This window comes from Nuphar pumila, chromosome 12 (genome assembly GCF_984573655.1).
Source record: "Nuphar pumila chromosome 12, dmNupPumi1.hap1.1, whole genome shotgun sequence".
NCBI lineage: Eukaryota > Viridiplantae > Streptophyta > Magnoliopsida > Nymphaeales > Nymphaeaceae > Nuphar > Nuphar pumila.
This window is the reverse complement of record NC_143260.1, coordinates 4934952-4997687: the sequence shown is the minus strand read 5'-3', so window position 1 is coordinate 4997687 and position 62736 is coordinate 4934952. Positions and strand designations below refer to the sequence as shown.

The window sequence follows — 62736 nt, the reverse complement described above, 5'->3', positions numbered from 1 at the left end:
AAGGAGGTGCCGATGCTTGTGTTCAACACGCCCGTTTTGCTGGGGAGTATTGACACAAGTACGTTGGTGAAAAATACCATTGTCAGAAAAAAAATGTTGTGTCATGTGAGAAAGAAATTCCGTACCATTATCCGTACGTATTTTTTTGATGACCAAATGGAATTGAGTTTTGATCATTTTGCAAAATTGAACAAGGAAAGAATAAGTTTTAGATTTAAATCTCATCAAATAAACCCATGTGCAGCGAGAAAAATCATCGACTATGGTGAGGAAGTAACGTGCACCGGTGTGTGATGGTGTATGGTAGCCACCCCAAATGTCCACATGAATGAGATCAAAAGGAAAATCACTCTTAGAATTATTATCAGAAGAAGGTAAACGTGATAGTTTTGCTCGATGACATGCATCACAAATATGTAAGGGACAATTGGTTATAAAATCGTGATTGCGAGCTAATTGAGCAAGTCGTTCCTTGGATGGGTGACTGAGTCGTTCATGCCAAATAGTATATTTATTTGGGGATGCAGCAGACATGGCTTGAGAAGGGATGGTAGGAATGTGAAGGTGGTACAATCCGTCATGCAAACTACCCGCTCCAATCAGCGTCTTCTTGGTTGGCTCCTGGAAAATGCAAAATGTTGGGAAGAATATGGCAACACAATTAAGAGAGTCAGTGAGTTTATGGACGGAAAGAAGATTAAATTGGAAATTAGGAACATAAAGGACATTGTATAAAATGAAATTTTTGGAAATGTGACTTGTGCCATAATGTGTAACATGTATGGTTTGACCATTAGGTAATCTAACTGGTTTAGAACTAGGAAAAGTTTGGACGTCACAAAGCAGTGATAGGTCAGATGTCATGTGATCGGATGCTCCAGTATCTATAATCCAAAGAGCAGAATAGTGATGATTACCAGCCATGTTAGCGGTTGCTGTGTTGGGATCCAGAGAGATGAGCGACAATAGTTGTTTTATTTGTTCCTTGGTCAACATGGATGTGGCATCACTTTGGGTATCACTTGCTGCAGTGGAAAGGCATGCCTTGGGGCCCGTGACTGTATCATGAGGCTCCTTTGATCCAAATGGCTTTATATTGTTTTTTCTTGCAGAAGATGTGGGGGGATAGCCGTGAAGTACATAACATCGTGCTTTTATGTGGCCGAGCATGCCACAATGATCGCATTTGGGTCGTCCACGGCCTCGCCCTTGTCCTGCTGATCGAACTTGTGGCCGATTGACACGGACACTTAGTGCACTAGAGTCGACTTGATGAACATCCGATTGAAATAAGCGTTGGCTTTCTTCTTGTTGGACCATTGCATATACCCTGCTAATGCTGGGAATAGGATCAATGGCTAAGATTTGACTCCTAATGGTGTTATACGAGTCATTCAAGCCAATGAGGAATTGAAATATTTTTTCCTTTTGATGAAATGAACTATGTTCCCTCAATGCCCCACAAGTACAGTTTGGTATGTCCAGGTAATACTGCAGTTCATCCCATAGGGTTTTCAATCCTGTAAAATACGTAGACAAGGAATTCTGTTCTTGCCGATAATCTGATATGAGTTTTTTAAGGTGAAAAATACGGGCTGAATTGCCTTGAGAGTATCGTTCTTCAAGATCGAGCCAAACTGCTCGAGCTGTATCAGCGTATATAACACTGCTAGCAATTTCTTTGGTGACTGAATTAAGGAGCCACGAAAGAAGCATGTCGTTACATCGATGCCATGCATGATAGCTTGAGGCTGATATAGATGGTTCAGAGATGGAACCATCAAGAAATCCGAATTTGTTTTTTGCATTGAGTGCCATTTTCATGGCTCGTTTCCAGGTAGCATAATTATCCCCATTCAAGAGATTAGAAACAAGAATGGCACCTGGGTTATCGGAATGATGGAGATAAAATAGAGAACCGTCAATATCAGAGGTCCGATCTGATCGTGCTCCAGATAAATCGTTGGATGGTCCTTCATTTGCCATGGAAAAACTTGATGAAGGTCCTTAACAGACAATGCTCTGCCGACTGTGAGAAGCTGCTCCTCCAGATGGCTGCAGCAACCAAAAAAAATTGCTGGATAGCTCTTGGGCAACTATCCTGTGATGGAAATATCTCACGGTTCCAGAGAAAGGCCACTAAAGAAGGTGAAACGAAACAGTGGAAAAAAGAGGAACGGTACTACTGCTCTGATACCATGTGAAGAAGAAATGGAAGAAAAATGATTTCTATATGTTGTATCGGTTACATGAGGTAGTATTTATAACTTACAACAAAGTAAAAAGTTACAAAAACAAAAGAAAGAAATCTTTATGAGTATAGAAGTTATCGTAGAATCCCAATTGACGCTAACCAATTCCTTGATTAGCGTCAATTGGTTGATCCACCAATATCTTATCTGATTCCGTGATTTCCTCTTGACACTATTTTTATGTGTAAAGTTGACACCAATACGATGATTCGAGCTATTTTTAAACCATATTTATCTTCACGGATTCTGATCGTTGATTTTTCATCAACTTGGAAATTGAATCTTATGGCATATTGGATACGATTAAACCATGATAAAACAGTTTAATTATATGGTTACAGAACTAACAATTTGTGGGTTAACCACCATATGGTATTTTGGTTCTCTCTCTCTCTCTCTCTCTCTATATATATATATATATATATATATATATATATATATATATATATAGAGAGAGAGAGAGAGAGAGAGAGAGAGAGAGAGAGAGAAAGAGAGAGAGAGAGAGAGAGAGAGAGATTCAACATTACCACTGCGCATGAAGATCAACAAAATGTTGAACCCATGAACTGAACAAGAGCAAAAAGCCAAACAAATAAAGAAAGCAGAAGAGAAAAAGAACATCAGACAGACAAAACGAGCTCACGCAGGAGCTGCAGGCCCAGAGGACGGCAAAAGAGGAGCGTCAGTAGGAGGGAGCGGAAGATCACTAAGATGCATATGCAGGATCGCATAAACATCTATCAAGATTTTATGCACCAGGTTATGAATGAGAGATCCTACCGAAAAACATGGTTGCAGATGTTTTTTTTTCCTAATCTGAACCTATAAATATGTTTGTAATTGTTATTTAATAAGAAACATGCTTTGAATTAAATCAATTTAGCAAAAAAATAGAATTTCTATCTTCAAGTTTTGACACAATATGAGCTGTTGATTTTTCACACTTTTAAAAAACACACATATATGCATGAAAGACGCCTAATTTAATGGGCTATATTCTGAGTAAAATATGATAAATGCAGTTATCTATTTAGATCAATCAAAAATTACCTCGAGCCATAAGTTGGGATCATAGGTGCAAGTTGTTTTGACTCAATCTGACATTGCAGATGTGTTCAGCATAGTCAATTTGTTAGAGATCAACCTTTGAATCAAGGTTTTCTTTAACAAAAAAAACCTTGTTTAAGTTGTAAAAAATGGACACATTTATAGCTCTTGATTTTAGAATCACAAAAAAAAAACATGTACACAAATCAGATTCCCATGATTCAAAAGTCAATCCCCACCAAACAGAATATCTATAAGGTTAGATTCACTTAAAAGAACACAAGTAATAAGATATTAATTATTTCAACTCATTCATATTGTATGCACATCTGCATTAGACTTATATATATATATATATATAAGAGAAAGAGTGATGAGTAGCTCTTAAACTGTTTATGTCCAACTGTTCATAACACTTATAAGACATAGTTGCACATGTTTTTTGCTTAATCTTAACTTGTAGATGCGTTAATCATTCCTTATTCACTAAAAACCATGAGTTGTATCAATCATCCACGAGAAACCTTGATTTCTATTTACCAAGTTTTGGTGCAATATGAGCTATTGATTTTCAATCACTCTAAAAATATCTCTAAACATGAAAAATGCCTAATCTAATACATTTTTCACTAAGTAAACTTTAAAAAATAAGTCTATGGGTTTGGATTAAGCAAACACTGTTGTTCAAAATTACAACAGTATGAGCATTGCTAAGCTTCTATTGAAAGTCACACTCACCAACATCATCGGTTCCTTCTTTTCATATATTTCAGGATTCTACTTTTATCGAGATATGAGATCAGGTGTTCAAAAAGAGATATGAGATCCACTCATGATTGTGCTCCATTAAATCCTAGATTGATGCCTTCTGTACAAATAGTGTACCACTTACCTTGATTTCCAAATTTGTGCAGCATTTGCTTTGGGATGAACGTCATTTGATTGGTAACATTGGCATCCACACTGTTTTTCACAAGTCTCTGCAAACCTTGCTGTGTATCTATAGCTAACACTATTTAGTTTTTTAGCTGCAGAGTACTTCCCATTTTCTCCATATCAAAATATCTCATTGTCACCACACAGGTTGAGTATTCATTAGCAGGAGAATTAACAAAAGTAATTCAAGAAAAGATTATTGTTTACCAGGATGCACACATAAACCCTCCATGCACATACCCACACGTGTCTATAAAGAGAGTAGAGCGCAACTGCCTACTCTAATCCATGTCTACCCCAGCTTACCAAGCTTCGGAAGAGCTTTTTTCATGTGTCTCTTAAATCTGACCACGTAGATACGTTCTACATACTTGATTTTGTAGAAATAGACTCACAGATCGTCCATTCCAACACATGGGTAGTTTTTATAAGGTTTGAAAATTGACTGTCTACAATTTTTATAACTATTCAAGCTAAAAACTTCACATTTTTCATAAAAAATTGATATCCAAGTATTGTTTTCTAGTAAACTGATCATGCTGAATGCATCTGCGAGGTCTGATTTGTTGAAAACACGCTGAAAACCCCTGTTTGCTCGCAGTCGGCTCCTAACTTTAGTAGGCACTTATTTCTCATTATTCAATCACCCACACACAGTACAAATTTTACGTGGTTTGATCCTGGGAAGAACCTATGGCCAATATATTTTCTTTCTCTCACTTTTTCAGGTTGAGAGAGGTTCCATTAAAATACATAAGCACGATACATAACAATGCCCGTATACATAACCATTATGACTTGGGAAACTCTCTTAGTTTCACCAGGTATGTTATTTGTGTTTACCAATCATGTTAAGTAAGTTGCTATCTTCCTCAAGTTCCTTAGGCTTTCAACTTCTTATGCTAACCTTTCTGTGCTCACACGTCCATGGTGTCCATCTTTGTTGGACACAACTCTCATTAGCAACCTTTCCTTTAGTAAACTCCAAACCGGATTTGGTTTCTGCCTATATATATATATATATATATATATATATATATATATATATATATATATATATATATATATATATATATATATAGAGAGAGAGAGAGAGAGAGAGAGAGAGAGAGAGAGGATACGAATTGTGCGATTACAACATATAAGCAAGTTTTCTCAAGATATGAAAAATCAATGGCTCATAATGTATGCAAATTCTACCGCTCAAAAAAAAAATCTTTATTGAAAAGACATGATCCAAAGTGTCACTAAAAAAAAGTACACCTTTAACAACGCTATCAATAAGTGCACCAAAGTTTCCCATGATAATCAGGATAACTGGTACCTCTATCAATTATATAAAGGCTCTCAATAATGGAACCTACTCAAGTCGCCATATTGAGTAGAGAGTTGACCTGTGGACGTAGGTGTTAATAAAAACCGAACCACGTAAATCGTGTGCACCTTTATACGTTCTTATTTATTTTCATAGTATCAGAGCTCGTTGCCTAATGAGGGACTTTTTGCTTTTATTTTTTTTTCTCATTATCATGGCTGCCATTTTAATTTAGTCGACTTCATCGATGAAATATTCATACCCATTTAACCTAAATGTCACTATTTTTGTGACAATCAAACTTAACCATAACAACTTTCTATTATGGCAAACTCAATTTTTTGGTCATGTTGAAAGCCAAGACATGACAAGCTTTCTTGACGAGGAATACCCCATGCCTCCTCAATATATGCAGACTCCAACGAGTGCTGCTATGAATCCTGAATACATGGCATGGAAGAAATCAGACCGTTTGCTATGAAGATGGATTACTGGTACTCTTGCAGAAGAAGTTCTTAGAATTGTTGTTGGCCTTCAAACTTCTTGAGAATGCTTTGATAACCTCTTTCACCCATGTATCTAAAGAACGAGAGTTCTTGCTTGTTCAAAAGTTATAACTTCATCGAAAGAATGAAATGCCCATAGTCAATTATATCAAAAGCTTAAAAAATAGATGTGATGAGCTTGCGACCACAAGCAAGCCTATTGATGATGACACCAAGGTGTTCTAGTTATTGAATGTACTTGAAGGTGATTATGAATCGTTTGTTACAATCATGCTCAAACCACCAACCCCGTCTTATGAACAAGCCGTTGGGTTGCTTCAAAGTCATCAAACCAGATGTGATTTATATGGAGTAAACAATCACTCAACATTTTTTAGTCAAAAAATTGAGAATAAAAAATATCGATTCTCCAACAAAAAATAACAGTTTTTGTAACACCCTAATAAATTAGACAGAAAATTTTGTATTTTTTTTCTTTTTTTTTTAAATAGCGGAATTGATGAGTCCAAGTGTCGGGCGAGTTACAGGGTAAGACAAAAAAATATTGAAATTATTTCATTCATTAATTAAAGCATTAACTACATCTCATAAATGAAAATACAAATCTAACTATTCAGAGTTTAAACAAGAAACACTGAAAAACTGAGATCTCTTGACTACATCCAAATGCGACGCCACAATGCTCCATTTATTCTCTACCTGAAAACTTTTAAAGTAGAAAGGTCAAACTCCCTGTCTGCGTAAGAAGCATTATATTTATATGTTGTGCTCAGTGTTCTGTGTACAAATATGTGCATCATCTTAATGTTAGAGCTAGCATATAATTTGAGCTATTCTAAGAAAGTAAAAATGTTTTCTACTTCATTATACAATACAAAAGATAACTGGACTATGGCTAAATTTGTTCATACTAGTATGAGCATATTCTATGAATTTCATATCCATAATTTCATGATGTCTCAGGAGTAAGATTCCAACCAATTCAATTCTTTTTTTTTTTGTTTATTTTACTTTTACCCTGTGGGTACGCACCAGTATAGACCTCATAGCGACTAAGACCATACAGGGGTCTATTTTTTTAATAACCCATATGACTAGCCGTACGGATATCCAAAGGAGATGGTCCGTGACTGAGAGAGAACTCTTAGAGGCTAGAACAAAAAAGTTAGGATGCACCCCTTGACACTTCTGTAGAAGACTTGGATCTACCACCTAGGATACATTGATAGTCGTGCCCCCTAACTTCATGGACTGGGGACCCGGTGAGACGCCTAGCTCTCATGAAAAACCAGAATATCCACGAATCTTGTACCACCTACCCTCTCCAAGGTAGACCATGGGTCCATTAACATATACCATCTTTCAGGTATACCCAGAGCGTGGAGAATCCGGTAACATATACCGTCTTCCAGGTATACCCAGAATCTCGAAGGTTTTTTTTTTTATCTTTGTTCTCTTTTAACCTTTTCTTTATCATTACGTGCGAGCTCTCGCACCTCGAGGGGTCTGGTAACATATATCGTCTTTCAGGTATACCCAGAACCTCGCAAACCTTACAGTTATGCATACATTTTTTTTCCAATTATGTTCTTGTGCGAGCCTTCACACCACAGGGATTTCCAAAAATCCTGAACCCGCAACGGGGTTCATACCATAGTATGCACTTTATAGCCCGAGTGCCATAAGCACCACCAAGAAGTAGTATTTTTCAGAACTTGGCTCGACTCAGAGCTCTCCTTTAAACATCCATTTCCGAGGTATGGTGTACGTGTTCGTACCCATAAACTATGCCATCCACGCGGCATTATGTCGCTCAATTTCGGGATGTATACTACTACTTGGTTGATGATAACCCACCGATATGACATACTTAACCCCCGACCCGAAACACGTTGACCACTGGGTCAACGGAGTTCACGGCTAGGGAGTGATCGAAGCCTGGCTAGAGTCAGACTGATTCCGGCCCAAAACCTTGTATGCACTCTGTTGACTATAGCATACCCGCACAGGTTGAATCCCAACATTGGCTTTCAGCCAGACACATCGACAGCAGGCTGATGTTCCAGCCTCCCGCTGGCATTGCCAGTGTCATCACCTGTGGCGAACTACTGCTTGGCTTTTGGCCTACCATCGCCACTCGGCAGCAGAAGCCACCCCTACACCGACCTGCTATCTATGGTGCAGACTTCATCGAGCCATCCTCCTAGCAAGCCCAGTCGGCCTGCAACCAATGCATTTCAACACTGCAGCTTAGAAAGACTAGCACGTCCATGGCATCAACGGTGCATATGCGAAAGTGGGACAGTGCTTGCTGCCCCACGAGATGGTTCATGGCCCTAATCAGGCCTGACGACCCACACTGAACCCACTCAGGTTTGGTTATGATAGGTTGGCAGCAACCCAGCCTCGACTGGAACCAACTCATGTCTAACGTCTTGAGGTTAACTTGAACCATATATATATATATATATACATTTTAGAGGTATATAAATCTTAAACAACAAGTGAGGCTAGAAGGGCCTCGACGACCATGTAGCCGCATCCATACCTATAACGTATGGTCTGATGTTTGGTTATTGTTCTGCATACCTCTAGGTTTTCCAAACAACAAAATATAACAATTTCTAGATTGATGCTAAACATATGGCATGCAATAAACAAAAATAAGGAAAACAATATGAAAGAGATAGTGAGCAAGAAATTTAGATCTACAAATTTGGCAAATCATGCCTTTTTCCTTATTTTTCGCTTGGAATTGATTTCCTGCCAGACCATTAAAAGACTTCTTTTGGATAGAATTATTTCCACGATTTATGGTTTGACCTGCTTGAGTAAACTCATGGCCTTTTAAAGAGAACTGTAAAACCTATAAATTTTAAAGAAACTTTTATGAAACAAAAATGAGCATCTATGTGAAATAATAATATTTTTGTAATATTCAATGCTATTTGGATGCTTGAGGGTTAGTTGAGCGAACCTGGTAACGAATACTAGAAAAGGTACTTGGATCTAGACTTTAGCGAGATCTGATTATTTGACCCGGTTTGCGAGGCCAAATGGGGAAAAATGATGGTTCCAGGATGATAGTGTGAGATCCAAAGCACATTAAACGTAAGAGAGTGTAAAGATGGGATAAGCGTGAGAAAAACCTACGCGGAAATATGAAAAATCCACCATTTAGAGAAACGTCCCAAGAAGACATATAGGGAATTTCCATGCAAAAACAAACAAGTGGTGTTGTGGTTGGACGCATGGTTATGTGGAGCCACAACCCAAGTTCAAAACCCACAGTGTGCCTACGTAGGAAGGAGAAACATTTTTTTTTCATGAAATTCAGAATTGAACCAGGAAAGTTAAATAAAATAAAATCCACACACTTTGCAACGAAAACAAAGATAGCACAAGTGGTGGGGTTTGTTGCCCCTTTGGTGGAAGACCATAGGTCGAAACCCCCTTGTGCGCGGAGTACCTTTTTGCACAAAAAGGGCATGATTCTTACCTTGATATATATATATATATATATATATATATATATATATATATATATATATATATATATATATATATATATATATATATATATATATATATATATATAGCATGCATGGTTCAACATTGGTTAGATATTGTTATCATGGCACATTGGAATTCTTATCATCTATTTACATTCCAATGCAAATGTGAAAAGGGTATCAGATGTGTTTCCAACATGTGGTAATTTTTATCATTCACGTGTTGAGGTATGCCAAAAATAAACAAGGAGCACTTGAGTATTGTGTTAGCGTGAGTTGCGATTGATAGATTGTTACAAAAAAAAAGTTAGTCAATGTATTATTGGTAGTTTTAATTTTTGGATTTGTTATAAAAAAAAAGAGATAGAAACGTGGGTTGCAAAAAGATCCCTAAGTATTAGCCCACCTCCCACTAAAATCGTGGGGAGGGGGGGAGTTGGCTACTTTTTTTCTTTTTCCAAGATTTTGGGGAGACCCCACCACTAGTGGAGGAGGGATACCACCAAAGTGAAAAAAAAAACTTGGAGAGGAAGTCTTTTTGTAGGAAGAGGGGTATGAATGAAAGTGTCATACTCCCACAAGTCGTGGGAATTGGTGGACGGTTTAAGTGAATTTCAAAAAGTTGTTTTTTGAAATTTTTAGAGAGTTAAAATAGGGAAGGGACTTGGAAAAGGGGTTACACAATTTGGATTTCCATATCTCTCTCAACATTTTCTGCCCCTTTCTTTTTCTCTCCCACCGTGGGGTGGGGGGAGGTCGACCTCCATTGCTGGATCTTGTGAACCTTCATTGCCGAAGTGGTGTGCCGCTCCAACGACGGAAAGAAGTTGTAGCCATGCCGTTGTGAGACTCCAAAGAGGTAAGGAGCATTATTTTGTATGTATGTGGTTAATGGCCTGTAGCACAACCATGTTGCAGCATCATCAAAGGTTGATTGGGTGCAGATGCTTTTCATATATTAGAAACTATAACAAGCATAAGTTTGAATCTGGGTCTCTACCATGTGCATTCTTGGGATACAATGAGTTTCATAAAGGATACATGTGTCTCTACCTTCCTACTGGCCGTGTTTTTATATCTAGACATGTGTTTGATGAACATGTTTTTTCATATAGATCTCCTGTCAAACTATTTACATCTATATCCGACAATGAAGAACTAGTAAGTTTTATTGATTCCAACCATTGTCATCAGGATGATATTTCTACTGAGAAAATGGGTGTTGATGATAACTGTCTAACTAGTGCTCTCCAAGATAACATGTGTAGCTTTTCCACTAAGTATCAAAATGATCCTCAAAGTCTTGATAATAATGAGATTCTTGAAAATCTGATTTCTCCTGAGTCTGACATTCAACCAGAAAAAGGTGCTATCCCAACTATAAATTCTAATGTTATTGGGACAGATGTTCAAAACACTCATCCTATGGTTACACAGTCAAAAGAGAGGATAATCAAACCAAATCCTAAATATTTTTGGCTCTAACTATTCCACTAAAACCAAAAATTGTTAATGAAGCCTTGAAAAATCTAGACTGGCGTCAAGCTATGGAAGAAGAGTTGCTTACATTAGAACAGAATGACACAAGAGTTTTAGTTCTTCGTACACCTAATATGAATGTGATCGGGAGCCGGTGGGTATTTAAAACAAAAATTAAAAGTGATGGAAGTGTAGAATGCCTTAAAGCTCGTCTAGTGGCTAAAAGGTTTAGTCAAATACCCAGAGTCGATTTTGTTGAGACTTTCTCTCCTGTCATAAAGCCTCCATCTATTAGAATTGTTCTAATAGTTTCTCTTGCCTATAACTGGGATATCAGACAGTTAGACATCAAGAATGTGTTTTTACATGGGTTTTTGACTCAAGATGTCTATATTGATCAACCCTCTGGGTATCGTGATAAAGATAAACTTGATTTTGTGTATAAATTAAACAAAGTTCTTTATGATTTGAAACAAGCTCCACGAGCCTGATATGACACGTTTGGTATATTCTTGTTCTCTATGAAATTTTATTCTAATGTTGCCGACTCATCCCTGTTTATTTATCAAAGTCATCATGGGACAATGCTTCTTCTACTTTATGTTGATGATATTATTCTCACAGAAAATAATCTCATTATGATAAATAAGTTTGTTGCCAGAGTCATTCATGAGTTTGCCATGAAAGATCTGGGCTATCTTCACTATTTTCTGGGAGTCGAGGTTCATTGCTCCTCTTAAAGCTTATTCCTAAATCAGAAGAGGTATGTGTATGCCTTATTGGATCGTGCTCAGATGCTTGGCATCAAACCTGTCGCCACTCCAATGAGGTCTAATCTTCATCCTAGAAAAGAAAGTGAAAGATTATTCCATGACTGCACTTTATACAAAAGCCAGGTTGGAGGTTTGCAATATTTGACATTCACGAGACCAAATATCTCATATAGCGTAAATTATGTTAGTTAATTCATGCAAAATCCCACTGAGTTTCACTTTCAAATGGTGAAAAGAATTTTGCGATATATTCATGGCACTATTGAGTATGGTACTCTAATTCAGTTGTATGCTTTTTCTAATGCAGATTGGGCAAGTTGTCCTCTTAGCAAAAGGTCCACCATAGGTTTTTGTACTTTTTTTGGTGCCAATTGCATATCCTGGAGTGCTAAGAAACAACACACAGTGGCTCGTTCCAGCACTGAAGCTGAATACAAGGCAATTGTATTGACTGTAGCAGAACTTATATGGTTATCATTTGTTCTTCGGGATATTGGGATATATATGTCTGAACCGCCTATTTAATTTTGTGACAATCTTTCAGCTCTTCACGTTACCATTAAACTGACATTTTACTCTCGCATGAAGTATGTTGATATTGATTTTCACTTTGTTCGAGAAAAGGTAGCTCGTGACAGTCTTATCACTAAGTTTGTACATTCGTCACAACAGGTATCAGACATTTTAACCAAGGCTCTCCTTCGGATATCTTTGATTTGTTTTGTAGCAAACTCAGGTTGTGGTTTCACTCCAACCCGAGTTTGAGGGAAAATGATAATCAAGATAACCGTATACCTCTATCAATTATATAAAAGCTCTCAATAATGAAACCTACTCAAGTCACCATATTGACAGCTCATGCTGGTATAGCCTTTATTGGCGTACTGGTGCAAAACTTTGTCGCGCCAATATAATGCAACTCTTTACTGGCACGAACTAGCACCTTTAAAGAGATAATTTCTTGTAGTGTGTGTCTACCGGCAAACAAAACTTATCAAATGCATTCATATGATACGGCTCCCATCCATTATATATATATATATATATATATATATATATATATATATATAGAGAGAGAGAGAGAGAGAGAGAGAGAGAGAGAGAGAGATTATATGAGTAACCCGTAATGTTAAACACTCAAAGTGTTCGACGTTACATAGGACGAGCTCGTGATCAGCTGTGCACACTAGTGGTAGGTGAAGCAAACTATCCGTTTGCAACGGTTGGCTAAATATGAGCTTGACGTGTGTGTGTATATATAATGTGTGTGTGGAGAGAGAAGCAAACTATCCGTTTGCAACGTTTGGCTAAATATGAGCTAGACGGCTTGGTAGGTGATCTAGTTAAACAACTCAAAGTGGAGACTGGAGGTGACCCACCTGCTCGTCTCCCAATCAAGTGCTAGTGCGCAGTTGTGCGCACACACACACACACGCACACAGAAGAAAGGAAATGGAAAAGATGGAAGCAGAAGCTCTTAATTATGCCTTTTTATTCTATTTTTTTTAGAGAACATCCTGTACCTCATCACCAACATTCAATAAAGATATTTTAAAAGTCCAAAAGTTAGCTTCAGTGCCTTAACTTTTAACTAGCAAAATGATAAACTTTCTGACATTTACTAATGATATTGAAGGGACCAACCATATAGCTATGACCCCACTATAGATTAATGTGGGGTTGGGGAGTTATGGTGATGGTTCATTGCTGCCTCAGGTCACTACCCTTTTTAAGTGGCTTAAATTGTAGCATTGGAGTTGAATTGCTGTCCAGTACATGCAGTATGGCCACCATGGAAACTGAGCACACAAACATGGGGAGAGGACCAAAGATCCAAAGCAACAACGTAGTGGCAAAATAAAGAGCTCTTAGGCCTAGTGACCAGAAATTGCTCCCCCGGATGACTGCCCGCTGAACGTAACAAACCGGAATTTCGGAATCGGGGGTGCTGATGAGGTAGCTAGCATGGACAAATTGCCTAGCAGACTGGATGAAGAAGGTGAATGCCAGGATGAAGCAGGCAAGAAGAGTCACATACTTAACACTTGCTGTAGATGGAGATGTATCGCCATAGATCACATTACCTGTGAATATATTTGGAGGGTGGGAACTGCTTACTATCCAAGTGCCCAAGAGGGAGCTAAGTGCAATTGATAGGGATGCTAAGTATGTTGATGTTGATAGGTTACGTGAGATCACCTCCAACGCGCCCTTTGGTGCAACTGGGCCCTGCTCCAACCAAGAACATGAAAGGGAGACGTATCTTCTTAGCATGGTCACAAAATCCCATTATTGGGATCTTCCCCGCAAAGGAGAATCTGGCAATTAATTTAAAATTTTTGTTTTCCTAAGAAAAAAACAGTATCATAAATTTCAAGAATATATATGAAAATATATAAAAATATATAATTATATAAATATTTCATTAATAACCTTATTATATCACCATAAAAACAGGGTATTGTCAAACTAGGTGATATTTAAAAATTTTCATTTTTTGGATTATATTGGTTTTTGAAAAACATACAATCAAATTGTGAGATTTCAAAAAGTGGCCAATATTTCTGACTATGCTTCTTAGTGAATAACAAGGCCTTGTTTTTTCTAAGTCGTATTGAAAATTCATTCTGTCTAGCTTGAGCTTGTCAATATGTATATTGTGTGGACTTTCCATCTACAAACTAAAATCGCTTACAAATATTTTGTGCTACAAGTATACTATTCAGGATTAAGTATTAACTGTAGTTTGTACAAATTTGTGCTATCTAGGATGACATAGACATAGTTTAATATCAAGGATATAATTGTATTTTTGTATAATTTTTCTATCCAGGATGACATGCAATTGAAACTGAAAGGACTTATAATATTTTGTAAATGTTTCATATCCATGACACAATTGTACTTTGTACAAGTTTAGAGACTCTAGGGTGACATACAATTGAGGACTTTTTAACATCATTGCATCATAGGGGAGATCCAAACTATGGATTTTGTTGTTTCACTAAAACAAGGGTTTTCTGCAAAATAGTCCTCGCCTTATGCATTTTTAGCAAAATCGCCTGTCTTCTTCTAAACCCTTAATTACCAAAGGGTCCCTGAGCTTAACAGCCATCCACCTCCCCTAACGGTCACTGTTAAGAGCATTCAAAATTATAGTTCTGCTCTCATAAGAGGACCAATTTGAATAATAAAAAAAGGGAATAAGATAGAGAGTACTATTTTGCAAGAAAACCCTGAAAGGTGTGAAAGAGCTATTGGAGAAGGTATTGAACATAATGTCACTGAGAGAGTCGATTCTCTATTAGGCTGGGGATGAGACTTGGATAGGGATGGCAGTGGACCGGGGCGGGGGTGGGGGACAAGGTCTCCACCCCCGCCCCGTTTCAAAATCCGAACCTTCATCCCCGCCTCCATCCCTGCACGGGGATGGATTTCAACCTCCACCCCCACTTCATGTCCTCCATCCCCGGTCCAAACGGGAGCAAGGTGGGGCCCGTTTCCCCTTAGTCTATAGTCATCCCTTAAAGGATTGTGGAGAGGGGAGGGGGGGCTAGGTGGGGTTTGGGACGGGGGGACGGGGCGGGGAAAAGCTTAAGTCCATCATAAAAAAGAGTCCTGTAAGTTCGGCAGGCTGAACCAATACGATTAGGTCTCTGATCCTGAGGGTGGTCTTCCTGTCCTTCATAAAAAAAAAAGAGTACGAACGGTTTGCATCCCTAATGGTTAGTCTACAGCCCTTCAATAGAAGGGCTAATCTACATTAGCATCAGAGAAGACAAAGATGTTTTTGCAAGAATAGTAAGGTATGGACTATTTTGCAGTATAGCATACAAGACGGGATATTTGAAAAAAAAAAAACCCCTAAAAAATCACACTTGACATTGTTGGCTACACCAACTGACCAACATGACTGGCGCAGATGATGTTTGAGTATTGATCCCATCATTTGACATAAGATGAGTTCCATCTTACATTTAATCCTAGCCGTCCAACCAGAGGCTAGAATTGTACAACATTTTCACTTGGATGTGGACTGATCCTAATCGTCCAGATGCATCAGCTGGGTAGCTAGGATCCACATAAGATTCATTGTATCCTATGTCAAAGAATGGGATCCTTTTTTATGTTTTCCGGAGTGAAAAAGCTGTTGGCAATGACTGATCATATTCTAAAAATTTCAAAGCTTGAAAAATTGATCAATGAGGTTGCGACTTGGCCCAGGTAGATGTGAACCAACCCAAAATAAGTGAACTCATAACTTGTGTTATGTAAGGTTGCGTTTGGAAAATGTCACCAAGTTCATGAACTTCAGCACTCCTACTAGGAAGCTTCATGTGATGCATAATGATGGCCTTAATTTATACATGAAAGACATGAAGGTCTGCCAAGTGGATTTGATATGCCTACTTTATTTGTCCATTTTTAATCTGAAACATGAACCTGGTTTTGGTTAATACTTCAAACACTGATCCGTGTTTAAGCTGAAACTTCGCCAAGGCTAGGCAAGTTTTTACACATTCATTTGAAGAAAAGAGAAAAGAGAAAAGAGAACACCGGCCCCATTAAGTCTGACTTGGGATCCAGTCTGAGACTCTCATTACTGGACCAGATATAGATTTACCCGGATCCTATCCAAGATTGTGTTAACAGGTAACAATTACCTTGGGAGGAAGGGCATAATATGGTTGTAGCCATTCTTGTCTTTTTTTTTTTTTTGCGGATAAACCACTGTAATAGTTCAGACTTCCCGTTATGGGCCAAGAGGTGCCATGATGACCATGGTGCTGTTTCGACAGAGAAAGCTGGGGTTAGGCAGACCCTTACCAGTTATACAACCATACAATTTGGGGTTCGAACTTGCAACGTCCCAACACAAGATGACGTGTACTAACTCTCCTGCCAAACAAGAGGAGATCCCCGTTGGTTCTTGTGGGCCAAATTAACTAAGCGATCAAACAGACTTTGCTTTCTCTATGAGAGAGAGAGAGAGAGATTGGTTTGTCAAATTTATCATTTATTTCATAAAACTTAGATATGCCAAAACGGAAGATTCAGCAAAGTGGAAGAGACGCATATATTTCAATAAATGAGAGAGAGAGAGAGAGAGATTGGTTTGTCAAATTTTTTCATTTATTTCATAACTTAGATATACCAAAAACGGAAGAGGCAGCAAATTGGAAGGGATGCATATACTTCATTAAATGAGAGAGAGAGAGAGAGAGAGAGAGAGAGAGAGAGAGACCTGCATCATCCTCTCCACCCACGCCATCTTGTTGTGATTCTCATGGCCGATCACCGTAGTTTCTGGGTGCTTCAATATTCTGTAGAGGAGGAAGAGATGGTACCCAAACATCAAAGCCAATCCCAATGGAACCAATACCACATCCAAGAACGCAACCTCCATCACCATCCCTCTTTCTTCCACCCTTCACCCTCCTATGAATAGCTTGCTCTCCTATACCATTGCCTCGATAGTTTAATTACAGAAATGGGTCGTGACAAATTCATGATGTTTGAAGAACTCTGACCTCAAAATATAAAAATGAGCAGCAAGTCTGTAGTTATATGTTGAGAGCTTCTGACTTTTAGTTTTTCTCCTTTTTTCTAATCTTCATCTTTTATACAAGATGGGGAATTAATAAATCTCTTGAATACATGGAGATTGCTATGGGATTTGTAGAGGAATCAAAGTAGATACTCCCAAGGAGTGAGGATGCCCATTGTTGTAATATGCCGTAAAGAGTGGGAAAAGAGAGTTTTAAAAGCAATAATTGGTGAAGATGTCACGCCAAAAATAATGAGGAAACTTACCCCTCATTAATTATTTTATTCATTTTGAAGTGGTTTATATTTAGGTTTGGATCAGCCTGAGAATGCATGATTGAAAACTACTGGTGGGGTCTTAATATTAAGCATGTGATGTCCTCGTCTTTCGTTTTTTAATGTCATGAGGTTGTTAGTGATGCTGTCTGTATACTATAGAGGCTTATTTCATTCATGTTGTTGCTACTGCAATTAATTATTCGTCTGTTGTTTTCCATCTAAACTTCAAACGCAAGGACATGGCAGAGTTCGGCCATACAAGTTAAGAAAAAGATGTGATGCAAGAGGCTAGGGACGGCAGTGGACCGGGGGACAATGGGGGCATGAAACGGGGATGGAGGGCATGAAACGGGGAAGGAGGCGGGGATGAAGGTTAAAATCTATCCCCGTGCAGGGATGGAGGTGGGGATGGACTTACGCTTTTCCCCACCCCGTCCCCATCCCAATCCCCACCCTGCCCCGTCCCCAATCCTTTAAGGGATGACTATAGACTAAGGGGAAACAGGCCCCGCCCTGCCTCTCTCCCGTTTCGACCGGGGATGGAGGACATGAAATGGGGATGGAGGCGGGGGTGGAGGTTAAAATCCATCCCCGTGCAGGGATGGAGGTTCGGATTTTGAAACAGGGCGGGGGTGGAGACCTTGTCCCCCGCCCCAGTCCACTGCCATCCCTACAAGAGGCCGTGTTAATTGATTCATGCGCAACTTTGGTTGTGCGGCTGTTTTTCTTGGAACTTTGGTAGTATTGTTCTTGCCTAACCTGAACGTTTCTGCCACTGATTTTTCAATTGTTTGCCTCTACAGATTCACAAACCTATATGTATTTCCACAGCCTACCAGCCTTTTGAAAGGTTCTTTCCATATTTTTCTCATGATATATCTCATGATATTTTGAACCATTGGAAATATATATATATATATATATATATATATATATATATATATATATATATATATATATATATATATATAGTAGAGGTAGCTGCCCACTCCTACATGTATTTCCACAGCCTACCAGCCTTTTGAAAGGTTCTTTCCATATTTTTCTCAAATCTGACCGCACAGATACATTTTGCATGCTTGATTTAATTTTATAGGAATTGACTCTTGCATTGTCCAATTCCAATGCATGGGTAGGTTTTTGTAAGGTATAAAAATCAGCGGTATAAATTAATTTTTTATAAATATCTAAGACTTAAAAACTCAATTTTTTTATCGAAAAAACATAATCTAAGCATCGTTTCTTGGTAAATCGACCATGCCAATGCCAAATGCATCTGCAACGTTTCAGATTTGTGAAAAACAACCTGGAAACCTGTCATTCGCTCACAATAGGCACAAAATGAAGTAGATAGCTCTCTTTCTCTCTCTATACATATACTGATATACATACATATAGACTGTTGTAACAGTGGACGAGCAAATTGTCCACCGTTAGGGCACGCCCAACGGATTAACCCGTTTGACATTACATGTTTTCCTCTCTCTCTCTCTCATATATATATATATATATATATATATATATAGTGAGCAGTTGTCTATTCCAATCCGTGCCTACTGCTAGGCTACTAAGCTTCTAAAGGGTTTTTTCATGTTTTGTCAATCTAACAGTACAAATATGTTCTAAATATTTGATTTTATAAGAATGGACTCTTGATCCTCTGACATTGGTAGGTTTACATAAGGTTTGAAAATTGACTATCTACAATTTTCAAAACACTTAAACTGAACAGTTATTTTTTTTTTCATCGAAAAAACAACAATTTCCAAGTGTTGTTTTCTAGTAAATCGACCATACTGAACACATCTCCAAAGTCAGATTTGTTAAAAACACCCTGAAACAACACCCCCCGCCCCCCGCCCCAACTTGCTTGCAGTAAGCTCCTAACTCTGTTAGGCACCTATTCCCCGTGTAAAAACTACAAACATATAACAATCTCTATCAAAATGCGTTTTTGTTGCGTTAATGTCATAAAAAGCATGCTACTCTCGACATTGGTAAAATTCTGAAAATATGACATTGTTTTGGCATCATATTGATCTTTGAAAATATCAAATATATTTGCTACTGTCTCTGGACATAGGCATCACACCTGCACGCAACTTTCCATGCTTTGGTCATTTGATTACGAATGGTGGTAGGAGGTTGATGTTACGAAATGATTGTGTTTTGATTGTCATTGGAAAGGATTGATAATATACCTGATTGCATCTCAAGATCAAGCATCCAATGTGTTTGCCATGATGACACGTGCACCAGTATCTTTTCCAAAATGTCCAGCAACTTTCTTTAGAGTTCCCAAACTGCCAATATGACTTCCCAAGGATTGGCACGTCCAGGAGAGCAGTTACAGTCATATGGTATGCACCCAAATTAGTGGTTATATTTCATCAGCATCGCACATCTCACTTGATGGAGCTGTGTATGTGCCTCCCTCTCACATATCCCAAGTGAGATATGCGGTGGGAATTCAATACAACCTACTGTGGTTACAGTAGGTTATATACAATATGACCGTACCTACTGTGGTTACAGCTACATTGTATATAACCATATTAGTGGTCATATTTCATCAGCACTGCACATCTCACTTGATGGAACTGTCACCAAATTCGTCTGGTCAAGGACTGGTCAAGTTATAGCCGTGTCACTGACATGTTTATGGCAATTGTTTCAGTTATTGCTTGGAATCCATGAAGTAGAGTACCAACACAAATTTGGTAGTGTGAGAAACTATTTATTGTTTTTATTCAACATAAACCAACATAATGTTGGAAAATATTGATGAGGGTCTTGCCTAAACACAAATGTTGGAAATATTGATGACTGGAATTGATAAAGCAGTCCACCTGAAATGATCAAGAAACCAAGCCCACCATTTGGCTGGGAACACACATCATCATTAACAGGCAGACTGAGGTATCAGCAACAATGTCTTTTAGTTATGGAAACACGTATTACTAGCAGTCTTTGAGCAGGTATAGTTAAGACACAGCATACATATTTTGTTTGGCCAGCATACCTCATTCTTTGCAGACATGCAGGCTAGCGTATAAGAGCAAACTCCTTGATAAAATACATGCTACAATACTCTTATAAGGATGATATGGAGAGCAATCCAGAGAATCGGCACTAAGACCTTGTTACCGTCAATGATGAATCCATGTGATCTGAAGATGACTTGGATATGTCAACGGTTGCAGGGGCATCTGAGCAACTATGGGCCTCATAGCTTTTCATTCGGGAAGCAAACATTAACACTTCTTCATGTGTAAATATATGAATTTTGGACACAATATCACAAAATTCCCTGAAAAAAAAAGTATTTGAGAGAAGGAAGATATAAATTGAAACATAAAACGATAATCACATGAAAGAGCAAGGGTCAGGCAAAGACACTTACTGCCATGGGTCATCACCCACAAGCATCATGTCATTCTCTTCATCAGTATACACAACTTGCCACCCCTTCTCGGGGTCACGCAACAGTCCTTCCATATCAAAGAGCCTCTCTAATTCACAGATCAGATCATCATACCCATTAAGTTTTGAAAGATCAATGGCCCTCCCCACCAAGCTTCCTTGCTTGTGGACCTGCAACAACTTGTGACGACAGCAGTCAGCTAGGAGAGGGAGTATAAACAAGAAGTAAACATGGCTGTTATATCAAAGGTACAAAAAGTTCTTACTTTAGTACAACTGCGCCCAGATGACTTCAAGGACCGCTGAATGTTCAGAATTAATTGCTTTTCACTTTTTTTCAAACCAGTTGTAGCAGGAAGAGGTTGAAGAGAGGTCTTACTTGCATGTGAGGCTCTAAGTACTGGGTCTTCCAAATTTGATGCAGATTCATCAGTTTTTAAGGAAAAGCCAAAGAGCCTACAACTGTTTTTACTGTAAATTTCTACACTCTGGCATTCATTATGATCTGTTTCATAAGCAAGAACAGAACCATGTTCATCCTCAGGCTGGCTATGCAATCTTGATGAATCTAAAGAACACAAGCTTTCAAGTCCCGGTTGAATACAACCGAATCCATACACATGAGAAATATGTTGCTTATTTGGTATTTCTGAACAATCAACCCAACCACCATGGCCTCCTCGCTCTCCACTTTTTTGTATGTTGTCAACACCACAAGTTACATGAGGATACACGCCCTGATTACCCGCCTGTTGGAACATGAAAACAGATGATGGAGAAGAAACCTTTGTTGAGGTCTTCGGCTGCAACTGAGCAGTATAACCCTGTGTCTGTGAGGGCCATCTTCTTCCTGCATTTGGTATTTGAACCCCTCCTATAACTCCAAACCCAAATTGTTCTAATGGTAGCACATCAACCTGATCAGGTGATTTTGACTGAAAATTTTCTTGACCTTGCAAGACCTTTAGGAATCTATTTGACTCTCCAAAGCCTACACACTTTTCAGGACCACCTGAAGCTCCTGATGGAGTCTTCATGGATCCCACCATTCCAGCTAATACGGAAGTATTAGCCAGGGGATTATGCCTCTGGATACCAGAAGCCTGATCATTCATATAATGAATGTTACCATATGGAGCACCAAATACTGAAATTTCTTGACCTTGCAAGACCTTTTGGAATCTTGAAGATTCATTGAAGTTTGACAATCGACTTCCATCTACAGGAAAATAAGAAAAAGATGAGCTTGTTTGTAGAACAGAGTACAAAAGGCATGGCAACAAACAGATCTCATTATTAAAATACAACACATCTCCAGAACTATAGTGCTGCAAAGAATTAGAAACATACCAAGAAGAGGGAAATCCATTCTGATGGATGGGAGACTTATCTTGGGTCTCTTTGATACAGCTGTTAATGGCAAGCTGAAACCTGGGACAGAACTGGATGGCTCGATCTCCCATGGTGAAACTCTGTCATGAAGACCAGTTCCTGCATCGTCATCCCATCTGACCTGTAAGAATGTGATCAACGACAAATGCTTTGAATCAACATCTAGAATCATGTGCATAATGCAATTACACTGATTAAACTTAAACTAGAATCAGATGGATAACATATGTGATAGCACCCACTCGATAATTTTCTAGAGTTGACAGAAACAGAGTTGCCAATCGAGAAAGCGGGAGCGGGAAGCGGAAGCAGGAAGCGTGGGATGACTCAGAAGCGAACCAAGAATCATCTCGGAAGTGACCTAGGAAGAAAGGGGGAAGCAAAAAAAGATAAAAAATAAATAAAAATACAAAAAAAGGGGGAAGCGAGCTTCCCAATTTTTTTTGCGCTTTCCAGCGCATTTCGGAAGCGCGATGTTTTGCACTTCCAAAACACGCTTCGGGGAAGCGCGCTTCCCCACTCCATATGACGCTTCTGGTAACTCTGGACAGAAACCATGGAACAATTTGACTCAAAATCTTCTACTTACACGTTATGTGCTCTTTCCATTTATTAAGATATAGTGATTCTGTTTGCTGGTAAAACAAAAATATTGAAGAAAAGAATGTCTATGACAATCCAGTATGTAGAAATACAGGATTATTAAATAACTATTATTGTCAAATAGAGAATAAAATAGCAGTAGATAATAGATATGTCTTTCCAAATGCTCAAATTCACCAATGCATCAGCCTGAACCAAAAAAGGAACCATAACGGAGGGTCATTTGAATATCACAAAGAATAATAGTTAATACCATGTCCAATGTCCAGTGGATCTTCATAAAAAAACTTGTTTCTTTTAAGCATACAAACATAAGTTCTATCACAATAATATGATGATACCCCTTTGTCTTTTTCCCTGATTGAGAATATATTTTAGTCAAATAAGACATGCAGGTTCTATCAAGACTAAAACAGGCATTACAAGGGGTGATACTTTGTCTATCTGTGTGTGTGCATGTATACGAGCATGTGTGTGTGTGTGCCTTTGCATGAGTACATGCATGTGTTTGTGTGCATGTATGTGAGTTTGTAAAGGACATGCAACCTGCAGACCAAAATTTTGACAGGAAATTCAAAAGAAGTTCAAAATGGAAGCAGGGAGGAACCAGTGGACATTCCCACCAATGCTTTTGCAGAGAACCTCAACTATCAAGACTAAAACTGGCATTATAAGGGGTGATACTTTGTGTATCTGTGTGTGTGCATGTATACGAGCATGTGTGTGTTTGAGTGCAGGCGTGCATGTGTGTGCCTTTGCATGAGTACATGCAAGTGTGTGGCTTTGCATGAGTACATGCATGTGTTTGTGCGCATGTATGTGAGTTTGTAAAGGACATAAAACCTGCAGACCAAAATTTTGATAGGAAATTCAAAAGGAGTTCAAAATGGAAGCAGGGAGGAACCAGTGGACATTCCCACCAATGCTTTTGCAGAGAACTTCAACATTTCATTAGGACTGTATGATGATAGCCATGAAAATCCTCATTTCTTAGCATCTACTTGAAAGCTGAACTCCCAAAATTGTAACAGAATACCACCACGAATGCATTCTAATACTTTCCACCTTAAGTCGCTCTTGTTGTGAGATGCACAGAAACTCTTCATTTCTCAATGTTCACAGTTATGCATGGAAAAAGAAAAAAAAAAGGTCCAAAAGTATGAAAGCGTCCACAATAAGCACTATCAAATTTGAAGTGTCAAGGAAAAATATAGCTTCTCTCCATGACTACATTTGAACTCCTTCTGAAACTCCTATATATTATTTGAAATATCCTCAAGTGCTCAAGGAAAACTATTAGACCTGTACTACATGGATCCAATTTTAGGCCATCAAATCAGGGAAATGAGATCAATGAAAGTATAGGTTCTTTGTTTTCTTCTACTGCTCCACATAGGTTCTCATGCAACAACCTTCTATGACTTAACCCCCAAAATAAGATGTTTCACAAACAGATTAACTATTAAAATAAATGATACCAAATCATATCCTTTACAGTAAAGGCCAAAAATTCACCACTGTCAGCATACAACGGAAATAAATGAATATTCAAAGAAGTTAACCATATCAAGCATATCAAGAAAGAATTTCAGAAGCTGATACACAAAATATGATAATCAAAGTCATGAGGATGTACCACCAAGCATCTCCATTTTGAGCTAGGCCATCTAATTGGATCGATATCACCAATACTAGATATCTGTCCCGCATATCTGCAATTATCTAGATTGTGATCAGTATACTTAGATGGTGATGATATCTACTGACTTCAGCAAGTAGAAGCAGATGACAAACCTCCTCTCAACTGCATCCTCAGTTTCAACCTTCATTTTGAGCCTCATTCCAATGGAGATAGGATGACTACAGCTTTTTAAATACTTCCAGTAGGGTATCATGAATTCTGCTGGGCTGGCCCTACATTTTGAAAGGCCACACAAGAATATCAAAATACACAAAAATTATATGGCCCGAACTCCCATAAATACTTATAAATAATTTCAGACTGCTATTACAGGATATAGTAAGTATTGATTGTTAAGAGCATTAAAAAGGATGAAAGAAATACAAATCAAGACAATCTATCACAGACCTCCCTTCAAAACTTAGATAATCAAAATCATCTGATCTGTAGAGTTTACTACCCATCAGTAGTGGCATAAAGACTATCTTCTGTATGTTCAAATTGTTAGTGTGCCTGAAGCATGCTAATGAGAGCTAGGATATACATATCCCATCATTTAACAGAAGAGCGTCCACCTTTATAAGTCACATGGCTACCTAATGTTTCACTTTCCTTGAAAATTAACAAGTCCGCAACCAAGACTGAAGATTCTAATCATGGATTCCCTAATTCCAATAAGTTGGAGGCTATCAGCACAATATGAAGAAGGTTCTCCAAGACAATTGAAACAGGGCAACAATGAAGTCATGTTCATTCTGCATCCTGGAATACAATTTACAACCTTCAAAGAATGTATAAAAACCTTGTTTTACTACTATGAAAAAAGAGGGAAAACATATTAGAAGGTTTGGTTTTGACCATAGTTACCAGGAAAGTGATGTGTGAAGCAAAAGCGGGGAAGTGAGTGGTAAAAAGTGATATGAAACAGGAAGCGATTATACAAATGAATAAAAACTGAAAAGGAACCACATTTCTGCAAATAAAAAATGGCACGTAACATGTATAAAACCATGTATAATCAACATGCAAGCATATTACGAAAAAAATATTATTTTTTAATATGAAAAACATAAGAAGTGAGGAGAAAACAAGTGGGAAGTGACAAGAAGTGATAGAGAAATGTTAAGGAAGCGAAAGGGAATCAATTTGGAAAATGAGGAAGCGAGTTTCCCATATTTTGGAAGCGGGTTTCCTAAAGTTTCCCCTTCTTTCAGGGAAGGGGGGAGTTTCCCACTTCTGAAGGGAGATTCCCCATGTAGCAAGAAACTTCCAGTAACTATGGTTTTGACAATGTCAACCAACAGCCATCTTTCTGTAAGCGTGCTCCAAACACATTTGGTGAAAGATGCATTTTTGGCATTTATTTTTAGTTCCTTCAGAAATCAAACCACATTTCAATTTTTTACAACTATAGCATGATATCAATGAAATTTTAAACCAATCATCACCATCACGAGCAAAGTACTTTATAATAGGAGTCACGCAACTACATATTTTCAGTTCCTTCTCATGACAATATAAAGATGCAACTGCACGAGGCCTAGCCCCCAGCTGGGCGATCAAAAGGAAAGGATGCCAACACATGAAGACCCTGATCCATGACATCAACCCACCTAAAAGAGCAAATAACTATGTAGAGTACAGGCATACCTTGGATTGTAGTAAATGTGAAATATGCTCTTGGTGGACAATGCATCAGAAACCATGGAAAGCATGTTCACATTTGAAAGTGGACTCAACATGGCAGAGTAGGGCAGACAATATCGTGGTCTGGCTGCCCTTCGAATTCCTAGTCTTAACTCCCCATCTTCACCCCTGTAGAGACAACGTGAGGAAAAGCTCTACTATGAACACATAGATGTGGGCAGAGAATTTTCTAATATCAAATGGTTAAACTTGGAAGCAACAATCACAGGCATGAAAACGATACCTAAGAAACAACACAGCATCACCAGACTTCAGTTTCTTCTTATTGACAAAGGAACTCCACCCTGTTGTAAGCAAATGCCGCCGAGGCTGACCTGCGAGAGCCACATTACACCAACTTCTAAAGGCATGATCTAAAGAAAATTATCCTAAATCTCTGAACCTCGGGCACAATCCACAAGAATTTCAGAGTAGTGCTGTTTGGTAATGCCAGAAAGAGAATTTTGAGAAAATTTTAAGAGAAGAAACCAAACATGCAAATCACTGAACCGACCAACATCTCCAAAACCACACAATAAGGAACTCAATTACACAAAATAAAAAAGCATATACAAATTTCCAAGTTCCGCCAGACGTACCTCTGTAGATATGACGGAACCTCCACATGATACCATGCAAGTCTTTTGCAATGAGTTCTTGTGAGGGCCGCTGCTGACTATAGTCCTTCAGGAGACATGCAAAAGAAAACAAGAATGAATATAAAGAACAACCATACACCTCAAACACAAAGGGCAAAGCCTTTCATTACCAAGGGAGGAAAGCAGTCTTCTGCAGCTCGCCGGGGGACCGAGAACCCACCATGCGTGCTCGTGTCAGATGCAGTCAACGTCTTACAGAACATGTGAGGAATCGTCCTCCTTCTCAGCCCCTCAATCTCTTCATTCTCCTCTTCTACTCCATTCAAGCTCCTCACAACCGACTGCGCACAATTGGATAAGATAACCCACTTCAAATTCAAAAAGAGAAATCCTAAACTTGATCCTCCTTTTTAACAAAAGAAAACTTACTCAACAACCAAAAGAAAAACTTCTCAATTTCCATACTTCCTAAAGAAAACGCACCTCATCTTCAGCCAAAAGAGAGACTTGGGCATACACTTCATCGTTCAATTTCTCAGCCTAGAAACCACACAAACCAAAAAACACAATCATCTGAATGCCAACCAAGAGATCAATTCTTAGCACAGAAACCAGGCAAAAGAAACAAGAAACCAACGTTAAAATAATACCAATGAATGAATCAGTTTCTCAGACAAGAAAACCAAAAACACAGAGAAACCAACGTTTGAAAAAGCAGCCAAAGAATCAATCTATAAACAAAATAACGGAATTAACGGAGGTGGGTATCCCCTTACATGGAGGTTAACATCCATAACTCTGCAGAAGATTTGAGGAGGAAGGTTGCAAGTTCGAGTGTGGAACTCCTGAGCTTGCTGCTCCAAATGGCCTTGTGGGAAGTACACCAGGAGGCTGCCCTTCTTGGGCAGAAAGATGAGAGGGCCAGCACAAGCATGCCATAGCTCCAAGCACACAGAAGAAGAGGAAGACGAAGATAACGACGAAGAATAAGGTGGGGGAGAACGAGCCAAGCTCAACAGATCACCACCACCATTCTCTGCACAACCCTCCTCCACCCTGTTCAGATCGATCTCCATGAAGCACCACCACCACCGATTCCCGCCCTTCTCATCAGATGGGCATTGTAGGTTTCGAGCCTTCTCCCCTTGCATTCACTTTTCCTCCCCTATCCATCAATTCAATTTATGGTCACAATTGATGGTCACAATTATATCATTTTTACCAAAAAGACATGGGTCAAAAGAGATAGCCAACCCTTTGTGTACAAATTTTTTGCAGCCCCTCTACTTTATTTTTCAATCTTTTCTATGAATTGCCTTTCTCGTTTGCAGAGAGAAAAGACGGGAGACGGGAAGGCCTGGTCCTGCTCTTATAAATCAAATCACATCTCAAAGTAAGCTCAGCTGCACCTGCAGCCTGCACCTACTGCATTACTACTACTGCTGTTTCTGTTGTTGTCCTGCTTATTACCTCCTAAGCCTATGACCCTACTATCTGTGCACACTAGATACTCCTCCAAACTATCTCATCCTATAGTTGGTAATACCAATAATGACATGGGCATTAATGAATGGAGAGTTGGTAATACCAATAATGACATGGGCATTAATGATGGAGGGGGTGAGGTAATCAGGTAACCAAATTCTCTTATTTTATCTTCATTTTCATTCATTCACTCAGTTTGCATCATTTTGTTTGGTAATATGGTTTTTGTTTATTTCAGTGGTGTTTTGGAGAGAGAGAGTGTGTGTGTCCAGTTATAACCTACCAGTAACCGACAACGACTTACGACTTACTGCTTTGGCCTGTTTTTAGATGGGGAACCCGGACAAAACGGGTTATCATTCAATGCCTCCCTCGCCCTTTTCGGGTTTTTTTCTCCCTCCCCCCCCCCTCTGACCCTTGTGGTTAATGGAGGTCGGCAGCCGGTTTATTACTTTCTGCAAACAATTTGCAGGTACTGTACACCTATTGTTTCATGTTTTTACCCGTACACTCTCCTGTATGTAATTACTTATTATTATTATTTTATATCATTTTTTATAGTTTTTTTTTTCTTTATATCATTACCATATACCACAAGGGCTTCGCTAGGCGACTTGTGAATGTCACCAAAGTTGTTCGAAACCCATGGGGTTGCATCCCTTGATGCAAGGCCTAAACTGGGTGTACTCCTCGGCTGGCAGGATGAGCTCAAGGATTTTGCCAACCGGAGGCCAACCAATGTGTGGTTGATGACGGAGGTTTTGCTTTAGATTATCCAAAAAAAATATACCTAATGAATGACTATTATTAATCTATTTTATCTTTTTTTTTTAATGCGCATTGTTCTCCAATACGGAGTGATCTTTTGTGACAATATGAATGAAAAACAAAAGATCTAGTTATTAAGGAAAGGAAGAAATCCAATTTAAAGATACAAAGCAAAAGATAAAGAGTAAGAGAAATGAGCTAAAAACCGAAAGTAAAGAATTTGACAAAAAAGAGTAGTCGAGTACTTGAGAGAAAAGGGGGAAATGGGAGGGGTTGCAAGTTCGAACCCCAATGGTATCATTGTATAACTGGTAGGGGTCTGCCTAACCCCAGCGTGCCTTTCAAAAAAGAAAAGAAAAGAAATGAAAATTCAGAGTTATTTTCTATCTATTTCTCATCCTCCTTGATTGAGCTAATGGGAGGAATGTACAACAAAGAGGTAGCCATGGTATATTTGTTTAGCTAGAAGGGAGACATGGTCAAACGGTAATATAATTCATTTACCTTAGATAACCAGGGTTAACCAGATGGATCATGGAGGTGGAGTTGAGAACTTATTTGGCAGATGGGAACAAATTTAAGGGGTGCTATGTGAATTAGAAAACAATAGACCTGTATAGCAAACACATGAAAAGTGAGGCATGTAGTGGTTATTGTTTTCTTGCCTTGAAGGCATTCACTAAAGTGCCCTTCTTTTGGGGGTAACTAGGGGTTCGGGCAGTAGCAAGCTGCCCACTTCACCAATTTCACCGTTTTATGAGAAGAGAGGATTGTGAGTCCCTGTCCCATGTTTAGATTTTAGAGTCACTGGTTGGATTTGAAAAGGAAAATCCAATTATTTCTGGATTTCGGAAGCATTCATACGATATCCTTGTAAATGAATGATCCAAGAGTGAGCTAGCTCATTTACAATATATACATATATTTCTCTATATGAGTGACTGGTAGCTGTTCACTCGTTAGGTGAGAAATAAACGTGAGAAATAGGGTTTTCAGCCTTTTAAATTCTGACCCTACAGATGTGATCTATGTACTTGATTTCATAGGGATCAGCTCTTGAAGGATTCCATTCCGATACATGGGTAGGTTTTTATAAGGTTCAAAATATCAAGGGTCCAAAATATTTGTAAAAAATTTAAGCTCCAAATATCATTTTTTCATCAAAAATACATGATGCAGGTGTGGATTCCTCATAAATCGACCATGCCCGACACATTTATGAGGTCAGAACTCGAAAAAAAAATACTGAAAGAGCAGAAAAATCCCATTTAGCATCTATCATTTCGCACCTAACGTGTCAGCAGACACCAATTTCTCTCTCTCTCTCTCTTTCTCTCTCTCTATATATATATTATTTCAACTTGTAATCAATAGGATTTAAACTCTAAAATTATTGCTTGTAAGCCAAACAATTCGACTATCTTCACTAGTGATATAACATATAAGTAAATTATATTTATTACTAATTCATAAGGCAATATGAGTCAAGCCAAGTTGAACATTTTCTGTTCATGCTCAAGCTTGTCGAGCCTATTTCACGTGTTTGAACAAGCTCTTTAATTATAATCTGAGCTGCCAACACCTCCTTTCATTTCCCAGGCCTAGCAAATATTGTTGTTTTTCAAAAATTTATATATATAAAGGCTGATATTATACAAAACACGCACACAACACAATATTTTATTCATGATAATAACATGATAAATTATTTTTTCAGATTATATATATATATGCACCAATATTTTGGGCACGGATAAGTATGGTGGACAAGTAGGGAAATGGAAGTTTGGGCTGGTATTGCTGGTATTTTACAAGAGATGCTCACTTATGATGAATCTGATCATATATATTAGAGCTCGTCATGAAGTACTTGGTACCACGATCATTGGAGGTATAATACTTAATCTCGATGGTGCATCAAAATCTATTCAATTGTTCATTTGCAATCTACAATCTTTATTTCTAGAACTAAATCATTTGATATTTTCTAAGAAAAGCAAGATTTTGCAAAATATTATAAGACTTTTCCTCACTAATATTTTTTTGAAGAACAAGATTTGTGACCATGGTTGGGTTAAGAATTGAAAATGTTGCTCCCTATGTTGCAAGACCCCATCAAAAGATTAGAATTAGGGAAAGGAAAATCCAAGGTGAAATATATCAGTTACTCTGTCTAGCAACCAAGTACTTGAAAAAAAGGAATCGGGCTATGTCACATAGACATGGCGCTAAGACGACTTGAGACATGCTACTTTTGGACAAACTTTCATTTAGAGCACTATATAAGGTGACACGACACGCGAGAGTAAATTGGAGTATCCTTGTGACATGGGAGTTGAGCTATCACCAATTCCCCCTATATCATGTTCTAAAACAGGAAAAATTAGAAAGTAGGAATGTAAAATTCCTTCCAACGCTGGGAATCTAGATCCAAACGAGCTGGCTATGATTATTAATTAAGGTGGCTGATCTGTGAAGACTGCAAACCGAAAAGGTGGTCTCTGTTAATTTATATAACGATTAGGGACTGTTCATAAAGATGCATGCCTAATTTACTCTTTTGGGAATATACCCTGCTGAAAACATGGAAAAGCTTCTGCACTATTTTTATTATGTCATAAGATATAAGATATGAAGATAACTTAAAAATATTATTTATGCATATAGCTGACGAGGGTGACCTTTATGAGGATAATTCTGGAATTTCCTGTGGGTATGATTCTGATTTGGTTGGTCCTCATTGAAATTCATGTGTATATTGCTTTTTTTAATACTACAGCATGTATTAATACTAATGGAATTGTCAGGTCAAAATTATGGTCATCTATAACCACCTTCAATTACCATTTTCTTCTTTAATTTATTACCCTTTCCATTTTCTTTTATCTGATTGTATTTATCATGGTAGACGCTCAAATCTTTTGGAATATTGGAAACAAGAAAGTTTCCAAGTTTTTACTGCCTGTAAAACCACTCATTCATTTTACCTTACCTGCAAGCAATTGATATTCTCTTGGTCTTTCCATTTTCTTGTTTACAAATGCTTGTTAAGAAAAAAGTTTGGTTTGCAAGAATTTTTGAGAATGTTTATTTATTGTATGCAAAATCGTTTTCTTTTCTATAACCAGCTTGAATTATGGTACTACTTTTCAAGAAAACCACTGGAAGGAAATTTGGTGTTGTGGTCCACTACTTTTGATCAAAGTTTTAGGATTTGAAACAATCTTTGACCTGGCCAAGGCTCAAGTCAAGTTTTTTCCCTAACTTTGGACAAGCAGAGCTTGAGCTTAAACTCAATTTCTTCATCATTATAGTGCTTTGGAACTAATTAGATCATGAGGGCTTAGAAGCCAGATTATAGTTGTCCAAGTGGTTATGGTGGTTCTTGGGAAGGCGGTGAGTCCCATCTTGCCGAGGATCGATTTCTCTTAGGATCATACCGACGGATTGTCTGATGAGTATCTTTTGCGAGACCGTTTCAGGTCAGAGGCACCTTCGAAGGTAATATCATTAGAAGTGCCTTAGATGCCCTTTATCCATGAGATGAATGGCAACCCAAACATGACAATTTTTCCTTGCTTTTCAGCCATTCATTTTTTGTGTTGTAGAGATGTTCATCTACTTCCTCTCAAAAAGAAAATTGCCGTTCATGCATCTGCATGATGAATGATTGAAGACTTTTGTGGGATCCATCTGAGAGGTAAACTATCCAACCATGGTTTTTGGTTGTGATGAATGGCATCCAAGACATGTCACCTTAATTTTTTGCAGGGTATAGGTCACTTGGTCCAAAGTTTACTATCTAGGAAGGGAGCCCATAAATGACCCAATTCCTAAAAAAAAAAAACTTAAAAGAATGAACTTAGATAGAGAAAACTCTTAATGGCATGTATTTTATGGCACATGGAATAGGAGAGGGAATTCCTAAACAATTCAGTTGCTCTTTCAAGTGCCTTAATAAAATGATAATTTCCCACTGTACTTATCTGTCTGACATTAGATAGTCTCTTGATTCCACGGGAAAAGAGAGCTTCAAGCCTTGATAACCAAGCATTGCTCAGGAACTCAGATTCCATAAGCTGAGCTACTTATTTCTTCTAGGTTCCATGCTCAGTCCAACTTTGAATCAACAATTGGTGACTGAGTTTCCTAGAGCAAGGTGCACAAGCATGGATTCAATCTTTTGGCACTTGACACAATATAGCAAGAATGCAAACAGACGGCCACGATGTCGGCATGAACAAAAACGCTCATGTTCAGCATGAACTGATATGCTTTCGTCAAGATAGCGATCACAGGTAAAGCCAGCGAGGCTAGGTTTATGATCAGGATGATTTTTCTGGTTAAATATATAAAAAAAAGCATCATCTTTAGATTTGTTACCAGAAATTCTAACTGTAACGGTGGTTTCTCTTTTAAAAATAAAAAATAATATATATATATATATACATATATTTAAAAAAAAAAAGAAAAAATAAAAAGCTCAGTAGTCCTTTCATGGCATGAGAAAGGTGAGTATGGTAATTCAGCTGCATGTTTAAAGCTGTGGAACCGGATTCCACCTCGACCACAGAGTATTTCAGCCTTAAACGTATGCATCCTCTTAACTCGTACGGTCCTTGCCTTGGTCGTATTTTTTCATCTTTTACATTAAATTCTCCTTACTTTTTATCGCCCAAACCTAGACATCACACACATCAACTCACTGTCCTTGTGTCTTTTGTCCTCTTCCCCTGAAATGACTGATATGCCCCCATTTTGACCAAGGGTGTTTTAGTAAATAAAAATGTGGTATCTTCCACATGCTCTGTTTTTTTTTTTTTTTGGAAAAGATTGCACACTTGTAGGTTTTTTGCTTTTTTATATGTGACATTTTTTTTTATTAAAGAAGGACGAATGTATCCCTAAAAAGAAAGAGAGGGAGGTGATTGGGTTGGCAAAAGGAGAGGTCATTGTTTGAGTTGGAGGAAGCACATGAATTTTCTTATTTGTGTTTTTTTATATGAGGATAATGATTGACTTGTCATCATGAAAAGACGGGGATTGCACATAGAGATGCCTTGTCTGTCTTTTCTTTTTTTTTTAAATTTTTATGCTATTTAGCTAAGTAAGGGATACCCCACCTTGACAAACATAGAAAAAAAGAGAAATATTTTGTTGCTACCATATGGATTTTGCATAGAAAAGTCACGTTGGTTGGTTCTTGAGTTATTTTTTTGCTCTGTCTTTGCTTTTTGTGGGGATTTTACTGAACTGAAGGACACTGATGCTCCAATGGACTGCGGATAGAAAAGGAAAGGAAAAAAAAGGCGAACAATTTGTGAAAAGGTACGTGATAAGGATCCTGTGGCATAAAGGGGAAACGTGTTTTCCATGAACCAAACATCACGAGTGGTTCATAAGGAAACTTGCTGCAAATCCATTGGTTATCCCTTAACTTTTTGTTGTTCTCTCCTCGTAATTTCATTGGTGTAGAATTGAAACTATAGAAAAAGTGGTAGCTGTGCAACCTAAACTACCAGCGAACTCACTCTACTCGTTCATAGCGGTTTCGATGGACGACCAGAACAAAAAGTTAAAAAAAAAAAATGTTAAAGCACACTTGTGTGCATTTTATCATCTTTAGCAGCATTTTTTCATGGTTTTTTTTACTGGCCGTTCATCAAAGGCGCGATGGACGGCCAATGTGAGTCCACTGGTAGTTGTGCACCTAAGGGTTGCACAACTCTCTCTCTCTCTCTCTCTCTCTCTCTCTCTATATATATATATATATATATAGAGAGAGAGAGAGAGAGAGAGGGCCACCCAACTAAAATAAGTTACAAACTGCCCAAACTACTTTAAAAAATGGATTTTAAAAAAGTATTTTTTGGTAAATATGTCTCTTCAAATGCAATTTCCATGGTCAAAAGCCTCATAACTGGGCTTTTTTTTATGATGAGAAACCCTTGCTGAAGTGAAGAAAAACCTGGAGTGGGGTCCCACGACCACCCTGCCTTACGTGGCCCACCTCTGAAAGCTACGGGCACACCAGCGGGATTTGATCCGAGGTCTTCAACTAAGAACTGACTCTTGTAGCAAATTTTTTTGATGTGTACGTAAGATTTGATAATGTACTAAAAATCAATGTTTTGAAAATGTTGAAGTTTTTTAGATAAAAAATTCAATTTATGCATAAAAGGGTTCGTAATAAGAGTCAGTTATTGGGTTCTTGATCATGAACATCACTTCTATGTGGTCAGATTTGCTAAAAACTGCTTTTAAATATAAATTTTAAAAATAGTTTAGACGGTTTCTACTTTCCTTTAGTTGGACGCCCCCATTTCCTGTGTGTACCACAAGGCAGTAATACCTCATTATTCAAGCATTGTTAAGTAAAGTAAATAATTTTGATTCCACCAAACTATAACAATGAAACAGGGATTTTCACATTCTAATTGTATATTTTAAAACATTATGTGTGCTAAATAAAGCATGCTAAACCCATCCAAATGAGCTAATCTACTTGAAAATGCTTGAGCAGGCAAAATTAATTACAATATGCACACCTTGAGTCACACATGCAATGCAAATAAGAGTGCAAAATTAATTACAATTTTATGGGAAGCACCTTGAGTCACACATGCAGTGCAATTGGAGTGTTGTGCGATCGTAGAATGCCATTGCGGTTGAAGGGAAAGTTTTATAGGACGACTATTAGACCCGCTTTACTATATGGTACGGAATGTTGGGCTGCCAAGAGACATCATATTCAAAAAATGAGTGTAACTGAGATGCGGATGCTTAGATGGATGTGTGAAAATACAATAAAAGATAAGATTCGGAACAAGGAGATACGTAAGAAGGTAGGTGTTGCACCCATTGAAAATAAGATGCGAGAGAATCGTTTACGGTGGTTTGGACATATTCGGCGAAGGCCTAATGATGCTCCAGTTAGAAGGTTGGAGAAATGGGAAAATATATTAGTTAAAAGAGGTTGGGGTAGGCCTAGGAAGACTTCGATGGAGATGATAGGAAAGGATATGAATGCTTTGAACCTCACCGAGGACATGGCATTGGATAGAAATGATTGGAAGAGAATGATTCATGTGGAAGACCCAGAATGATTTTCTTTGTTGGTTCATATCGCCGACCCCAATTGTTTTGGGATGAAGGCGTAGTTGTTGTTGTTGTACACTTCTCATTTGTGGGAAACACACTTCCCACTTGCTTTTCAAATGGCTTCCCTTCCGTTTCTCACTTCTCTCTCACTCATTTTTTTTTTTGTATTTTTCATGTTAATATTTATTTTTCCGCTTTCCCCTCACTTTGTTTTTCATGTTTGCTTTTTTGCTTCTCACACGTAGGGCTGCTGGTAAACGAGCCGAGCTTGGTTAGTTTGCTCTTGACACGTTAAGGGTAAACCCCAGCTTGAGCTCCGCTCGTGAACACATCATCGAACCTGAGCTCATTACGAGCTGAACACGAGCTGGGTCATTTTTTAAAAAAATTATTTTTCACACATTTTTTTAAAGCTTGATAATATATAATACATATATGTATAAAATATATAATATATACATGTAAACCGATCCTATACAAGCTGAGTTGAGCCGAGATTACCTTGTCCATGCTCGACACATTTTACCCTAAATGAGCTGGCTTGTAGCTTGGCTCGTCAAGCTCAATTTTCAAGCCGAGTGATTTTCCATATTCACATCCAAAATGATTTTCACTTCCCGCTTTTATACTACTTTTTAACACTCGCTTCTCTGCTTTTGTTTCATGCATCACTTTCTCCATCTATTTTGCTTCTTGATAACTATGTGCCAAACACACCTGTGCAAAGGCGTTCCAACTATAGATGCATGCCATTAAGGATCCAGTTGACATGGCGATTCTAGGTCTAGACAATAGTTACCAAAAGCTTCTTAATTTCTACATGGGGAAGTTTGTTTCCTTTAGCTTCTTGTTACTTCTCCTCACTTACGTTTTTCATGTTAAAAAATAATATATTTTTTATAATATGCTTGGATGTTGATTTTACATGGTGTTATACTTGTTTCATGTCATTTTTATTTGCCTTTATATTGCTTTCTATGTGGTTCCTTTTGTGCCTATTGCGATGTATGGTAACCTCAAAGTTTTACACCGATGGCATGGCAATAGTAGGTATGGTAAGCTGTGCCAAAGTGACCAGGTCTTCGTGTCGGGTACAGTTTCTTTGAGTTATAAATTAAAAAAAAATGGTTTTAATTAAGCCAATGAACACTATCCAAAAAAAAAAAAAATCGTTTATCTGATTCCTAAGTTGAAGATGCGAGTGATCTCAAACCAATGGTTATTAATAGACTAACAAAGATTTTACCGTGAATTTTGATGAAATACAAGCGTGATTAGTCACTTTCTTTGTCAAAGTAGACATCACTTTTCTTTTTTTGAAAGAAATAGACATCAAGATGTTAAAAGGAAAAAGTAAATGATCAGGCTTCTGATAATAGTTAGGTGAAGCTCGTCTCATGCACTTTTATTTAAGGTTATTATTATTATTATTACTATTAACTTTCCTACATGGTGAGCAACATCTAAACAGTGAGAAGTTTTATGTTTATGAAACCATTTATAATATGGTTGTATGCAATAACCTTATGAAATAAAATTTTCATCCCTAGAAAGATGCATGTGGTGACATGAGATTTCTTGTTTGTTTTAGTTCTGTTTCCTTTTTTTAAAGCTTGTCAAGTGCATGCAACCACGTGCACCAATCTCATGGTTGATTTCATTGTCGATGAAAAGTAAATGATGCTATTGTTTCTCAGACATTGGAAAAATATGGGCCATAATTTAAGGTATCTTAACTCTTGATAGTTTTGGTGTGCCAAGCAGAATTAGGTTCTTTCTGATCTCCAACAAGGGTTTGATTCACTAGAAGAAAAGCAAAGGTTGTTAGGAAAAGGATATTTTCAATGAGAAAACAGGCTAAAGCTAAAACTATAGACCTAAGGGCCAAGGGTATTAAGAGAATGCCTATGGACAGCGATAGGCGCCAAAAGAAAAAGAAAAGAAAGAAAAAAGGAAAGAAATCAGGGCCTTGACCATGCTGTTATCTGTACAAAGTCAGTGTTGCTATAGGGATTAACATAAAAGTATATATTTAATACAGTCTATTCTAGGTAAAATATAGTTGGAAGCTCATGATGCAAGTTCATTGATGTGTTCAGCATGGTCGATTTAGTGGGAATCAATTTTTGGATCATGTTTTTCGACGAAGAACATGTCTTTTTTAGCTAGAAAAAATTGATCATGCAGTTATATTTATCGATTTTTGAATCGCCGGAAAAAAACTATACACAGGTTGGATGCTGGTAATTCAAAAATCAGTTCCCCACTAAAAATAACATGTACATCACATTTTTAGGGTCGTTTGGACTATAAAAAAAGGAAACTGAAGTTTGTTAAAAAGGATTGTATCAAACTTTAACCCTTAACAAAAATGTTTAACAAACAAGATTTCTGGGGAAAAACTCATCTACTTGTGGAAACTGGTTCAGATCATCAAAGTTGGTCAATGGTCCTGTTTATGGACAAACATCAGCCAGCAGCAAAGGAGTGGGCTGGCCCCATCCAAGGACTGTTAGGACCCAAACATGCCTGACCCAGACCCAGGGCTGTCAAAGCCTTGTCTCACTCTTGCTGTTGCCGGATTCGAACCTGGCCGAAGTCTTATCAAGTTGAGCCCAATTAGGCAGGTTGGGTGAGACCTTTTAATTAAGCCTGACTGTTTAGCAGGCCACACTAGTCAGGCTCCATTGAGACCTTGTTTTGGCCCTACCTGGGCCCCTGTTTACTAGTTGGGCCGGGTCCCATAAAGACAACATAAACCAGATCCCAACCAGACCTCATAAAATAATAAATTTTATGGTTTTTTTAAGAAATTTGGGATCTTAATTGGAACTCAGGTTTGGCCTCGATCTGGTGTGGAATTTCACAAACGACACTCAGCTTTACACGCTAATTGGACTCTATAAGTCCCACCCCAATATATAGTTAATGGGGAAAAAACCCCATCATTGGATGTACATTGGCAAGCCTCTAGTTGATAAAACTCTTTGAGGTTCTTCAGTCTCACCGGGGTGTGCACTCAGCTTCGTCCTTGCAGCAAGAGATGCTCCCGTGAGTTTTGAACTCGTCATGCCTTGTCAACTTGTTGACGTTTACAAGTTGTACATGTCTGATGAGCGGCACCCTTGCAGGTAGGTAGGACTGGTAAACGAGCCGAGTTGGGGCTGTTCCGGCTTAGCTTGTTAAGGGTACACCCCTGCTCAGGCTCAACATGAACTGAGCTGAGCTTCACGAGCCGATCACAAGTTGGCTCATTTAAAAAAACATATTCGTGAGCTTGATAATATATAAAATATATATTATATATGAAAAATACACATAACATAGTATGTGTATAATAAATGTATAAAAAATATAATACACTACAACAATGTTTTAGCTATGGAGATAGCCAGTAAGGGCCGCCACCATAGCTATTGGTGTGGTGGAGTAAAAAAACTGGTAGCTTCTCATGTTTCCTAAATGGGTGGTCGTCTCATTCCAGCCAAGAAACTTCTGCTAACATGGAAGCCGGCTACTGTATCTCTCCTATTTCTCCCTTCTACTTCTTATGGATGACCCTGCAGTAGCTCTTCTGTGCTGGTTGAGGAGTAAAAGGCAACTCTCTCTCTCTCTCTCTCTCTCTCTCTCTCTCTCTCTCTCTCTCTCTCGTCGGTGCATGCTTTGTCAAGCTGCAAAAAAATCTACGTTTCACTTGTTCTGGTCTTGCCCAATATTTGTGAAACTCTTTAGCAGGACCTGAAGGCATCCATAAGTATTTGTTAAGAAGGAGTCTTTTGCGTTAAATCTGATCTTGGACCTGGTTTGTATTAGGTGCAGCACGAGGTGGAGGTTCATCTGGCGAACGTGGTTGCTTACTTCTTGGTGGTTTGTTTAGATAGCACGAAATGATGCTCATTTTCGTCAAATTCCGGTTAACATTCAAAACCTGGTGCATAAAATATTGGTAGATGTTTATGCGATTTTGCGTATGCATCTTAGTGATCTTCTGCTCCCTCTCTTTTGCCGCAATCTGGGCAAGCAGCTCCGGCATGAGCCCGTTTTATCTGTCTGATGTTGTTTTTTTTTCTTTTGCTTTCTTTATTTGTTTTGACTTTACTCTTGTTCAGTTTATGGGTTCAACATTTTGTTGATCTTCATGAGTGGTAATGTTAACTCTGTCTGTATATAACTGTTTAGTTATACACTGTCGGTCTCAAGCCCGGATAAAGGAGGAGGGTTGTGGTAGGCCTGTGACAGCCAGCATAAAAACTTAGTCATACCTTATGAAAATGAACCAATATGAGAATTTCGTTGGGGTGTTCCCTACTGAGCGACGCGCTATACTCTCTAGGTCCAAAGGCAGTGATAAATGGGCAAGGGTTGCTAGGTCGTCGCCCAGAAGCAACGCGTCACACCGGCGCCCGAGTGTGGTGTCAAATAGGCAAGGGTTCCCTCACTTTGTTGGACGGGTGGGGGTAAAGAAGTTAGTCCAAGACCATAAAATTAGGTTAGCCACTTGGAACATAGGGTCTTTAACTGGTAAATTGGTAGAGTTAGTAGATGTTATGTGTAGGAGAAAGATTGATATTTTATGTCTACAAGAGACTAAATGGGTAGGTGAGAAAGCAAAAGTGATAGAACATTGGGGATATAAGATTTGGTATACATGAATAAATAGGAATAGGAATGGAGTAGGGATTGTTATGAGTCGTCAGTTTATAGATAATGTAGTTGAGGTTCGTAGGAAGTGTGATAGAATTTTACTTATTAAATTAGTATTAGGTACAGATATTATTAATATTATTAGTGTTTATGCACCTCAAATAGGTTTAGATGATTCCATTAAGCATCAATTTTGGGAAGATTTAGATGGAGTAGTACAAGGGATATCTTATGGAGAAAAGCTTTTCATTGGCGGTAACCTTAATGGACATGTAGGCATTAATAGAGATGGATTTGAGAGTATCCATGGAGGCTATGGTATAGGAGAAAGAAATGAAAGTGGAGAAAGGATTTTAGATTTTTGTTTGTCCAATGATATGATCTTAACAAACACTTGGTTTAGGAAGAGGGAATCTCACCTAGTAACATTTAAAAGTGGGGTTAATACGAGTCAGATAGATTTTTTCCTACTTAGAAAGAGAGATAGGGGCTGTTGCATCGATTGTAAGGTTATACCGGGAGAAAGTGTAGCTACACAACATAGAGTCTTAATTTTAGATCTTAGAATTAGACAATGTCGCAAAAGGAATAGACATAGGATAGATCCTAGAATTAAGTGGTGGGCACTGAAAGAAGCTAAACAAGGAATGTTTGTAGAGCAGGTAGTTAAGGAAGCTGATTGGTGTCTCGAGGAGGATTTAGAATCAATGTGAAATAAGATAGAGGGTGGCATGAGAAAAGTGGCTAAGGAGGTATTGGGTGAGTCTAAAGGCGGTGCACCACTAGATAAGGATACATCATGGTGGAACGAGGATGTCAAATTAGCTATTAAGGTTAAAAGAGAGTGTTATAGAAATCTAAGTAAGAATCGTGATAATGAGAATTTGGAAAAGTATATGATAGCAAAGAAGGAAGCTAAAAAAGTAGTTCGAAACGCGAGGGCTAAGGTATATAAGGAGGTTTATGACAAGTTGGATACCAAAGAAGGCGAGAAAGATATTTATAGGCTTGCAAAGATGAGAGATAGGAAATCGAGGGATTTGGGTATGGTTAGATGTATCAAAGATGAAACACAAAGGGTTTTAGTCAAAGATGAGAAAATTAAGGAGAGATGGAAAGATTATTTTGATAAGCTATTTAATAATAGTCATGCTCAAGATCTTGGAGACTTCTCCATTTCTTTTCATGAGATAAATCGTGACTTCATGTGCAAGATTCAAAAGAAAGAAATTGCAGAGGCTTTGAAGAAAATGAAATCAAGAAGGGCAGTTGACCCAGATGGTATACCTATCGAGGCTTGGAAATGCTTGGTAGAGAAAGGTTTAGAATGATTGACAAATCTTTTTAACTTGATTTGACGAACAAATAAGATACCTAATGAGTGAAGCAAAAGTACTTTGGTGCCTTTATATAAGAATAAGGGTGATATACAAGATTGCACAAACTATCGTGGTATAAAACTCATGAGTCATACTATGAAACTTTGGGAGAGGGTGATTGAGTCTAGGTTGAGGAAGGTTGTCATGATATCGGAGAATCAATTTGGTTTTATGCCTGGAAGATCAACTATGGAAGCTATACATCTTCTTAGACAACTTATGGAAAGATATAGGGAGAGGAACAAAGATTTGCATATGGTTTTTATTGATTTAGAGAAGGCATACGATAGAGTACCTAGGGACGTTCTCTGGTGGACAATGATGAAGAAAGGTGTTTCTCTCAAGTACATTAGTATAATTAAAGATATGTATGAAGGAGTAGTAACCAATGTCCGCACTTGTGGAGGGGTGACAACCAATTTTCCGATAACGGTTGGGTTACGTCAAGGATCTGCTTTAAGCCCTTTTCTATTTGCGACAGTGATGGATGAGCTTACGAGATCAATTCAAGAAAATGTACCGTGCTGTATGTTGTTTGCTGATGATATTGTTTTGATTGATGAGTCTAGAGCTGGGGTTAATGCTAAGTTAGAATTATGGAGACAGACATTGGAAGCTAGAGGTTTTAAGTTGAGTAAGAGTAAGACTGAATATATGGAATGTCGGTTTAGTAAGCAACGAAGTAGTGATGGGAGTGTAGTGAAGCTTAGTGAGCAAGAAATACTGATGAATGATTATTTCAAATATTTGGGATTCATCATTCAAAAGTATGGAGAAATTGATGAAGATGTAAATCATAGGATAAAGGTTGGATGGATGAAATGGAAAAGTGCAATTGGAGTGTTGTGCGATCGTAGAATGCCATTGCGGTTGAAGGGAAAGTTTTATAGGACGACTATTAGACCTGCTTTACTATATGGTACGGAATGTTGGGCTGTCAAGAGACATCATATTCAAAAAATGAGTGTAGCTGAGATGCAGATGCTTAGATGAATGTGTGGAAATACAATAAAAGATAAGATTCGGAACGAGGAGATACGTAAGAAGGTAGGTGTTGCACCCATTGAAAATAAGATGCGAGAGAATCGTTTACAGTGGTTTGGACATATTTGGCGAAGTCCTAATGATGCTCCAGTTAGAAGGTTGGAGAAATGAGAAAATATATTAGTTAAAAAAGGTCGGGGTAGGCCTAGGAAAACTTGGATGAAGATGATAGGAAAGGATATGAATGCTTTGAACCTCACCGAGGACATGGCATTGGATAGAAATGATTGGAGGAAAAGGATTCATGTGGAAGACCCAAAATGAATTTTTTTTTGGTTCATATCGCTGACCCCAATTGTTTTGGGATGAAGGCATAGTTGTTGTTGTTTCATGAGTTGTAATGTTGAATTTCTCTCTCTCTCTCTCTCTCTAGTGTTACGTGGCCTCATGAAAACTTTGATCGTGTGAGTAGTTTAAAAAAAAAATAGTCTGTCAAGTATCAAGTAGCATGTTTTAGAGCAAATGAGTTTGCAACCATATTTATAGATAACCTTAAACTGTTCCAATGAATATCGTTGCCTGTATATAATATTGTAAAACTAGTCGAGCTTGACTCATTTACCTCATCGAGTTAGCTCGTAGCTCAGTTCATTGAGCTCGATTTCCGAGACAAGCCAAGCCGAAACGACAAGCTGCTAATCGATTAATAAGTTCGCCAAGCTAGGACATATCAAGAAGAACCTAGCCACGGCTCCTTGTTTTCCACATTCAACCTGTCAGCTCGTCACAGACATGTATGCAAAATTGCAGATTAAATATGGATACGAGACAAGAGTACCTTTTCTTTTAATCTTTTGAAAACTAAGCATGAATGCACAAATCTTGTACTATTTAATTGATAAAATATATTTTTGATAATTTAATGTAAAAATGTTTGTTACTGAAAATATGACAGAAAAGTATTACAGATTATGAAAACTGGGTTAAGTCTTGCAGCGAGCGCAAGCCTTGTATTTAGTTGCAACTAGAGGTGGGCAATGGGTCGCGGATCTGACCTGCCATAGGTCGGGTTTGGGTTAAGGTTTTATAACCGGGCCCCGTTATATATATGGATTGGGTCCAGGTCCAGGTTGGCCCACAGGCTACTAGCCCAGCCCAACAGTCCTAAGCTATTTATTAATTTTTAATAATATAAAATTTTAAAAAGTAATTAATTACATAATAACTTGATAACTATTATTATTTACCTAATTAGTTGAATTAATTTTATAAAAATTAGAAAGATAATTAGTTGGGTACATGAAAACTTGTTAATTTATTAATTTTATTAAAAATTAATTTATTAACTTTTAAATTGTGTGGGTAACCTAAAAATTAATTTATTAATTTTACTAAAAAATAACCTACAAATTTGTTTGGGCCGGGATGGACCGAGCCTGACCCGTTTCACATTGGGCCAATAGGCCGAGTCATGAATTGCTCTTCAAAACTAAGCCCGTTAAGAATTAGGCTATATATCTCCAAGCCAGGTAGTAGTTAAAGTCTGATGGGTCGAGCTCCAAACGGGGTCAGGCCGGCCCGATGCCCACACCCCTAGTTGTGACCAATGTTTTAGTCTCATGCCGATGGATATTTGGAATGACCTTGCTTAACTTTTAATGAAATCTATGAATGTTCAAATATGGCCTTGATTATGTTCATGAAATATTGTTTTTGTATTACATGCAACATGACTTTTGTAAGATCTTATCTTATTTTTTTACCAGTTTTGGTTGTAGGATGGGTTCATTTGGAAACTTATATAAGTTGTGTCAATTTTGACATAGAAAAAAAAAACTCCAACCTCAAAACTTTGGATACACTATCTTTAATGACTCATATGTCATGTTAGGGGTAAAACCTGAGTGAGTTTGTTGATGCAATGTATATTCTTTTATTTTTTCTTTAATAAAGTTTTTTGACGATGAGGCCTTCAAGAGATAGAACTACTCACGATGTCAGTATGGAGAAATCCCCTAAGAACCCGATAGAAAACCATAAAGCATGTGATACATATTCTTGCAATTGACCTAATATTGTATCTATGTCGGTTACACAATTTGATGTGTGGAGGTAGATAGCCCTATTGAGAGACAATTATTGATAACCACACTCATTAGTAGCCTTCCAGATATGATTGACTATGTGAACTTTGATCTTATACAATTAGCATGTTTTATATTTATATTGTATATCTATGTATTGGGTGAGCAAAGCTTTTCTTATGCTTGTAACAATGACTAGCGTGAGCACATTATATTAAGGTTAGACCTTTAGTACATATTTGAATATAGTTTCAATTTAGTATACTAGTAAATATGCATATATTGAGTCAAAGTCATGATTTGTCAAACAAGTTTTTTGTAGATCTTATTTTGTAGATATGTTTGTAATTGTTGTGATTGTTAAATTTTAGTTTTTTGCATTTTAAAATTTTTTTTACAACATTTAGAGTCATATTTTCATTAAAAATATTACCTAATGAAAGATGACCTTATCAATTAAGAAAGTGTGGTTGGAGGTTGACATCAACTGAGTCTTTGTTTTTAATAAGAAATTGAAGTCTTCGTACTCTATAAATAGAGGGTCTCACCTTAAGATGAGCAACAGTGAAATTCTTTTGAGTAGCCTTTTGTCATATAGCCAAGTCGGCCTTATTCGATGTGCACTAAAACTTAAAATGAATACAAAAGTTTGAGCTCAATTCTCTTTTGATGGCGATTCAAATTCAAATAAGATGATCTAGCTTTATACCCTTCTTTTTCAACCAACATAGAGTGAACTCAGTGAAGAGTTCTGACTGGTGAAAGATAAGCTTTCTCTTTCACTTTCTTTTGATGTTAAAAGTGATACTATACCTATAGTCTCAAATTCATGTTTAAATACTATACCTATATTTGAGTATGATTATAACCTGAAATTGTATAGCACTTGACATATCTAGTTTGTGAAAGTCATAACTTTGCAATTGTATGTTAGAATTCTACACTTTTTGATGCATTGAAAACTTAATTTTTTAAATTCTGCCTTTTCAAGTCAAAGCAAATTCTTTTGCTTTTATTTTTGAAAGTACATGACAATTAAATGATTTTTGTTTTGGCATATTTAGTTGCTTATTTAAATAAACTTGATCTTATTTTTTATCTTAAATTAAATAATGATGATTATGTATTATAATTATACATTTTTCTCATTGCAATTGTATATTAATTGAAAATGAATCTATCTAAATATGCTTAGATATTTCAAATGATTAGTTATGGTCTAATATATTGATTAAGAATACTGATTTGATCATAAAGATTTTGTTTGCATATTTAAATTTACATGTCATATATATTGTGTATAAAAATGTATAGCTTCTCTCATAAGTATGATTCATTAATAAGATATTCATTCACATTGCATTTATCGCGCTATTGATTAAGTCGCTTATGGTCTTATGGAGAGAGAGTGCTTGCATCTCATTTGATTTGAAACCATATGTGATTTTATTCATGTTACCGAATCATATGATCCAAAATCACATGCTGGAAAATGCCATTTGAAATCACAGGAAGAGTGAGTAGATTATACTCAAATGTGATTTCATGCTGCCCCCCATTTTCTCATGTTTGCTTCCACATGAGAAATGGGGTAAATGAAAATTGTTCTCTCACCATCATCAGAGAATGAATTTTGTTAATGCAAACAAACATGGCCTCTGTGCTAAGCACTGCATTACTCATAAAGCATCCATTATTGTCTTTTTGATAACAAAGGAAACCGGTTGGAATGGATTCACAGTTGGAAACTATCAAAAAAGCAAATTATGATACAACTTACCTTATTGTTAGGGATGTAAACGGTTCGGATTCATACTGGATGTGGTTAATACCGGATGTTGTCTAAACAGATTAGAATGGTAAATGAATTTGGATATATATTTGTGGGATCTAGTAGTAAAAAATCAAAACTATATATCTGCATCCAATTATAACCTGACATGGTTCGGATAAAATCTGATTCATCCACACCCGTGTAACATCATGAATGCACGATTGAAATGACTTTGTTTTGAAGTACGAGAGAAAGTATAGTCGGGATCAGGTGCCATATGATGGCAACAAAATTTGTGCCTTACTGATCTGATCACCCTCCATCTCAGGACTCAAGGAAGGCGAGATTTAAGATCCGATATCAATCTCACGGCAACTCATACTTACTAAGCTTGCGGTTCAGCAGAAGACTGAGCCATGATGGCTGGTACGAAGAGGCCACTAACAGATGAAAGATGACCCATGTTGATGATGGCAACCTTGATTTATGGTGGTCTTTCTACCTCAATGCTTAAATATGGGGAAGGGCCCCACCCAGTGGCAGATTAAGGATTTTGCTGGGCAAAAAAAAAAAATTTAATAAAATAAAACAGAAAAACAAAACATAAAAAGGGAAATAAATTTTTTTATATTTTGCTTGAAAGGGGCAAACAAATTTATAATAAAATAAAATATAAAAAGGAGCAATATAAATTTTTATATTTTGCTTAAAAAAAGCAAAATTCTTTACAATAAAATAAAATATAAAACTAAAAATTCAAAATTTGTGGATGACTAAGATACTTGTTTGTGCTTAAAGGGGGACAAAAAATTTCAAAACTTTAAGAGGGCTGGAGCCCCTCCTTGCCCCTGGATCCGTGCCTGGCCCCACCTAATCTTACACTTATCAATCCACCATCCAGGAGATCTAAGTTCAAATCTCATGAGCCTCATCCTTAAGTCTAAGTGCGGTGACTTTTTGAAGTAAAAAATAAACTCAGATAATTTTATGCTGCCGAGACAAGAAAACCCAGGCTGAGGCTCCACCTTGCCTTGGGGCCACTATCCCAAGTACATTTTTTAGGGGTAACTGAAATATGTTTGCTGGTAAGAACTAAGATTTTCATAAGCTTTTTAACATTTTTTTTTGAAAAAATTATCGTATCTTAAGGGTTGAAATTAATGACATAGAATTTTTAGAAATATTCAAGCATAAAAAAAATATATTTCTAAATCGATTGCTTGATCACCCGAATGCATCTACAGGGTTAGATTTAAAAAAAATAACTATGAAAATCTCAATTCATACCAGCAAACATATTTGGTTGGTAAACATATTCCATTTTTCCCATTTTATTGTAAATAAATCATGTTGAACATACCTGTGAGATCAGATTAATCAAATAAAGCTTACAAACTATGAATTTCAGCTAAAGAGTAAGGTACTTTAAAGCGTAGCCAATATTTTCCCTGCTACAATTATCCATCAAAATCCCAAGCCAACCAACCTCTGGTCTTGCTGGATATACCCTTAACCCCTGTTCCCGCCACCATCATCCAATGCTGTCATCCCAACTCCTGCCTTCTCCTTCCCCTCTCCTCATCCCTCCCTCCTTTGAGGCTCACCCCTCAACGAAATCGAAGGGAAAGAGCAGAGTTGGTGTTGGTGGTACTTTCGCATGCCAACTTCCCACCAAAACTGCTTCTAGCGTTCAAATTCACAAGGCTCACACCAGAGCAAGTGAGTCATCATCATGGTTAGCTCAGTTACCAGAAGAAGAACAACAACAACAAGAAGGGCCCATTCGGCTCCCATCATTGCCTTCTTCGTCTTCTTTTGGAGACCCTTTCGATACTTCGAATCCATCCCCTATTCAAGTGGCCACCAGCGTTCTCCTCACCGGCGCCATCTCCGTCTTCCTCTTCCGCTCTCTCAGACGTCGCGCTCGCCGCGCCAAGGATCTCGTGAGAATCTTGCCTTCTTCGTTGGTTTTCTGCGTTTTTCTTTCTCTCCCTTTTTTCTCTTTATTCTTTGTTTCTGGATTGAATTGAGTGGAAAATTTGATTTGGGTGTTTGGGATTTAGATGAGAATTCTGCTGTTTCTTTCTTTCTTTTGTAGCTGAACAGAATTGAGTCGAAAAAATCATTTGGGTGTTGGGGATTTAGGTGAGAATTCTTCTGTTTCTTTTGTAGCTGAGCCGAATTGAATCGAGGTTTTCAATGTTGTTGTCTCAGGTTTAGGGCCTCCTTGAGTCGAGAAATGCTCTTCCATTGTCTCTTTTCTTTCGTTCTGAATCGATTTGGGTTGAAAATTTCATGTGGATGTTGAAGATCGAGGCTTTTCCAGGCGAAGAATGAACTTCTTTTCTCTTTTCTTTCTTTCCGAATTGAACCGAGTTGAAAATTTCATGTGGGTGTCGAAGAGTGAGGCTTCCGAACCGAAGAATGAGCTCCTCTTTTCTCTCCTTTCTTTCTGAATTGAACTGAGTTGAAATTTTCATATGCGTCACAGAGATTGAGGTCTTCTGAGGTGAAGAACTTGAAGGAAGAGGCTCTGGAGAGCCTGAAGGCCATGGGTACGGCCACATTGAAGGAGGAGCCTCCTTCACCCTTTCAGGCTTTACTTGGTGGCGTCGCTGCTGGAGCCATTGCGCTCATCCTGTATAAGTTCACCATCACAATTGAAGCCTCATTGAATCAGCAGGCTATCTCCGACAACTTCTCGGTTTGTTTCAGTAGCACCTGATCCCAATTCAATTGCTATCGACTAACTTGTTTGGTATATGATTGATCATGGTATCATATAATTGATTTTGGCTTCTTTTGGAATGGCTTTTCTTGAGGAATTTGTTGACACAATGGGAAAATGATAGAAGCATTTTGAGCTCCCTGGCTATCTGATTTGCAGTTTGTCCCACCAAAACTTTCTGCGAATTATATAATACATTCATGGTTGAATAGAAGATAGTCTTCATGAGATTGCCATCTGTTACATGAGAGGAGCTTGCCCATTCCGAACCAAAACAAAGGCATATATAGGGTCTGTTGGAAATAGAAACTGCTGTGTTAAAATCATTAAAGTTGGATGAAACTGATGATCCTGGTTATACTCCTTTCAGTATTACCAACTATGCTAAATTATTTAATGAAATGAGCGGAAAGCTAGGAAACGTTTTCAGGTTCATTAGTCACTGATGGTTATACTTGAAGAATTTGCTCATTGATAAGGTGTTTCTTGTTTGATTATAAATATTGTAAAGTCTATTAGTTACCGATGATTATTCTTGAAGGGTTTACTCATTGAAAATGAAGTGTTTCTTGACTGTATTGCTTATAGCAATAGCCTTGTTGATGTGGAGAAACACCTCTCATCTACAAACTGCCAATATAAAGAATGTGTTGAATTTCCTGCCTGAATGAATCTTTTCTCCTTAACCTTTTCTTTGCTTTTTTCTTGGGGTTAGTCATGAAAGAATACTCCAAAATTCACCTGCAGATCTCCTTCAGACTTCTGTGTGTGTGTGTGTGTGTGTGTGTGTGTGTGTGTGTGTGTGTGTGTGTGTGTGTGTGTGTGTGTGTGTGTGTGTGTGTGTGTGTGTGAAATTCAGTCAGTTGTAACACTGATCTTTCTGTTGAAAACTAGAACAGTAGTGTAGCTTTATATATCACATTTGTTTCTGATACGTTTCTGCTTCACAGGTTCGCCAAATAACTATAACAATAAGGTAACTACAGAAACTATTTCTTTTTAAGCATGAGTTTTAGTTCAGATTCAACCCACCACGCTGGTTCCCTTGGTGCAGGACAATCGTTAACGGTTTGTGCTATCTTGCGACATTCATGTTTGCCATTAATTCCATTGGCTTGATCCTCTATTCTGGCCAGCTCACCCTTAACTCCTTCATGGGGACTTCTACTGATAACAATGATGGCAAACTGAAGAAGACAGGCACCTCAACTGAGACGCCAGCAGATAATGTAGAGCCTGTTGGCACTGAGATGCAGAAAAGTGAAGATGACGCATGATGGAAATAGTTGAAGGAATGTCATGGATGTTTCAGGCTTAGCTTGGTGTAATGATTCTATTACCAATCTATATTTGAATTTCATTTGCTTCTAAGGCTCTGTTTGGGATCCTTGCATTGAGATGAAGCACCACTTCCATGTGTTGCCAAAATGTGTTGAGGTTGGAGTTGCCAAAAACATTCTCTTGTGAATGAAGTTGAAATGTGGTGTTGGGGCTGCCAACTCCATTCCCAATGAGTGTTTTTGGCAATACCACTGCTCCCAAACAGCAGAGAGCATGAATACACTGAGGCAAACCACAATGCCGCCTCTGTTTCAAAGCTCCCAAACACATCCTAAATGTTTCAAGGAGTGCAATCTTGGATCTCATAATCTTCACATTATGGCTTAACTTATATTTCCATTGATTGAGTGTAAGTTCCTTTGAATTTTTTTTGCTTAATACTTCTTTGGAATTTTTTTCTTTTTGGCGTCATTAGGTAATGCAAGGCAGCTGCTGAATCTAAACCTCCACATTCGTATCTGTGGTACAAATCTCAGTTGATTCCTTTTCTTTGAACGAAAAATCTCAATTAATTCCTATAACTGTTCCTGGCTACAACACGAGATCCCTGTTATGAAATGGACAACGCTGCAAAGTTAGTGTGTTTTGCATGACAAAACCCTTGAGCTCTTTATCAGAATTTTCAGATGTAATGTTAAGGTTGGGTTTTTGTTCATGTTTCCCTTCTCCTACTTCCTGTTATAATTTGTTATTTTTTCTACCTAAATGTAATGCTGCATTCAGACCTTCATAATACAGCAACTAAGTCATCTTTCCCATGAATTAATTAAGAAGTCTCTTATCTTTGCTTCTTGGTTCAGATTCTTGGTTGTATCTTGTGCTTTACATCCCATTTTTCTTTTCTTTCATTAAAAATCCTGCAATTCTCCCAGGAAAGTCATCTTTCTCATGTATTAATTAAGAAGTCTCTTATCTTTGCTTCTTGGTTCAGATTCTTTGTTGTATCGTGTACTTTACAACCCCCCTTTTTTATTCAGTAAATTCAACAATTCACACAGGTCTGGAAAGATCTAATGGAGATAGTGGGCTGGCTTTGGGACTAATATTTAGGTTGGGAGCACGGGTAGTTTCAGGCCTGACCTTAGTCATTAAAGTGAATGGATCACACGTGATGGTGGATAAGTTGTTAATTCAAAGACAGTATGGCTGGGTTTGACTTGCAGGCCTAATGAGTCCAAAGTTTTTTAGGCTAGGTCAGGGTAGGGTTGCAGCCCCAACATTTACATTTGAAACTTTTTAGGGTTATTAAGTAGGCCAGGCTTGGGCAGACCTAGGCACTTCCCTTTTGTGGCCCTATAGGACGTGGCTGTTCAGGTTGTGTTTTGGTATTCTAAATCTTGGAAAATCCCACTCATGAAAAGGTTAGTTTTTTTATGGATGTGGCCCTTGAGGGAACACCATCTAGGCAGGTCAATCTAAAGGGGATGCAGGACCAGCTCTTGCAACTAAAGTTTCCCATGCTGCAACCAGCATGCACAAGTCCTTTCGTTGTATCTTTGTTGAAATCTTCCTGCAACAAGGGGTACAAAGTTATATCACTTGAATGGAATGACACAGACAGTAGAAGAGAATAAAGCAAAAACACACGCACAGTAATTGGTCCGTTCTAACCAAGTTAGAAATGGATGGGTTTAGTTCATAAATTTTTAATGGCATGATTGTAAACCAGGCCTTACAGACGTGATTTATATATCTTATTTAGAATATCATATATACATGATTAAGAATTTATTGTGTTTAAATGGTTTTTTAAAGAATTTTATGAACAAAAAGTTGTGTTTTTTTCTCTCTTGAAATAATTCAATCTAAACAAGCAATAATGAAGCACTTTACAGGTTTAGATCGAGTAATAGGCTGGCTATGAAAATCTGCAAATGTCTTGTCTGTCATGTGTGCAGTGTTAAGTGGCAGTTTGAATTAGGAAAAAGGTAGAGGTGAATTCTGAAAAAAATGTAGTCAACTTTGAAAGTGGCAGCATGAAATCGTGGCAGAGTTTATGTGCAACAAAATATTGAAGCTGTTTGCAGATAAAAGCTTACCAAAGATAACAGCAGCTTACTGGTAAATATTTCCTAAATTAACACACATGGAAAAAGGACTTCATGATCATATTGTTGCTTTCAGAAATCAATGCTCCTACAAAATCAAGTGCATTTTGTACAACTGACCAAATTATGTTAGTTGCTAATCAGATTTTAACCTGAGCTAATATTTTATTATATGGAAGTCTATATCTCAATTAAAAAATAGAAAATTTGTTAGACTTGGCAGTTTTCCTAGACAGCAAATATGGTGCTTTGAATGAGGTGGACAAAATCTATCCTACATGTGACAAAGCTAAGCTAAGGCAAGATTACATTTTTTTTTTGCTATCTTAGAAGACCAAGCAAATATGGTGCTTTGAATGAGGTGGACAAAATCTAGCCTACATGTGACAAAGCTAAGCTAAGGCAAGATTACATTTTTTTTTTGCCATCTTAGAAGACCAAGTGAAGGAAGCTACATTGTTCATTTAATTATGACACTAAACAATTTATTTCCCTTCAATTTACAACTCGAATTTCTCATTTAAGCCATTATTTTAATCAAACGTAAAAAAGAATTCTCAAATGTACACTCAGACCGGTGCTTAATGATGTCCTTCCTCAACAATCCAGGCTTTTATGTCATTGAAAAGTCAAATAGCCTACATCACCATTCTCCATTAAGGATGGTCAATCGTATTTCCAAATGTTAGCAATCCTGTTTAAACAAATAACTATAATAATATAATAAGTTTAAGGAGATAAAAGCATGCAGATCACATGAGTAGCCAGCTCATGAGATACCCTCAATGAAAAACTTTGTGTACCATCTCTCTCTCTCTCTCTCTCTCTCTCTGGGCAGAAGATGATAATATGGAAAAAGAAGAGGATGACTTAAACAGAGCATCGAGAGGAAAGGAAATTGGTTTCCATGTCATAGAGTATCTAGACGAGCAATGGTTCTACCAAAATGCGCTCAAGCCAGCTCTTCCTTCCTTTCACACAGGTTCATCATGTTCGTCCATAGACATAGAAATGGTGTACTCCACTGAAAGCCCTGCAAATCATCCTGGTGAAGGTGGCAACGAGTTCTATGGTGGCGATAAAAATGGTGTTTCTGTGGATGTTACTCACAACGCATGCTTACTAAGAAGTCCACTACCATCCAACATTGGAGTGAATGGGACCAATCATGGAGGAGAAAGTACACTTTGCAAGTATAAAACCGATTGTGCACCTACAGTTGAGAATCGCTGCTGTTCGATCATGAAGGTAACGAGCCAAGACATGCAATTCTGGTATGTAATTTGCTAGAAGTTACTGCTGAAGCTTGGTAACCAACACAAACTCACCATCTTGCCTATGCAGAGGCTGGGCCTTGAATTGGATTGCTAGGCCCATAGATGTTTAGACCATGTTGTTTGAGTCCTAGCTGACAGTCACTATCAAGTTGATGAAAGCCTGTTTTAGTTAAGTTTTAAGGAAATTCAAAAAAGAAAATGCCTAGACGTCTAACCAATCCAATTTTGTTAGAATATTTCATGATTATTCAAATTTGCTAGGATAAAATCCATCCTACTTCACTTATGTTTAAGAATGTATCCATGATCTCAGTCACCAGGTATTCCTCGGCCGAGGCAATCTAGAGCGCCCCAAGGCTCGAACCATGACCGAGTTAGTGTAAGAAGGAACAGAAGATTCAAGAGTTTGAGTGACCTCAAATTCGAGGAATTGAAGGGCTTCGCAGACCTGGGCTTCGTATTCGACAAGGAAAATCCAAACCGGCACATTGCAAGTGTGATCCCCGGGCTGAGGAGATTCACTAAAGAAGCTGAGGAAACTGAGGGAGTTAGAAGGCCCTACCTCTCTGAGGCATGGTTGATTGAGAGAAAAGACTTGTTTACATTGAGGATTCCACCACCGACATCTGAACCCCACATGAAAACCCACCTCAAAGTCTGGGCTAAGAGTGTGGCAACATCCATAAGACAAGCCTATTGAGTGTAAAGGAGGTCAGTAAGGTTGGTGCAATCTGCAACTCGTCATCATACTCCTAGAAGTGATGACCCAGGAGTGGCCTATTGGAAGAGTCGGTCAATTTAACATGTTGGGCACCGTTCTTCTCATAGAGACCATCATGACCATCTATTGGATTTGATGAACTGCATACTCATAGAAGCATCAGTTACACTGTAACTCAAGTGGTGAGATGGAACATGTTTTTTTTTTTGATACCTTTGGAGGAATTGTTGCTAACCGGTTGGCACAGAGAGAGAGAGAGAGAGAGAGAGAGAGAGAGAGAGAGAGAGAGAGAGATTTCCCTTTTTTAGATGGGCAAAGATTTGCATGATTTGGAGAACAGGTTTCATTTGAAGACAGTATATGCTGTTACTTGGGACGATTATTTCCTCAACTATTTGGCAGTGTTTTGCTCATTTGATTCTCACTCTTCATGATGAATATTTGCTGGAAAGGAACGAATCTACCGTTTGAACAAGGCTGGCACCAGTAGGGATGGCAGTGGACCGGGGCGGGGGCAGGGGACAAGGTCTCCACCCCCGCCCCGTCTCAAAATCCTACCCTCCATCCCCACACGGATTATGATTTTAACCTTCATCCCTGCCTCCATTCTCGTTTCATGTCCTCCATCCTTGGTTCAAACGGGGCAGAATTCTGTTTCCCCCCAGTCTACTGTCATCTCTAAAAAAAAGGATCAAGGACAGGGCAAGTTGGGGATCGAGGATGGGGCGGGACAGGAGAAAGCGTAAGTCCATTCTTGCCTGGTCCAAACGGTGTGAGGCGGGGCAGGCCCCATTCCCCCAGTCCACTGCCATCCCTAGACACCCATGCGACATTTTGTTTTTGGGATTTTCTCTGTGGGAGAAATTATCATATATGATTAAATTAAGTCTTTTTGCTTTCCTCAGTAACATATCAAGAAAACATCAGCATGTAGTTGAAGGGTAAATATTGGTACTAATGGAGGAACAGAACTATCACCTTTTTTTTTCTTTGATTTTTTTGGTAGTTTAGAGTCTATAGATGTGCTCTACGTGATCTATTTAGTAGGAAATAGGTTTTGAACTATGTGATTGTGATATACCAACGGGGGAAGCGCACGTAAGCCTTGTGTTGGGACGTTGCAGGTTAAAAACCCAATGGTACAGTTGTATAACTGGTAGGGGTCTGCCTAACCCAGCTAGACTTTCAAAAAAACACTGTGATTGTGATATCAAAACATTTTTTCAAATACTTCAAAAATCATTGGTCCACAATGTACCAAACTTCATGACTCAAAAAATCACATTCTTTCATCCAAAAAAATATGATCCAAGATCCGATTCTTAACAAACAAACCATGCTAAATACATTTATGTAGTTGGATTGAATCAATACAGCCTACACCTAATGATTTCTAGTGCAGTAGTTTTGTACCTTCTTTAGTACCAAATATTTACCCGTACTTTAAATATGGCAAAAAATAAATAAATTTAAAATTGAAAAGATTTTAATACCAAGATAGTATGTTGGACGCAAACTTTTTGGTATTTGGTTGATTTTTAAAACTGACAAAATTGCAATATTTTCCAAAACATCGGCAATATTTATGACTACGCATGAGCTGCACATGGGACCCAAGTTTTACCAAACACTCAAAGATGCAGAGGAGAATTTGAATTTGAATGGCCAAGTTCGACGAAAACACAGTGCCATGTCCAGTTATACATGACAACAACACGTCATACAATTAGCTTGTCAAGATCAAGTAAGGGGCCCTTCTCTGGCCATAAGGTTGCTCTATGAGTTCATATCATCACAAGCACTATTTTTGGCTAGGCCAAGGGAAAAACCCTTTTCATCCACTGCATATCGGCAAGCTTCCAGTTGGCAATATACCTTTGAGGTCACCCACACCACCACCTTAAGATCACACCCGGCTTCGACTTTGTGGCAAGGGACACGCCCGATGGGTTTGAACTGTGGTCACCCCATGTCAGGTTACAAACCATGGTCGCCCCTAGCCAAGAAGGCAGAGTCCTTTTGGACGGCATTGAGATCCCTATTTACCCATTAGTCTATCTTGTTCCTTAGGCAAGTTGTTTGAGATGATACCACTGCACAAATCCATCATATACAACCAATCTCCAAATATTCAAAGGTCACTTTTAACAGAATGTAAGTTGATTCATAAAAACGAGAGCTAACAGAGCCTCATCAAAAGTATTATAAGAACATTCTTGGTTGCTTGGAATATCATGCAAGTTGAATGGCCAAGTTGGACGCAAACACAGTGCCATGTCCAGTTATAAGGTTCGAAAAATCAACTGTCCAATTTTTTTTTAAACTTTTAGGTTCTAAATATCATTTTTTCATCGAAAACACATGATCCAGGTATAGATCCCTCGTAAATCGACTATGCCCAACACATTTATGGGTCGGAACTAAAAAAAAACATCAGACGGGCAGAAAAACCCATTTAGCACATATCATTTAGCACCTAACGTGTGGGCAGCTACCAATTTCTCTAAATATATACATCATAGTCACAAATATAGATATTGGTTATATTTCGGTGAGGCTATTTCTCGCGATATTATAGGTTTAGTGACAAATCTCAAAAAAATCTTAGGGCTTAAAAAATAAGTAAAATGTAAAATAGAAACATATTTCAAATGTAAAAAATAAATAAAAACAGTAAAACTAATTGATAATATCACGAGATTCTCGTGATATTATCAAATTGGCGATATTTTACCTATATTATCATTTGTGGAATTTACAATGATAATATTGCGGTATTTTGAAAATATTGCCAATATATGTGACTACCATATATATATATATATATATATATATATATATATATATATATGGTTCACCCCTTTTCCTCCCTTTCAAATTTTGTATTTTAGACATTTTTTGGCAAATCTGATTGTATGTATGTGATTTTCATGGTTGAAAACATATAAATAGACTCCTAGAGCAAAGTTTTTTGATGTGTAGAAAAGATTTTATAACATAGGAAATTTCAGAAAATTTAAATCCATTGATTTTTTAATCTTTATAAAATCCTACCTACACATAAAAAAAAGTTTGATTCAAGAGTTTATTCATATGTTTTCAACCATGGATATCACATTCATATGGTCAAATTTGTCAAAAAAACATATCTAACATAGACTTTTTGAAGTTGAGGACAAGGGTGGACCATTTAGTCGGTTGACCATCCCATGTCCTCCCCTTTAAAATGTGCATTATGTTTCTTGGCAAATCTCACCATATGGATGTGATCTCCATGGTTTAAAACATGTGAATGGACTCTTGGATCAAACTTTTTTTTATGTATAGATGGGATTTTATAAGGATTCAAAAGTCAATGGTTCTGAAATTTGTGAATTTTTCTATGTTATAAAATCTTACCTACACATCAAAAACTTTGATCCAAGAGTCTAATAATGTGTTTTCAACCATGGAGATCACATCTATCTATAGAGTCAGATTTGCCAAAAAATATCTAACATACAGATTTAGAAGGGGAGGACAAGGGGTGGACTATCCCCTTCTCAATATACACACACACACACACACACACACACACACACACACACACACACACACACACACACACACACATATATATATATATATATATATATATATATATATATATAGAGAGAGAGAGAGAGAGAGAGAGAGAGAGGCGTCGGTACGAACATTACAGTTATGGATTAGGTGCAGACACATGACAACCGTTGAAAAAGCGAAAAAACAACCCTTAATGGCAGTTTGATGGTTTCCTTTCTCCTGCTAACAAGTTTTTCTGAACTATCATCTTTAACAGCTACTTACCAACATGTTATTTGCACCATCATCATCACTATAAGCCGATAGTCATTACTATTATTGTCATCAACCATCAATACTGCACTATTTCATAGTGATAGACAAACATTGAGGATGAAAGATTGGTCACTTTTCTATGTATCATAATGGACGACAAGTTTTGCTTGAGGGAAAACATTAGTTGAGAAACAAAAGTTTGACATTTACATGAGACATTTTGTCATTTTGTCACAAGTTATGTCATACATACAGATACAGGTTCGGTTGTGGGCATGTAGGGTGCGACATGTAAATTTCTAAAAGTGTGGGTACAGGGTATGGCTGTTTACACACACACACACACAAATGAGTCTATTATTTTCTAAGAAAAAGATTGCATATATGCATATATGTGCGTACATATGCATGTGTCTATGTGTGTATTAAACACAATACAATAACAGAAGAAAACAACCATGAATGGATGAAATGATTGGTAATGGGTCAGGCCTGGATCGGGTCACATCTGAATTTAGACTGACCTGTACCAATGGAGTACTAGGACCAGTCTGAGCGTCTACATGGGTATGACACCCTTCTGGAAGTGCTCATGTTACACAGGTCACAAGAAGCCAACGTTACAAGTATAGATTTCACCCATATTGGATAGGTGTGAGATTCCAACTTAAGATCACCTTGTTAAGATGCCATGACAATCAAAATTCTAACATATTATAATACGCACAGCCCAGTTCTTCCACTGTTAGCTAAGAAGGGTTGCTTTACTCCAATAACAGCTAGCCCACAATTGAAAGTATGACAACAAAGTAGTTGAGAATCACTAACGAACGGGGAGGGGGGGCGCTCCGCGTGGTTGGTAGGAGCTGTCAGAGCACGTCTCCTTGTGGTGGGACGTTACAGGTTCAAAACCCAGTGGTACAGTTGAATACCTGGTGGGGGTCTGCCTAACCCCAGCTTGCCTTTAAAAAAAAGGATAAAAGCCAGAAAAAATTAATGTTTTTCACACAAGTGGGGAGGACAAGTCAACATCCAAAATAGTGAATTCTTTGACATAAAAATGGAGCACCACTGCTGCAGATTGTTCAGTTGCGTCTTCATTTAAAGAGATAACCTCATCAGCCCCCAGGATGATGAAACCATTAGAAACCAAGGTTTGGGATTACACATCACCAATCACTAGACGCCAAAACAAAAGGCGATAAAATTTTCTCTCCTGCAGTATTGAGTATATTTATACCTACCTAAATTTACCTAACACTTATGCCAAACCTCATACTCCAAGTTTATGCTATAGGAAATATGTGGCAATAAAACTGCCCAAGGGTAAAAAAGAAAGCAGGATCATTGCACCATGAAACACAATCAATGCAGGAACATAAGGACCTTGGGGAAAGGATAGGCCCAACTTTTATCAACTGTATGCAGAGAAATAAGAAAGAAACAAAAGTGACACTCTCCTGAATAAAAAAATCACCAAAAACAATAAAATCATGAGCAGAATAATCAAATCCCAACTCTTATTCATACACAAAAACATCATCCAACAACAGCAATTATCAGAGTACATATGATAAGTTCTCATCATGCCTCCTTCACAAGCCATCTTACAATCAACATACACATGAACCCATTACACCTAAAACAGAGCAATTCTTCCCCACAATCCTAACATCATAAACTTCTACAAAAGAGTCACCAAGACAACAGAAATTCTTGGTTTTCTACTTTTAAACAACAACAACCAGACTGAATAAAAAGGAAAAGAGAGCAGGAAGAGAAAGGGAGTTTTAGGTATTGTACCTCCCAATCAACCGACTATATTGTGAGTGTTGTAGAAGTGATTCTTCCTAGCCCTGTGATCATAGGAGGAAGAAGAAGAGAACCCATTTGAGCTCACACGATTCCCGGCCGAACCCGGTCGAGGTCGCTCGCCACCGTCGAATTCCGGGCGTACGCGCGATTCGATCGACCCACCGGACTTCGGGCGGGCACCCTGCCCAACCTCGGTAACCTTGCACCCTCCTCCGCTGAACCCCGGGCGGAGGTGGGGAGGGATGAAGGGCTCCGGCTTCGACGACGCCGGACGGATAGCGGGAACGGGGTCCTGGGTAGGCTCGATTTGGGGCTGTTCCGAAGGGATTTGAGGGGAAACTGTGGCGGGGGTTTGGTGGGTGGGCTGGAGGCGGAGATCGGAGACGGTGGGGGGTTGGGGTTTGGGCTTGGAGGGACGGGTCAGGACGAGCATGCCGCCATTGGAGGGGAAGCGGGGCCTAGAGGAGGCGAGGGAAGGAGAGTGGTTGGTGGTGGAGGAGGAAGACGCAGAGGGGAGGGAGGATTTGTTGCCGTAGATCTCGTTGAAATTGACGGCCGCGTATTTGTTGCTGCTGCTTCTTGCCATCCAAAGAAGGAATTTTTCCTTGATTTCCCCTTGTGTTCTTTCTCTCGGACAAAGGAAGAAGATGAAGATGGTGAGAGAGAGAGAGAGAATGCAAATTTGGGGTTTGATGGTGGTGGTTTTTATGGGGCATGGAGGAAGACCGACATGAAGTGAAAATACGAATACGAGAAATTAAGGAAAAGGTAAAAAGACACTTTCGTCACTTTTATGAAAAAAAAATAATTATTATAACATAATAATTATTTTTGAAATAAGGTTATATTTATTACCCTGGAGGGTAAGAACACTCTTGAACTGTCTTGACCAAATTTGACCTCATGAACGTCAATAGCATCATCAAAATATTAGGAACTAGGAATCAACATACGTGTCAGAAAAAATAACCCAAAATCGATTTTTACTAATCCAAATATGTAAATTACATTGGTGGATAAATATGCAAAAAAAAAAAAAATTGCAATTTTTTACTGAGAGCCTCGTTATGCATGAGGTCCGCAAACAATACCCTTTAAAAAACATATGTCAAATATGAGAAGAGGGATGGTTCACCCATCTGTTCTCTCCTTCGAAATCTATACAAAGATATATTTTTTGAATATCAAATAATCCCAATGTTTGAAACTTTAAGTTAAGGGACCATCTAGGGCAAAATCTGACAAACTTGGCCCGTGTTGGTTCAATACAAGCTTTAATGAGCTCGTGTTATTATGAGTTGTAAGCGAGAGCGCAAAAATGTGCACATGCTCAAGCTGAGTTCGGGGTCGAATCAGATAGCTGGATAGTGTTAGGTCGCACTGTCATAATCAAGGGTTCTCCATATCGAATCCCACCATGAGTTATTCTCTAGCTTTCTATAAAAAAGAAATGGTTGAGCTAAATATGAGTCCACTTTTACGAGCCCAAACAAGCTCATTATTAAGCCAAACTGAGTCGAGTTGTGAGCCTCTCGATTCATTCATCGTTCTTTAAAAACACTTGATTTTGTATGACTGTGGAGCTGATGTGATCATGAGTCGGTTGTAAAAGCAGATAATGACTCTGGTTGGTCAGATAAGAAGGCTAGAGTTCCGGTCAAGCACGGCAGGCTGAGGCTGAGGCAGTGCACCAACCATTATCATGATGTGGATGAGAAAGATTTCACCATGTTGGAGA

The 62736-nt window shown here is 38.1% G+C and overlaps 3 protein-coding genes across 5 annotated transcripts; 1 reads left to right on the top strand and 2 right to left on the bottom strand.

Annotated features, from left to right (window-relative positions):
• Positions 1-13521: 13521 nt before the first annotated feature.
• Positions 13522-17233, bottom strand: LOC149819747 (uncharacterized). The gene is made up of 2 exons (XM_089983477.1): positions 17066-17233; positions 13522-14052 (listed from the first exon to the last, which is right to left on the bottom strand). The coding sequence occupies exons 1-2, from the start codon at positions 17231-17233 to the stop codon at positions 13522-13524; spliced, it is 699 nt and encodes a 232-aa protein (XP_089839603.1).
• A 3291-nt stretch (positions 17234-20524) lies between these two features.
• Positions 20525-28201, bottom strand: LOC149819746 (auxin response factor 3-like). 3 transcript variants are annotated; one of them, XM_089983377.1, is made up of 13 exons: positions 27807-28179; positions 27514-27570; positions 27201-27371; positions 27031-27115; positions 26676-26766; positions 26396-26560; positions 24859-24978; positions 24701-24776; positions 22420-22582; positions 22232-22288; positions 21336-21919; positions 21050-21249; positions 20525-20956 (listed from the first exon to the last, which is right to left on the bottom strand). In XM_089983377.1, the coding sequence occupies exons 1-13, from the start codon at positions 28104-28106 to the stop codon at positions 20779-20781; spliced, it is 2247 nt and encodes a 748-aa protein (XP_089839503.1). In that variant the 5' UTR covers positions 28107-28179; the 3' UTR covers positions 20525-20778. The 3 variants fall into 3 exon arrangements, with proteins under 3 accessions (XP_089839503.1, XP_089839501.1, XP_089839502.1); XM_089983375.1 differs by having other exon boundaries at positions 21050-21240; positions 21336-22288; positions 27807-28201; XM_089983376.1 differs by having other exon boundaries at positions 21336-22288.
• Positions 28202-48567: 20366 nt separating this feature from the next.
• Positions 48568-52114, top strand: LOC149819745 (uncharacterized). Its single transcript, XM_089983401.1, has 5 exons — positions 48568-49192; positions 49741-49953; positions 50928-50953; positions 51032-51301; positions 51734-52114. The coding sequence occupies exons 1-4, from the start codon at positions 48788-48790 to the stop codon at positions 51252-51254; spliced, it is 867 nt and encodes a 288-aa protein (XP_089839527.1). The 5' UTR covers positions 48568-48787; the 3' UTR covers positions 51255-51301; positions 51734-52114.
• The last annotated feature ends 10622 nt before the right edge of the window (positions 52115-62736 follow it).

Excerpts from the sequence above, each read along its gene's own strand:
- LOC149819747 (XM_089983477.1), bottom strand. The coding sequence starts at position 17,233 with ATGGTGATGGAGGTTGCGTTCTTGGATGTGGTATTGGTTCCATTGGGA. Across the intron at positions 14,053-17,065 it reads GGGTGGAGAGGATGATGCAG|CAGGGCCCAGTTGCACCAAA; the intron begins GTCTCTCTCTCT and ends TCTTGGTTGGAG.
- LOC149819746 (XM_089983375.1), bottom strand. The coding sequence starts at position 28,181 with ATGCAAGGGGAGAAGGCTCGAAACCTACAATGCCCATCTGATGAGAAG. Across the intron at positions 27,372-27,513 it reads CTCTTTTGGCTGAAGATGAG|TCGGTTGTGAGGAGCTTGAA; the intron begins GTGCGTTTTCTT and ends AATTGTGCGCAG. Across the intron at positions 20,957-21,049 it reads GTGGGTGATGACCCATGGCA|GGAATTTTGTGATATTGTGT; the intron begins GTAAGTGTCTTT and ends TTTTTTTTTCAG.
- LOC149819745 (XM_089983401.1), top strand. The coding sequence starts at position 48,788 with ATGCTGTCATCCCAACTCCTGCCTTCTCCTTCCCCTCTCCTCATCCCT. Across the intron at positions 49,954-50,927 it reads CTATCTCCGACAACTTCTCG|GTTCGCCAAATAACTATAAC; the intron begins GTTTGTTTCAGT and ends TCTGCTTCACAG. Across the intron at positions 50,954-51,031 it reads CAAATAACTATAACAATAAG|GACAATCGTTAACGGTTTGT; the intron begins GTAACTACAGAA and ends CCCTTGGTGCAG.